The 72089-nt window shown below is 30.7% G+C and overlaps 2 long non-coding RNA genes across 2 annotated transcripts in view; both read right to left on the reverse strand.

The window, feature by feature from the left end:
* The window catches only part of LOC124457994, a 9213-nt gene extending 9132 nt beyond the window's left edge, over positions 1-81 (reverse strand). Inside the window, exon 1 of the long non-coding RNA XR_006952937.1 lies at positions 71-81. This is a non-coding gene — a long non-coding RNA (uncharacterized LOC124457994). The remainder of the gene's footprint in view (positions 1-70) is intronic.
* Positions 82-33401: 33320 nt separating this feature from the next.
* Positions 33402-40989, reverse strand: LOC124458170. Its single transcript, XR_006953047.1, has 2 exons — positions 40855-40989; positions 33402-35164 (listed from the first exon to the last, which is right to left on the reverse strand). It is a non-coding gene; the product is annotated as an uncharacterized LOC124458170 (long non-coding RNA).
* Positions 40990-72089: the final 31100 nt, after the last annotated feature.

The raw sequence follows: 72089 nt of genomic DNA on the forward strand, positions 1-72089 counted from the left end.
TTTGTCGTGAAACGCAAAGAAACCTTTTATATCTCACAAATGAAGCACAGGTTTTGACCATTAATCACACTTGATACCACTCGTCCAACAGCAGCAGAAAAGATACGTAGACATAGCAAAGAAATGTTCAAGATGTAATCATCGTACCAAAGGCAGGCAACAAGTAATGATAAATGTTATTCTTCTTCTTTCATTGATAATATCACTCATCCAACAGCAGAAAAAGATACGTAGATATAGCAAAGAAATGTTCACGCAGTTACCACCACCTCTAGTTTACACAAGCAATAAAACTTTCAATAAAATAACTTTTGAATCTATGTTGATAAAGCAAAGTCTTTTAAGGGAACATTCATCAAGCCTTAATGTGTAATTTTCAGGGTTGCCTTTAACAATCCATAAATATTTTTTAGATAATTGAATCTAAGCATGGTAATGCCAGTGCTATACTATACTATTCTACATTGGACAAAGCAGTAGTAATACACATGGGGGTACGAATCCATAAAAAGTTTACTTTTTATGTATTCGAATCCCCCATGTGTATTACTACTACACCCGTGGGTAAAAACCGTCTTTAATAATCAAGTGTTAATAATACAATGTTTTACAAACTATGGAATCTATATGTTTTTTAATCTGTCTGTCAGGCGTGTGTCTTAGTGCATGTTCTTAACAATGGTTGTTTAATGTAGATAGCACATTTCATCAGCGCATGTATAATAATATAATGTTTTACAAACTATGGAATCTATATGTTTTTTAATCTGTCTGTCAGGCGCGTGTCTTAGTGCATGTTCTTAACAATGGTTGTTTAATGTAGATAGCACATTTCATCAGCGCATGTATAATAATACAATGTTTTACAAACTATGGAATCTATATGTTTTTTAATCTGTCTGTCAGGCGCGTGTCTTAGTGCATGTTCTTAACAATGGTTGTTTAATGTAGATAGCACATTTCATCAGCGCATGTATAATAATACAATGTTTTACAAACTATGGAATCTATATGTTTTTAATCTGTCTGTCAGGCGCGTGTCTTAGTGCATGTTCTTAACAATGGTTGTTTAATGTAGATAGCACATTTCATCAGCGCATGTATAATAATACAATGTTTTACAAACTATGGAATCTATATGTTTTTTAATCTGTCTGTCAGGCGCGTGTCTTAGTGCATGTTCTTAACAATGGTTGTTTAATGTAGATAGCACATTTCATCAGCGCATGTATAATAATACAATGTTGTACAAAACTATGGAATCTATATGTTTTTTTTAATTTGTCTGTCAAGCGAGTGTCATATAATTTTTGTTAAAATTGTTTTTAATAATTGTTTCAGGATTTTGAATCTTTTTGTATATCGCTTTTGTATTAATTACTTATTACAAACAGTTATGTGATATGTAGTCAAACATGAGGAGCAGGTATGTATGATTTTACTCTAACAGAGGCCCACGCTACATGCTTACTACACATTATAACTGTTTGTTAATATTTAGTTATTTGAACCGATATTATAATGGCCATAAGCTAATGTTGTTACACCATCATCTAATATATAACGTTTATCATCAAAACAGCTAAGTGATACTTTATTAATTTCATAACTACTAAGTTGATGGTTTACACTTCTAATAGTTTTCATTGTATGATGTATTTGTTTATTTTCAAATAGTGTTTGTTTATAGTCTTCATGTTTTATTTTGTTTTTAATAATATTTTTCTTAATTCCTTTAGCTTTTTATCTCCTTTATTATTATCTTTAATATAACTATACATCTTGCTTCTTAAACCAACAAACTCTTTAATTATATTTCCAGCAGCTTCATCTTTCATTTTACCAATAACTTTTTTATTAGTATTATCATAATATTTATGGCATTTATCATAATCACTGTTATCAAATTTATCTTTATCACTCCAAAAATCTTGATAGACATCATTAGTTTCAATTTCATATGTTAAACTATCTGTATCTGTGAATAATAATTTAGCTTTATCACCATACCGATTTTTGATATAGTTGTAATGAAAATCATACATCAAAGTTTTACTTAAATCTAAGATACACATACCCACATATGCAGGTCTGTTGAGCACCAATTGTTCTTTGATCTTATGCACAGCCACAAGGTTCTCATTGAAAATTTTACTACTTACATAAGTAGGTTTTGAAGCTAATTTTAATAATTTATTTTTATTAGTTACTAGTCTAACATCTACTCTTTTTCGTAAGTTTTCCATCGTCTTACCAAAAACACTGTTATTCATGAGTTTGAAGAAGTCTTTTTCAAAAGAATTTTTTGCATTAGTTCTTTTTTGAGTATTAAAGTCTATGTATTTTTTCAACCAAGGAGATTGATTAAATTCAAGTACTCTATGTACTTTTTTCAATTTTAACCCGAGATCTAAGTATAATTGAAGATTTCTATAATGTAGCACATACTTCTCTTTATTTTGTAATGTAGGTATTAATTTTGAAACTAAACCTGTTGATATATTGTAATTAGAAGCAATTGTCTTACAATATTTTGACAGCATGTTGCTAGTTACCTTAATTTTTTCAGGTCCTAGTGGATAATCGTTATGTAAATTATGTAGTTCTTCAGGGTATTCTAAATCAACTTCTAAAATTAAACCTTTTTTACTATCTTCTTGATATTTAGCAAGGTTTATGTTGTTAATCTGTTTATCAGTTAACCATTTGAAATTACCAGTAGGTAAATTTTGTGACATAGCCCATCCATAAAGATTATTTGCGTCAAGATACATTATATATTTTGAGGGTTTATTCTTATCAAATGTTTCCATATACTTGTTATTAGCTTTACCATATCGATTAGAAATATAAGAAACACCTCCTCTCATACCCTTTTCGATGAATTGAAACATATCAATATCAGTCATTAATTCTAATTTAATATCTGTCATTTTAAGCATAGCATCCCAAGACAACCCGGGTGATGTAAAATAATGGCATGGGTCTAAGTTATAGTATTCAAGACATGTTTTTCGAAAGTTTTCGAATACATCAGCTAATAACAAAACGTCTGATTTTAAATACAAATCGTGGTAATCACCCATGTTTTTGAGATTGAATGTATTCCAAACATTTTGAGCATGATTATAAGAATCATATGATATATTTTCATCAGTAAGAATACTATAAAAATCTTTTTTTGAAGGCAACCCCTCATCAAACTTTTTAAAACTATCCATATAATCATATGGGTATATACCTTTTTTAGTCATTAAATTAAGTTTTTCACCTTCAAACTGATTAGAGGTATATTTAAATAACTCTTTAGGTAAATTACTAACAAGTTTATCAAGACTAGTGCTCATAAATTGAAAACTATCAAGAAATGTTAAATGGTTTCCTAACATAAAAGCCATATATTTTTCCATATTATTTGGTATACAATTTATATTCATCTGCTTTTCCTCGCCTTTTTTGTTTTTGTATGTATGTTTATTAACAATAGCTCCGATTTCTTGCATAATAAAATGACTATCATATCCACGCAGATTGTGAAATATTACTGGGATTTTTAATTTATCAGGGTCTATTCTAAGTTTTAAGTTACAATCTTGATGTGCCGAGCCTCTGTATTTGCCAGTTATATGACAATGGTCTCGAACTCGAATATCTTTGTTAGTATATTTTTTGTTACAGATGTGACATTCATCGGCTTTTTTAAATTCTTTTTCATCATCATAGGTCATTTTTAATGGTTTATTAAAGTGGGTTTTCATAATATTTTTACAATATTTAACTTCTTTTAACATAGCTTCCATAAATTTGTAAACAGACTTTTTACCTCTATATAGTTGAATTGGTTTTGTAAATTTATCATCATAACAACAAACAACTTTATATCCATAACCACAGTCTGTGTGCTTCTGATAGGCTTCGGTGAATGATTTTTTATTATTCTGATTACAACCAGATATCTTTTCTGTAATAGCTTCGAAATCAGCATATATAACAAACGGAACAGCTTGTTGTTTATGAAAGTTGTTGAATTTAAGTATGTTATTATTTTTATCAGGCATTCTTACTGATTGTATACCATTTATTAGTATACAGTTTTCTATATGGTTATTTAATATTTTTTCAGAACTAAAACATTGAAGACAGCGCATACAAAAGTGTTTTCTTTCCTTATGCTTTGTTTGATTGTACATAAATGCATTAAAATTTTTTATTAGAATATAATGTTTGTTTTTATTATCAGTTATTAATAGTAATTCCATATGGTCTTTAAATTTTTCTTTTGATATATAAATGGGGTATGGTTGCTTATTTTCATAACCGAATACATTAATGTTAATTTTGTTTTGCTTTTCGATTTTATTATATTGTTTAACAGTCACTGGAAATTCAATCCCAGAGTAGTCTAATTTGTTAATATATTCCTTATCAGATTTTTTTATTCGGTATGGGTGTTTATTTTGTGAGTTTAAATAACGAATATGACACCATCTAAAACATTCATTATCTGTATTTTTGATATTAATTAATCCTTTTTTAGAGTTTTTAAGTTCTTGTGGTAAATTAATATATGAAGATCCTTGTAATGGCTTGTATTTAACAACATTAAGATAATGATTATCTATAGATTTAATAGTCCATGCAGAACCTTCTTGATTGAATTTACTAATTTGATCTAATATATTTTGTTTTGAAATTTGTAATGATTCATTAATATTTTCATTATTTGTAATTGTTAAAGCTTGACTGTTAAAATAAGCTGTTTCTATTATATGGTCAACATTACCACTACTTTTAATTTTGATTTTTTCAAATGTTATTTTAAGAGTTTCAGTATATTTAAGGCCTACCATTGATGTTAATACTTCTTTAATATAATATGTAAGATACTTTCTAGTGTTCTGCAATTGTTCTAATGGATCTTGATTGTTCATAATACTTATTTTATATGATTTAGTAAATCCTTTAAGCGCATTGTTTGTTTCTCTTATTTTAACTCTTTTTGTTGGTACTGGTTTCTTATTTTTATCTGATAGCATCTGTGTATTGTTCTCATACTCTTTAATCATCTCTTTTACACTCTTTCTTGGTTTTGGGATTGGTGTTAATGTTTTTATTAATTCGTTTTTTCTAAGTTTATAATAACCTTTAATCTTTTTTTCCTTAGCAATATTTTTTAACTGTTGCACAGTCATTTTTTTGATATTGGATTGTGATAGTACTTTTTGTACTGGTTTGGAAATTGAAGTATTATTAACTTCAACCCACGGCTTTTGATTTAATAATAACTTAATTAAATCGTCTTTAGTCAACTTTTGAAGTTCATCTTTATTCATATTAGGCATATTATATAATATAGGTTTGTCTTTAAGTACCTTTCGATTTAAATAATCTCTATTCATATATATACTATATATTTTATTTTTATTTTTTAAACGCACTAATTTTAATTATAGAAATAAATCTATATTTAAAACTTTTATAAAAATAATTAAATTAATCTATTTAACATTTTTTTAAATATTCTTTTAATTCAGATTTTTATGTAATAAATTTGGTAACATATTTGGCATTAAACCATATTCATAATAAGGATTGAACCCTTTCATATGTAACCATATACACTGATTTAATTGTGCACGAATAACAGGATCATCTAAACTTTCTTGTACAGTAGTATCATAATAATACAATAGTTCTTGTTTATGATTATCAGGTTTAAATCTTAATAATTTTAATTTTTTATTATGTTCAACTAATTTAAAATTATATTCTATTAATTCAGATATTAAAGTATGTTTAAATGTTTTAAAATCTTTACATTTTTTATAACCTTCTTGATCAGAATCATAATGTTTTATTTTTGTTGGTAAACCATCAATTAATATATATACATCAAATTTAGATAATAAATAATGGTCTAAAAAGTCAAAAACCCACCCAGGCCCGAAATGACATAATGATATTTTATTATTACTCATTTCAATGTTATTAATATCATCTTTTGTCTTTAAGTCTTTTAAGTTTTTTCTATTTTCTATCATATATAATTACTATATATTTAAATTTTTTTTGTTAAACACACCTAATTTTTGAATTTATTAAATGTTTTCTAGTTTTAAGATGTAAAGTTTTATATGATAAACTATATGTTTTATTACATAAATCACAATGCCATGGTTTTGATAGCATATATAATGTCCTATGTTGTTTGATTTGTTCTTTAGTATAAATTTTTGGTCTTCCTCGTATTGGTTTATCTGAACACATATATACTAATACTATATATTTTATTTTTTAAATAGTTATTTAATGCGTTTAAGATAGATTCTAATAATACCAGAAGCAGTTATATAAGGACCATATTCATATAAATCAAATTTTATAACATAAACATCTGTATCTATATTGTTGATTTCATACTTAAAATAACAATCATCCCATCCATGATCTTTATTAAACAAATCTTCAGTGATATGTGTAAACTGTGGTATATAAAAATCACTACTAATATTATATATATTAGGTATATAAAAATCACTACTAAGAGTATAAATATTAGATGGTTTAAATGTATTCAATATAACAGGTTCATAATCAATATTCATACTACACATCACATGTAATATTTTTTTTATATTTTCAACATTATATCTATCTTTTGAAAAGATAACCAGTCTTTTGTATGTAATTCATAATATTTAGTTATATATCTATCAATATCGTCTTTATAATAAAGTTCGTACGTTAATGATTTAATATACATGTTTTTATCTTTCATAATTTCATCTAATAAATCTAAATTAATTTCATGTCCTTTAAATTTATATACATCTTTGTTTTTTATAACTTTCACCATTCTATATAATTACTATATATTTTATTTTTTTAAGGTGCGTTTAAATTATCTTTTGTTTTATACAATGTTTTTTCAAAATCCTTCAAAACACCTTCTAAATTAGAACTAGTTTTTTTACAACATAGAATAAAATTTCTAATCTTTTTTAATAGATCTTTAAGATTCATATATAATCGTAAATGTTTTATTTCTTTGACTCTATCCAATTTTTATAATAAGTACATTTGATGTCTTTATCCCACTCAAGGATTTTATATACTTCACCAAATAATCTATTATCAAAAACTCTTTTTGTCTTACTATTTTTCATATCTCTAACAGGGTATTTTAATGGTATACCTCTCCTACTAGCTAAGCGTATTATATAATAGTTATACATACTAATATTCTTTTTCTGAATCAACTTATGTTTAATCATTGTACTAACAACTTTATAAAATCATTTGTAATTTCAACATATTCAAAAGTTACACACAATCTAATTTTATTATAAAACCATTTTCTCCTTGAATGAACTGATCGTTGACATTTCCAAATTTCAGGTATCCATTCATTAACAATCTTATATGAGTGAACAAACCACAGTGTATACAAACCATTTTATTGTTATCTGAAATAATTTCTTGATTTTGCAACATAAGTATGTTTTAACAGAACTATTAATATAATTATCACATATATCTTTTATCACAAAAGCAACAATTTACGTAACCAAAAACTCTTCTAACTCTTTATGAATAATTTATTACAATACATATACTAATACTATATATTTTAATTTTTTTAAGTAATTTTATATAATAAATATCCAGATATAATACCAATCACAACCATTGTACCAGATTGATAATTTTTCATATTCTTAGATGGTTTGTAAAAGTCATTTAATTGCGGTTCTCTATTAAATGTTAACCCATTATAATGTATTGTTTTTACTTTTCTAAGCGCATCTAAAGCTTTGTTTGTAAGTTCTATATCATCATCAGCATATTGAAGTTCTTGTCTTAGCTGTTGTATTTTATCTCTTTGCTTTACTTCATTTTCATAGAATTCCTCTTTAGCCTTAGATAGGTCCTCTAGAGCCTTATTGTGACGTTTCATTTCCTCAGCATAACCGTTTTTATCAAGTTTATGAAATAACCAGCCGGCTAGAGAGAAACCTAAGCCATTCACAACCGCCCCAAAAGCTGTTCCAATTCCACTAGTAATAAAACTTGTCATATATATTTATACAGATTTAAATGGATTTTCAGGGACCCATTTTTTGTCTTGAGCATATTTAACTAGCATTGTTGATGCTGTAACAGCAATAGCTAGTTTAGCAAAATCTTTTATACTGTTTGTGTCTGTTAATTTTTGACCAAATAGTTTTCTAGAAGCCATAGAAAGACCTACAGCAGTTGTTGTCACAAGCACTGCATCAAAAGCCTCATTCATAAATTGTTTCTTATTCATAGTATTACTCATATATAATAGGAAATATTTTATTCAAATGAGTCTAAATTATATTGTTTATTTTTTTGTATCAAAACATGTTTTTCACTAGTTGTTTCTTCTTTTGCTTTATCGTTTGTTAATTTTTCCTGCCTTTTATCATTTTTCCGTGTATAATAGAGACTAGCAATAGCAGTTAATACTCCAACTGCTCCAAATAAGAATCCATAATTAATATTCCAACTATTATCCTCAATTTTCTTTTTATTTTCTAATTCAATCTTATTTCTCATTTTTTGTTCTTTAGCTTGTTGTGAAATAAGGGATAATTTTTTTCCAGCTTCAACTCTAAGAGGGTCTTTCTCTTTCTTAATAGTAGTAATTTTTAGGTTTTCTTCAGACATGTTATATAATACTGTAGATTTTATTCACAGATAACTCATAGATAATCTTATACATAATCTTATAGATAACTCACAGATCTTTATATTTTTTGTTATATTTATTAACTATACTATCTATAGGAGTACAAAAGTCAATTATAATATCATCGATAACTTTTATGTCTGATAGAAATATCACTTCATCATAAGGTAATCCCCTTAAATATGACCTTATATTCATAAGTATTTTTTCATATGATGTATATCCAAATTTACACATTTCTAAGTTATTATTAATCTTACTTTTAACCATATAACCTTGAATTAAAGCACCTAGACCACTCAGGATGCCTATAACTATCGGATTCAGGGTTACGCTACCAACAATACCACCAGTTGAGACTAGAAAAATACTTCCCATGTTTAATGATAGTCTAATTTTCTTTAATTTATTATACTTCCATTTATAACAGGTATACATTTTATGATAGTACAAATACAACTTTTTTAGCTTTTCAAATTCCTCTTGACTCAACTCACTCGAAATATGATTAAAATCTAGAACTTGTTTCATATTATATTATAAAACATATTTAACTAATATGAATGATGATAGCATTGATATACCGAGTAAAGCAATCATATCTGTTTGATGGGGATTATTTACTATCATTTTTGTATGTTTATGTACTAATTGTTTTTTATGAACTTCATCTAGATTATCTAGGTGTTGTGATGGTGTATTATCTTGATGTACTTTTTTCCGTTCTTCCTTTTTAACTCCATAATAATTTATTTTAGAATTAATACCGAATTTCATAGTTTTATTAGCTAATGTTAAAATATTATTATACCCATCAATCTTTTTATCTAATATTATCATACGGCTGGGTATTAAAATCATACCAGGGCTGATTGCCATATTTAAAATAACATTCGTGTCTTTTATAGCTTTCCTCATGTTAGATATAAATACAGTCGTATCATTCTGTACTATAGTATCCTCTAATAATTTCCTAAAAACTTTTTGTGTTTGCATGCTCTTAGCTCCATGATTAACTATTGCCCATCTAGTATTGGCTTGGCTGCCTAGAATTGTATAAACAAAACTTTCAATGCTCTCTTGCAAAAGAATTTTTCCAATTAATGTAATACCTTCCGAATGATATGCAATGAAGCTACGATAATCAGTAGTCGAATATTGAAAATTAACATAATAACCATCATTGTTTTTATCAAATTTTAAAATACCTTTATAAGGTATATGCTTTTTCAATTCCGTAAAGTCATATTTATCTAATAACGATGGATGTTTCATAAATTTCCTGATCTGATAATATAAATGATATTTAACAAGGCTTTGTATAATTTTACTTTTATCAAAATTTAAATGATTAAGCCCAATACCAGATAGAAACGAAGCCACATAACATCCACAAATCATAGCATAGTATGCTTCTTGTTTATAATTTAAATGACTTTTAATATTGTATCTTATACCAGTAGGTTGTTCTTTTTTACTTTTAATTTCACTTAACCACGTGGCTGTTATAGGTGGTAAACTACTCATAAAATAATCATTCTCTGTGACATACAATCTGAAGTTACAGATATTAACATTTACCGGTCTTTGAAATGTAGGTTTTACAATAAACTTTGATGACCACCTATGCAGCATATGATTGAAAAAATCCTGGTAATGACCTTCATCTCCATTAATAGCAGGAATTAGATTTGAAAACAAAGGCGTTTTAGTTGTTTCTAAATATATTTTAGGCCATGTTGGTATATGTTTTGAATTATCATCACTTAATTTTATAGAATTTTCTTCAATTTGTTTGTCTGACATATAATATAAGCTATGTTATATATGAAGTTCACTGTTTTTATAGACGGAGATCATAAAAAAATTGACTTACAAGAAAGTATAGTAACAACTAACTATTCATATTTATATATCAAAAAAGCTTATATCTATTGGAAATTCAAAAATATCGAATTAAATAATACTTTAGCTTTTACAATAGGTGCAACAAAATATAATATAGATTCTGGTTATTGGACTTTCAAAATGCTTAAAACGTTTCTTGAGTCTGTTAACGTAAAGCTTGAAATGGTGGAAAACAATGGAACTTGTAAAATAACTAATAATAATGACGAGGTATTAGTATTGTCTGATACTCTTATTAAAATGTTAGGTTTTAATGATACCATAAAAACTATAAAAAAAGGTATAGTACAAAATGGTGTTTCTAAAGTGGATATAAACAGAGGATTAAAGTTTGTGCAAATTTCTTCTAATATTGTAAATTCAAGTTATAATTATAACTCTGAAGGAAAAAAAAGTAATATAGCTTTAACTTTACCAGTAATAACAATTCAGTCGTTATTTGGTAATTTATATTCATATAACGATATTGAATCTAGAATTATAATTATAAAAGGAGCCTTTAATGAGTTAATATTTAATATATTAGATCAAGATGGTGACCCTGTGAATGTAGGTAGTATTCTATTGGAATGTTATCTTGAGTAAATTAAATGAATGAAGATATTAAAATTGAGCAAAGTTTAAGAGATATTTATTATGATCCGAAAACAGGGTATCAATCATCAGAACGGCTGTATCAGAAAGCATTAGAAGAAGGTATAGATGTTAGTAGAAAACAAGTTAAAGAATGGTTAATATCTCAAGATACATACACTAGATATAAACCTATTATTAGGAGACATAAATTCAGACAAACAAGGGTAAACTATCTTGGTGAACAAATACAAATGGATTTAGTTGATATGGGTTCTTATAAGTATAAAAACAATGGTTATTATTGGATATTAACAGCTGTTGAAATATTAAGTAGATATGCATTTGCTATCCCTGTTTATAGAAAAGACACAAATAATATGACAAAAGCTGTTGCAAAACTATTAAGTCAATTTAAAGATAGATTTAATGACTACCCGAAACTAGCTCAATTTGATGATGGTAAAGAATTTTATAATATAGGTGTCAAATCATTATTAGAGAAACATGGAATTAAGTACTTTTCTACTAAAAATGATAAAAAGGCTGCAATTGTCGAACGATTTAATAGAACTCTTAAAACATCTATGTGGAAATATTTCTATAGTAAAGGGACATATAAATGGATTGATATATTAGATGATTTAGTATATAATTATAACAATACAAAACACAGTACAATCTTGATGAAGCCTAAAGATGTTAATAAAAATAATGAAGATGAAGTATGGAATACATTATACGGTCATGAAGTTGCTTATTTACCATTACCTAAGATTAAAATTGGTGATATGGTTAGAATATCAAAGTATAAATCTATATTTACGAAAGGTTATGAAGCAAATTTTACAGAAGAGCTGTTTAAAGTGACTAAAGTTATTAGAGGAGACCCGAATTTATATGAGATAGAAGATTTAGAAGGAGAGCCTATAATTGGTAAATTTTATGAAGAGGAACTATCAGTTGTTAATAAGAAAGATGATGTTTATAGAGTTGAAAAGATATTAAAACGTAAGAAAGTTAAAGGTAAAAAGATGGTTTTAGTTAAATGGTTAGGTTATGATAATAGGCATAACAGTTGGATTCCTGAAAGTGAAATACAAAATATAGAGTAATCTATATAATGGCTGAAGGAGGTTTTGATTATATTGAATTAAAAGATAAGAAGCAAGAAGATAATAATGAAGATAATGAAAATATTGCTGAAACATCATTTATTAATGATAATGATGATAAATTATTTATTACTGATAAGGATGGTATAACAATAACAATACCTACAAATAAAAATGATACTCTTCCTGATGTCCCTACTTCTACTCCTGTTTATACAAATATTACTAGGCCTGACAATGAAGTTTCTTTTGCTGTTGAACAGTTCGTTACAAAAAATTATAGACAAGAGTTTAAATTTAATCAATTAAAAGGTATGGCATATGATGAAGGTATGAAACTTAGATTAAATTTAGGTAAAACTAATATAAATAATATTACTTACAAACCATTAAATAGAAATAATGAGCGAGGTGCTGAAAAAATTATTTTAACACGTAATAGGAATGGTAGATTAAAATACAATACAGCAGAAAGTGTTAAAGAAGCTGTTAAAAAATTTAGAGATGAAATTAACAGAATTATTAATTTACAAAAGGAATTTATAAAAACTGAAGAGAGTATGCCTATGGTTGATTTAAATAATCAATATACAGATAATTTCAATCAAATAACTAATCAAGAACTTAGAGAACATAGAGGGGTAATGACCCCCTCTGGAACTATTGATAAAATAACACGCCCGCAATTCATAAAAGCACAAATAAATCACTTTGCTGAAGAGCTAAACAAAACTCAAGTTAGAATAAATGAAATAGAAAATGAAAATGAAAATGGTATTGAAAACAATATTGATGAATTAACTAATTTACACGAAAGAGCCGAAGAATTAGAAACTATAATTAAAGAAGAAGAAGAGCAATTAGAAAAAGAGGATGTACGAGATAAACAGGAAGAAGACATTACTAGATTACAACGATTTAAAGAATGGGTTAAAGAAAATATCCCTGAATTATCAGCTTTAGCTATATCTGTGGCTAGTATAATTACAACTATTGTTATAGCAGCTAGAAAAGCAATCCTGCAAGGTGCTCAAGCTACTAGTAAATTTTCTAAGGCTGTAGCAAATATAGTAAAAAAATTATGGCCAGTATTAGGACCATTATTGAATATTATCTCTCAGGCTATATCATGGGGAGCTAAAGGTCTAGCATGGGTAGCTTCTAATCTATGGATTTTAGCTATTGCTGCTGCTTTGTTAATATATGACCAGTATAAACAAAGAAGAAAATAAAATATGTTTTAATATATATATGAACAGATTACAAGAAGAGCTTTTACCTAATTTTAAAAGAATTAATATGACAAAAATTAAAGGTACCCGTACTTTTTATAGTATAACCTTTAATCCTAATAGTGTTAAACCTAATGAACAAATCTATGTTAATGTGCCTAAATTAAAATCAAATAGTTGTTTAGTTCCTGGTTCACTTAATCTATCATTTGATCTTAAAATCAGTAATACAAAAAGTCACTTTCTAAATAATCTCAGTAAGATTTTACAGCATCGACTACAAATTAAAGTGGCTGGTGAAACCCTTTACGATTGTTGTGAACATAATATTATAAGTGTATACAAAGACCTGTGGTTGCCTAAAAGTGATCGACAAAGCCTTATTGAATATGGAATAGCTAACGAAAATCTTAGAAAACTTATTTCCAAAGATGATAGTGCTGCAACAAGTGGAAGTTCAGAAAAGTATCAGATAAATTAATGTATGATATTTATAGTACAAGGCAAAAATTAATATTGACTATATTCTTAAAGACCATGGATTGTATACCCCTTTCAATATGAATAATAACCCTCAATACATAATAACATTACCACCAAGTGATCAAATACTTATTCCTCAAAGTGGTCAAAGTATCGGTGATTATCAATTAGAAAATATACAACTGGAATATGAAACGATTGATAATCAAGAAATTTCAGATGAAATAACAAATCTATATTCTATAGGTAGAAGCCTATTTTACCAGCATATAACCCTCTTAAAAAAGGAAAAATGGGATAAATCAAGCACATTACAGAATATTAATGTCAATGTGCCTCGTAAAAGTATGAAAGGTATTGTACTACTATTCACAGAAAATTCAATTAGTGATAGTGAAAATTTTATATATCCCAATATCGATTCAGTTAAAATCACTATTGAAGGTTTACCAAATTGTATTTTCGCTCAAGGTATGGATAAAAAAGTATTTTATGAAGAAGCAAAACGGTTTTTTGATAAAACTAACCCAATAGATTGCTTCATGACAATTGAAAAATTCTATAAGGATAAATTTGCATTAGTTATCGATCTACGCACCTTTCAAGAACAATATATTGCTGGTAACGGTAAAAAAATTATTAATACTCAAAATGGTGTTTTACTTGAAATTAAAAAAAGAGTATATACAAAAGATTTAAACTGCTACATCTATATTATCAGTGATGCTCTTATTCAATTTATTAATAATGATTTACAAAGTATTCAATACTAAAATAACCAGTAATATATAAATGAATACACCTTTTAATATGATTATTTTAGGAATGACTGGTTGCGGTAAAACCTGCTTTCTTTTAAGAATGTTAGAACAAAACTTTAATAGACATTTTGATTATATTATTTTATTATGCCCAACTCTATCATATAATAAAACCTATCAAGAATGGAAATATATAAATGATTCTGATTTAATTAAAGTAGAATGTGACCAAGATCAGGTAGATATTGCTTTAAAATATGTTAGTGATGTATATAAAGGCACCAATAGTCTTATTATACTTGATGACTGTGCGAGTTGTTTAGATGTTAAAAATAGGACATCTGAATTAGTTCGTTTAGCATTCAGTGCTCGTCATTATGGGCTTTCTACAATTGTGGTTACACAGCAATTGACAAGTATTTCTAAACCATATCGCGAAAATATAAGTTATTTAGTTAGCTTTATAATACAAACCGCAATGATATGAAAACCATATTTGATGATTATCTTTATGGTGTTGAGAAAGATGATATAGAAGAAATAACCAAAAAATTGAAAAATAATAAGTATGCGCATTTAGAAATCCAACTTGTATATCCATACCAATGGAAAATTGTTATTCCGCAATAAAACATATGTTAATATATATATGCCAAAGCGTAAAGAGCCTGAAACAATTGACGATATAATTAATGAGATTGATTCCGCAAATGATACTATCAAAGATGCTGTATGTGATGATAAACCGCCAGAGGGTTTTAATAAAAGAGATCAACTACTTAAACTAGCTGAAGATGGTGATTTAGACAAGTCAGTTGCTTACATTAAAAAGCTAGTCAAAAATTATTGATAAATTATACATTGAATACGAGAAAAACGATTAAAAAGCTAATGAGTTTTTAACTGATTTAGTTATATCAAAATTTTCAGATATATTAAAAGGGTTTGATGCTATTGAAGACTCAAAAGAATTAACAAAACAGCTTAAATCAGACGACCTTTTAAAACGAGATGTTTATAGTTTAGTAGAAAAAATATCACCCCTATTACCTTTTCTAGGTTTTTTATCTGGTGGTATAATAACCGTTAAACATGTTTATGAACATAAAAATAATAAACAGGATATAAAATCTGAGGAATAATATAAATGAGCTTATTTTATGGGCATGATAAAACAGATATTAATGTAAATATACAAGGACCTGTAGATAAAACACATCTATCAGATAACTACTATACAAAAAATGAAACAGATTCCAAGTATGCTTTGACCTCTAATTTATCCAAATTCTATACAAAGAATGAAACAGATTCTAAGTATGCTTTAAGTTCTAATTTAAATAAATATTATACAAAGAATGAAACAGATGGTAAGTATGCTTTAAGTTCTAATTTAAATAAATATTATACAAAGAATGAAACAGATTCCAAGTATGCTTTGACCTCTAATTTATCCAAATTCTATACAAAGAATGAAACAGATTCTAAGTATGCTTTAAGTTCTAATTTAAATAAATATTATACAAAGAATGAAACAGATGGTAAGTATGCTTTGACTTCTAATTTAACTAACTATTATACAAAGAATGAAACAGATTCCAAGTATGCTTTGACCTCTAATTTATCCAAATTCTATACAAAGAATGAAACAGATTCTAAGTATGCTTTAAGTTCTAATTTAAATAAATATTATACAAAGAATGAAACAGATGGTAAGTATGCTTTGACTTCTAATTTAACTAACTATTATACAAAGAATGAAACAGATGGTAAGTATGCTTTGACTTCTAATTTAAATAACTATTATACAAAGAATGAAACAGATGGTAAGTATGCTTTGACTTCTAATTTAACTAACTATTATACAAAGAATGAGATTGATAGCAGAGTAAATGGTAAAGTAGTACACCATAGCAATCAATTAAATTATAAAAATTTTAATACCCGACAAGATATTATCAGAATTTATTTTAAAAATGTTAAATTTATTGAATTTACACTTTTATTAATAAATCCATCTGATAACTCTAAAACAATTAAATTAGATATGATGGTAGATAAGATTAAAAAAAAATTTATCATTAAAGTAACAAATGATAATGAAAAAAAGATAGTTAATGCATTACTAGATTTATATCACGTATACTGTGTTGATGATAAAGATAATAATATTTTATTAATTATTGAACCAACAAAATCTTCAGTTTCACTAGGTTATGATGAATGGAAAAGAAAATGGCTGGCAGCATTTAATGGATTAACCAAAATTCAAGTTTATTCACAACATCAATCTACATTATCTATGTCATTTAATGGTTTTTCAAAAATTTTAGGGCTACTATAGAAGATAATATTCTATCAACTAAAAATTTGTAAATGATGAAATCGAAAAATTAAAAAATTTATTAAAATAACTATCAAGCTAAAACTTAAGATGAAGAATAATCCTCATGTTTGACTACATATCACATAACTGTTTGTAATAAGTAATTAATACAAAAGCGATATACAAAAGATTCAAAATCCTGAAACAATTATTTAAAACAATTTTAACAAAAATTATATGACACTCGCTTGACAGACAAATTAAAAAAAACATATAGATTCCATAGTTTTGTACAACATTGTATTATTATACATGCGCTGATGAAATGTGCTATCTACATTAAACAACCATTGTTAAGAACATGCACTAAGACACGCGCCTGACAGACAGATTAAAAAACATATAGATTCCATAGTTTGTAAAACATTGTATTATTATACATGCGCTGATGAAATGTGCTATCTACATTAAACAACCATTGTTAAGAACATGCACTAAGACACGCGCCTGACAGACAGATTAAAAACATATAGATTCCATAGTTTGTAAAACATTGTATTATTATACATGCGCTGATGAAATGTGCTATCTACATTAAACAACCATTGTTAAGAACATGCACTAAGACACGCGCCTGACAGACAGATTAAAAAACATATAGATTCCATAGTTTGTAAAACATTGTATTATTATACATGCGCTGATGAAATGTGCTATCTACATTAAACAACCATTGTTAAGAACATGCACTAAGACACGCGCCTGACAGACAGATTAAAAAACATATAGATTCCATAGTTTGTAAAACATTGTATTATTAACACTTGATTATTAAAGACGGTTTTACCATTTGTAGTATTATGGGATTCGATACATAAAGTAAACTTTTTATGGATTCGTACCCCCATGTGTATTACTACTCAAAGCTACACCTCTTCATATAGCCCCTCACCATCTGACCCGAAAAAACATTGCATCCTAAAGAACATCAGAACAACAAGAACATCATCATACTAAAACCAGATATAGGCAACGGAGTTGTAATAGTGGACAGAACCGTATACAACAGCTCTTGCATGGAAATATTAAGTGACAAGTCTAAGTTCAAAATACTAAAAAATGACCCACCATTTCAAGAGAAGGTAGATTACAGCATCTCATTATTATACTTAAGAACAAGGATCCACAACAGACTACGTATACTCAAACTTTTTCCCCAGAGGGTCACAACATGCCCGTTTTTACGTTCTTCCTAAACTACACAAACATAAAGATAACAAAACTCCTACTCCTCTTCGGCCTATAGTTTCTTCCATCTATTCTTATAACTACAACCTTGCTAAGTACTAAGGAAAACTGCTCAACTCTATCATACCAAACCACTACACTATTAAACACTCCTCTACTTTTGTTCACGAACTTCACAACCAGGATATTAACAACAATTACAATGTTTCGTTGGATTTCCAAAGACTATTCACCAACATTCAACTAAATGAATGCATTGACATTGCAATTGACCTTATTTACTTACATCAATCTAACCTCCTTATCACCATTCATGACCTCAAACAGCTTTTTCTTATTGCCACAAATCAAACACCATTTCTAGTAAACTGAACTTTTATGATGAAATCCATGGAGTTGCAATGGGTTCTCTATTAGCGCCACTACTAGCCAATATATTTATGGGTCACCATGAAAGAAATTGGATAAAAAACTACAATGGACCTGACGTACTTTTTTTACAGAGGCTACGTAGACGATATCTTTTGTATTATCAATAACGAAAACGATGCCTCATCTTCTTTCAATTACCTGATCAACAACACAAGAACATTACATTTACTTTGGATAAAGAAACAAGACAAGAAATTACATTTCATAAACGTACTTATAACTAAAATCTCTAAATCCAAAACCTTAATTACATCAATTTTCCATAAGAAAGCATACATCGGACTTTTCGTGAACTTTTTTAGCTTCACTCCACAAACATATAAGACAGGACTCATAAAAACTCTTCTTCGCCGCATTAAAAAATTAACAACACACAGACGGCTATCAACACAACCTAAACGAATTTATAAACATTCTAAAACGTAACTCATACCCCTTGCATTTCATAAACCAAGTAATAAAAACATATAACAACTACACTAACTCCAACACTACTAACAATGAACAAGACCACGCACAAGCCAAACCCAAATCCATTACTTCAAGCTACCTTACATTGGCCACTACTCAAAAATCACAAAACGAAAACTACATAACTTGGTCAGACGTTACTGCACAAACTTAGACGTAAAACTAGTATTTTCTTTAAAATAAAAAACATCTTCCGCTTCAAAGATCCAAACATTTCCTCTTAAAATTTAATTTCGTTTACGAATTCTCTTTTGCGGGATGTAATTCTTGCTACATTCCCAAAACCAGCCGCCACCTGTCCACATGGATTAAATAGCATACCACTTCCGATAAAAATTCTCACATATTCAAACACATCGTCTCACCACCCCACAGCAAATATAAATATCCACAATCCTTCTTTCGTATATTAGACAGTGCCCACACTCCTTTAAAACTATAAGAAGCACTGTACATCAAAAAACTCAAACCTAATCTTATCAAACAAATTCAGCATGTCAATACTATCTTTCACTTGTAAATATTTAAAACCTCTAATCATTAAACATGGGTATGTAACTTCCGCTTCATCTCTTTTGTCCATACACGTGTCTTGTAACATATTTCTTTATATATTAACTCATTTAAATATTCATTTATCATACTGCACTAAAGATGGCATAAGTTTGCCAAAACATGTACGCAATAAAAACTTTGAAAAACTTGTCGTTTACGTTAAATGCATCGTGCTATTACAAAATTATGGAAATATTCAACTTCTTCTCAAATTGGCAATTCGACAATTTACCACATGACTATCATTGAGCTCTATAAGACCTGGAGGGGCAAAGGGGCCTGGGCCTCGTGGTCAAAAACATGGCGGTAATGGCGGATTTTGGTGGTCAAAACTTCCACTTTAAGCATTTTTTTCAATATTCACTCCCTCCTGATTTCTAATACTGTTTGTATAAACGAAAACAAGTGAGAAAAAAAAACAATTACGATACCGACAGCATATCATGTGAAAATAATGCTTCAGCATTGCGTGAAAACATAGTACAGACACACTTCAAAATAAAGAAGATCAACGGTAGAGAAACGCATATTTTGGATGTAACATTTAAGTTATTTTATGACATTTTAGCCTTTTAAAAGTGAAAATCAAACGGCATTCTTTACTAGACCTGTCAATCTTGTAAAACTTATACATTATTTCATACTTTTGTGTGTTTGACTGTTTGTAAACAGTTTGGTGCACCAATTTTTCTTGCTTCAAATAGATAAATCTGTGTAAAAATGCTTCTAAGGAAGCGAGAAAATGTTTGCTTCAGTCCTACGACATAAGTCAACTGAAAGTTTACCATGGATAAGTATCATAGGTGTATTGTCATTACCTGATAAATCTACTGAAAACTCATAAAGAAAGTATGTTGAACCAGAAGAGCTACAAAAAAGAAAAAAATTCAAAACACCATGACACTGTTGCTTGGTAATTTGTATTTTGTAAACAGCTTGGCAGAATCTTGGATCTATTACTGAACAGAACTACATTAATTTTCCATTGAAATTACAATCTTGGAAACTAATGTGCATTGGTTTCTCTGACAAAAACACTCTGTCTATTGCTGCATGAAGGCAAAATAGTTATTTGACAGTGTAGGTGAAGAAATTTATCAAGTTCTATAGATATTATTGTGCATTACTTACATTTTTTTTGAATTGAGTAATATATGTCATGAACAAGATATAATTTTTCAAAAATGCTAACCCCTTCGAGCACTACTACTCTTCTGTTTTGCTTAAACAACTTACAGCTACCAATACTAATTATTTATATGTACAAACTAACATTTGGGAATTAAATGATAAACAACTTGTTAAATCTTTGTATTTTACATCAAGCCTTTGAATTAGTTCCTTTTATCTTTGGTAAAAATATTAATGAAAGACTTACAAATCAAGTTTCTTGAAAATAGTATTTTGTACAAAGAAACTAAATAATTGGAAAGGTCACATGTTGAAGACAGACTTTGCTTCTTTGACTAGGTTGCTTGACCATGAGCAAATTTAAATTTGTTTACAATTTGTTTAAAGAATTCTTTTTATAAATTTCTACTAATTCTTCATAAGACACAAAAAATTTCTTTGCCATCTATTTTTGCTTCTTCTACATCCAACTTCATTGTAACCAATGCATCCGATGTGAATTTGTGCATCACCTGGAATCATAACAAGTATGGATTTGATGAGATGAGACAATGATATGTTTAATTTTTCATGCATATTAATGATATAATCATAATATGCAACAAATCTTAACACATTGCTCAACACACTACTTTTATCTTGGTTTTGAAGTAGTAACCAGTTTACTATAACAATAAATACTTCATTTACAGAAACGCTAAGTAGTACTTTAAAACTGTTTGCATAAATCCAACTTTCCAAACCCATTATAATTGTCTACACTATACATTCAGTCAAATTGAGCAGGCAAACAGTTTAATAGTTATTTTATTATACAACATATACCATAGTTCGCATTAATTTTGCATGGCACTGCATTCAATTTCAACACAACTCTGTTGTAAACTTTCCTTCATCTTTTCAAAAAACATGAACAAATTATGCCCCATTTTGGGAGGTAAACTCAATTCAAATCAGGAGAGTTTAGCTTGATGCCTTGAACATGATACAAGATGGATGCAAAACTCGATAAAAATTGACAGCTTCGACACGTCTGGCGAGCGATTAAGTGAAGAACAAACAAGACTGGACCAAAATAACTTTAAATTAAAACTTAGTAGTAGAAACACTCTTCAAGTATCGTGTTAAAAACAAAATAGTAAAGCGAATACTGTGCTACTTACCGGAGTCAAAAAATGTTCCCTTTTCTGTCGCTATTTCAGCATCCGCAAACCACAGAAGTTGGCAGTTTAATAAATAAAATTTTAAAAAATTGTTAATGTTAGGAAAATAAATAGTTTTGATATTTTCTATACTCGCAATTGTGGTGGTCAAATCAGGGTGGGCGACAAAATTTTATTTCATGAGCCCGCGTCTCTCCGCTGACTTTGACCACCAAAATCCGCCAAGTTTTTGACCACGCGGCCGCGCGCTGATAATTTATTGTAATTTTGCTGACGTTTCCCCTCTAGGTCTTATAGAACTCAATGATGACTATCCTAACAGCGTGCTTATCTCACTTGACAACGATGACGTCATGAAAAACACACCAAAATTACAGCGGCTTGTCACGCACCATAAAAAAAATTGAACAATACTTTTCCATCCCAACCAGAATCGAATCAGAAACTCAGGTAAGGACAGGTTCAAAGGAACCACTGCCAATTTTAGAAGAAAATGCCTGCACCATATGTAGAATATATGAGTGCACAAGATGTGACAAGCTCAAGCAGCAATTTCAGGAAAAACTATCTGAGCTAAAAAAACACTTCGTACTTAGTACACGATTTCAAGTTGCTCGAAAATGCAATTTCTATCATTCAGTTTAAACTTCAGGCAGGTTGTCTAAAGGTGGAAGGTCTTTTTCTGCGGGCAAGCCCTTAAAATAGAAATTAAAAACGTACAAGTATAGATTACCACAATGTGTTTCACAAAAAACTATCTTTGAGAAGGAAAAAAATGAAAAACGGAAACTTGAGCCGAATGCCTCCTATTTAATAAGAACTTGAAGAAGGTTGGTATTTTATTCTGAAATAATGGATTTACTTCACATTTAAGAAAATATCAAAGACTCTTTGAAGAAAGATTAGTACATCTAGAAGGGGCAGGCCAGTGGACATTTGATATCTCAAGTCTAAACGACTAAAAATAGCTCAATATGTTGTATATTTAAAAATTATTTTGAGCACTCCCTCCGCTGCACTTAAATCAAAGTATACTTCTATTTTTTTAGTGTAATAAGAATTTAAATTACATAATTTTCCACAACTTAAATCACTATATCACCAAAAAGCTAAAATTTTTTACAGCCTCATCCAAGGTCATTTTGGAAAATGCATAGATGTTTCCTTTTACTCTTGACATAGGCGCTTCATCTGTTTTTGGTTGAAATTTCAGTTACATCTCTATTTTGGACATAAAGAAGGAAGGTGTCACAAGCACAGTGTTATATCATCAAAGTGTACATGACGTTAAAACTACAGGTCGTATAAAATTTAAACAGGTTGGAACACGTCACAAATGTCATCAGTGCGTCATATACTGGAAATATGTAGTTAGACTACCAATGGTTTATGTGACGGCAAAATTGTTGCAAGTGCAACAATTTGTAGAATGAGAATTGTGTTACCGAGAAGCTTTTTTGTAATACCTTGGGCACGGAAACAATAAAGCTAAAAATCAATTTGAGCATAAATTGTTAAAAATTGGCAAATGTTCCAGTTAACGAAAATGTGGAAAAGGCAAAATAATTTGCAATTTGGATGCTTAGCGTACATGCACAACTAGGTGAAATTTTTCCATATTCGGAAGCTTGAAATACATCACCCAACGTGTTCCTAATACTTTTTAGCTTTGTCATTTTCATGCAAGGCTTCAAAAGTGCTTCTCAGTAACACATTCTCGTGTTCTCAAAAATGAAAGATGAATGGATACCTTCCAATAAATCTATGTGGATTATTTATGTTTTTTACTTGTTTATAACAACTTCACATCTGCATAAAAATTTATAAATTTATAAATTATAGCAGCTCATTTGTAAATTGAACATACTTTTTACTATTAGAATAAAGTTATTATTGATGAATTTCTACAGAATACATTTTTATCGGTTAAGTCACCACCATACGCTTTTGAAATGTAAATATAACCTAAAATGAGCTGTAGTGATTTATTTTTACTTACCTTATACCTGCCAAAGCATTGATTCAGATTTGGACCTATGTATAAATAGTAACGTGTTTTCATGGCGAAGAATATGTAACCGAAATATTAAGTGATTTCTCTATTGCTGGTAAATTATTGGCAATGAAAACAAATATCTTGGTGCAGTTCCTGAAAACTGCCATAATATAAGTTCACATACGTAAAAAGGCCTAGCATTGGGGCACGATGAGTTTCAAAGCACGAACTATTCAACCGCGAATATAGCTCAAATCCATATAATTGAGTTTGGCTTGCATTAATTATTCAAAAAAACGACAAAAGTTTCATCGTGGATACCGATATATTTAAAAGTTCCATTAAACACGGCGGAATTGCTTCATTCTTTTGCTCATTTAGCCAGTATCACACAGTTTCATTATAAGTTTATATTGCAAGTAGGAAAGAAAATGACGGCTGCGTGCTCGCCCCAGACCCTTTGTCCCAAATCTTACAAATAGAGGGCTCTGGCTCCAGCTACTATCCATAGGTCAGCAATCTATGTTTAAAATATCGAAGGTTAGTCATTCCCATTGATAATATTAAAAAATGGAGTATGGCAAGCCGTACATGACAAAAGTCCATCAATAGGAATATATTGTGTATCCAGTTGCATATACAATTATTTTAAACGCGTATACATGGGGTCGACAAAGTTATACTGGCAATCCAAATATACATACTAGTGATTAAGAAAAATAACCCAACGCAAGAGACAAATATAACAATATGCAAAACGAATACGTTTATCTTCCAAAAATGCATACATAAGACGAGACGAATATGAATCGCATAAATGTATTTCTGGTCAGTGGTTTGTTTTTTCACGTATCATTTTGTTTTATTTCTCACGGCGGCTATTGTGTATTTTGCGTTTGATTTTCTTGCTTTTGAGATGATGCAACATTCTCTCGCAAATACAAATAGTAGTGGCGTAATAAGTGAGTTATTACGGAACGTTTCAGAGCTTTCTAACTCAAATAAATGAAATTTTTGCTAGAGCCAATCATTAACGAGTTAATACAATCTTGCCAAAAGTTTGTTAACATATCCAATATCACTCCTTTACCTCCTCATTGCTCAGGTATTTCACAATCATCCCGTACCTGAACTTCAAGTAAGCAATACGTTAATGCTGAGTCACTAAAAATTGAGATGATATCCTTGCGAATAATACTTCTTTGAATAACCACATGTTTTACAAGATTTTCTAAGCCACATGAAAGTTGGCAATTTTCACTGAAGAAAATTAAATTTAAGTATATTGTATGATTTGGCAAAGCAATCTTGGTAAACTCATGAAGCTCATTTGACACTTACTGCTGGATTTTTACAACCTCACTGGTAAATACACGTATACAATACTTAAGAAATGGCTAATTTAAAGACAAAGTAAATGATTTGAACCCGGGAGTGTCGTTACATGCTTGCAAATGTAGATCATCCAGGTTGGTATAGTCCTGGGAAGGACTGCTTTTGTTGTTGTTGACTAACGTTTCAACAACCTTAGCGGCAGTCATCTTCAGAGTCAACAGAGTCTTTGGGTTAAAAAACTTTTTTAACCTATAAAGAGCTTCAATATTATTAACACCTTCAATTTGTTTTTTTATTTGGTAGAGTTTTTGTCATTTCTTTTTTCTTTTTTTTTCTTCACTAATTCTTTACAAATTTTTTTTCTATATATTTTTGTACATTTGCATTCATTTTATAGTTTTTGAGGTATAATATATCTTTTTAACCAGTAATTGTCAATTAGTTAGTCTTTGAGAAAAAGACAAAAAATACAATTTTCAGAAAAAATTCTTTTAAAAAACTATTGATGAATTTCGAACAAATAAATTGCATTAATATAACAATGAATTATCTCAATCGCATTCCTCATCACCACCAAATACATATAATTTGTACAAAGAAATACGTGTCTTTTAAAGATTTCTGTATCTCAAGAATGTTCTTTTCTTGATATTCAGTCTTTTTCATAAATTGTCTTTAATAATATAGCAATGACAACAAATATACCATGATACACATATTGAAAAAAAAATATTACAAAGAATGTTATAATCCAATCATCTAAAAGTACTTTCATGGTGTAAAATATTTATATTTCTTTAAATCCTTGGTGTTTCTTTTAAAAATTTACCTGGTCATTAAAATTTTACTGCATTATTCATCGTATCTGAATGTATTTTACCCAAATTATTAAGAATGCAGTTAGATATAAATAAAAGAAAAAAATAGGATTCGTCCATTTCTCTCTTCTTTTTGTTCAACAGCATCATATCATTCTATATACACCTAATCAAAAATTATAATAATAAAAATAATAATAAATACACTAACAAAAAACTAAAATAGGTTTAACAATATCATTGTCATCATTTTCCATTTTTATTCATTGTTTTCCTTCTTCTTTCAGTTTCTTTAATTCAATAATTCTCGTGTCTTATTCTTTAATTATAATATCTTGTTATTTTATTTATGGTTAAGATTTTTAATTTCTACATTCAAATTTTCAATGTCTAATTTTAAAGCAATGACTTCTAGACTTTTTCCTCAATTTGTTTGAAAAAAAATATATCATGCTTATAAAACTTTTGCTTGTCCATCTCCATCAATTATCATGTCCTTTGTGTAAACGCAAATCTTCATCAACAAGATAGAAATATAAATTTTTGTCAAGTTCATACATGCAACAAAACCAATTAATATAGTCTTGTATACTTACTCATGAACAAATATAAGGTTCTGGGCAGTCACACGTTGTTAGGCATCTATTGAATCGATAGTTATAAAATTTTTATTAGGAATTTTTTTCCAAATGAAATCGCGAGGAAAATGTTCATTTTCCAAACATCAATTCTTGCTTTATATGCTTGATTTAAACTAATTATTAGATGAGACTAAAAGATGATTTTTTCTTTAAGTTTTCCACGTTTTTCTGCACCATATTCATAACCTTAAATATAACGCAGTATTTGTCTTAAAACTTTGTTTTTATTTGAATATCTTTAAATCATTTTTTAATGCATCAAGTGAAAAACTTTTGTTAACATCACCCAACTCAAAAATAAATTATAATAAAATTTTCTATTTATATGGATATGTCTTTTTCTTCAATTTTTTTTATCAATATTTTATTTATAACGATCAATTTATTTTTTCTTAACGTAAAGATTCATTTAATTTCTTCATTGATTTTATATCTTCTAACTTTTTATTGTTGTCTTCGATAGTCTGTAATAACGTTTTATTCTCTTTCCACAAAATTTTCATTCTTTTATTAAGCAATTTTAGGTCTTTTTCCACCAATGCCTTTATCGGGTTTTTTTATCACTTTTTCCAATCAGTAATTTGTAATTTTAATTTCATTACTGTAATTTTCATTCGCTATTTCAGCTAACATATTTTTATATTTTTCCCTGTTTTTAACAGCTTCAAAATATCCATCAAAATTATGTTGTGAAGTCTCATGAGACAAATTTTTTGAATTATTCCTATACTATACAAAACTCTCTCCATTATCCATACTTAATTATTTTGATTTCTCTAATAATTTCTTCCTTGTATTTATACCTTGCTTTTCGTTTACAAACGTATGTATTCTCTTCATATCTTCGACCGATAATAGATTCTATACATATTTTAAAACAAGCATATTTTTTATCATTTTTATGACAAATTCCATAAAAATAGGGTCCTGCATAAACAAGTAAAAAATTCTCATCCATTTTTGTTTATGTCTTCAATTGTCCATTGATCTTTATACGTGGAATCAGAATAACCAAAAGGAAAATAAATTGATTTTTATCATTGCTCTTCATCGTATTAAGGACAGTTTGCAGTAATAACATATTGCTTTCAATTCTTATTCAACTTGAATTCTTCATCAATATGCCACATGATAACATCTGTAAACTATACTATAAATTATATTATAATATTATTTTTATTGTTCATTTTATCGAAGTCATGAAATTAAGTTATTTTTTATTGTCATTCACCATTAACAAGAGATGATGATATTGAGTTTCACGCAGAATTTTGCTATAAAGGAAAAAAAATTAAAAAAATTAGAAAAAAATTAAATTCAATAGAAGAAAAATAAAGAAAAATAAAACAATATATAAAAAGAACTTAAACAAATAAGAACTAAAAAATACGTCTGATATTAAAAATACTTAATATTTTAAAAACTTTTTTTACTCACATATTTATTATAGAAAAAATAAAATACTTAAAATTTATACGGTTTATACTTCCATCAGTAAATTACACAGCAAGTTTTTTTATAAATATTGTTTTCACTGTGGATTATGTTTGGATTATGAGCTTTATTTGTATTATAAAAAATTGCCAGCACCAACTCCAGCAGAGATTATGGACTATCATGCAAACGTTTGTTGTAAAGACAAAGAAGAATTAAAAAGAAATTTAAAGAAGAAATTAAATTAATAAAAGAAGAAGAAGAAAAAAGGAAAAAAATAGAAAGACATACAAAATAGAAAGTAAAGAAAAAAAAAAAAAAAATACATTGTTATATGATTTTCTGCGACTAATTTGATTCATATTGGTTATTCATCAGAATGAACGAAAATAAAAATACTGATGGAAATGAAAACTATAGAATATTGTTTTTATTAGAAACAATGTGAAGCCCATGTTAAATGAAAGAATTTATTGTGAAGTTTGTCAGTGTATTAGAATATGGGGGAAAATTTGTCAGATATCACACACAGTATTATTATTTTACTAATTTTCTGTGGAACTCTCTTTATATGCCTGTAAAAATGAGATATTTTATAAATTAATATGGCTTAAAATTAGCTATTTATAAAGTAAAATATCCAGTTAATTTTTCGTTCGTGTAGAGAATAGAACAGTTTTTTTTAAATTTGTTAAAAGCAAAATAATTAACTTTTTGCTATAACTCAAATATATAATTTTAAAATCTGAATGTTATGAGTGTGTCTGTGGTGTAATTGGTTAGCGCATTCGGCTGACAAGCAAATGGTTGTTGTTTTTAATCCACCCTGTGACGATTTGGCACTGTGTAAATTTTTAACTTAAATGTTATAATATCTGATATAAATTTTTTATTGTTTGTGGTTATTATTGTATATTTTTTGATACTAATAATTTAATTGCTATAAAAATTTTTAAACCTTAACATTATTATTAAACATAATTTTTTTACTAAAATAAATACCCTGTTTATAAGAAAGAAAGATAAGTAAATTTGAAAACTTATATTATTAAAAAAACAACGAATATCTTCTCAACTAAAAGTTTAACTAGACTTAATTTTTAATAGCAAAAATCTTTTAAACTATGTCATTTAGAGCACCAAAAATTTAATGTATAGGAAAAAATTATCTGAGAAGCACATATTAATTAAAAGAATTTATCGTAAAATTTCTCACTGTATTAGATTAGGGACAAATATTTGTTGGATATTACACGCAGGATTACTATTTTGCTAATCTTGTGAGGAGCTCTTGTGAAATGTTTATGAAAATTAGCCATTTGATAAATTACTATGGCTTAAAATATGGTATTTATAAGGTTAAGCATCTAGTAAATTTTTCGTTCTTAAACATTATTTAAATTGGAGAGGAAATAAAAGTTTTTTTTAAATTTATTAGTACAACATGATCAACTTTTTGCTATAACTTAAAATTATAATTATGACATATGTTTGTTAGGAGTGTCTCTGTGGAATAATTTCTTAGTGCGTTTGGTTGTTTACTGAAAGGTTGGTGGTTTGATTCCACCCAATGACGATTTGTCACAAAGTAAATTTTTAACATTTATGTCTTAATATCTGATATAAATTTTTTTTGTCTATTATTATCATTGCATATTTTTGAAACTACTTTGTTAATTACTACCAAAATTATTAAAACTTAACACTAACATTAAACACAATTTCTAAATAAAAAAACTGTATTTATGATTTAAAAAAATAAATTGAAAAACAACTTCTATTATTTAAAAAAATACAACGAATGCCTTCTCTAATAAATGATTAACAAGCCTTAGATTGTAATAACAAAAATACTTTAAACTATGTCACCTAGAACAAAACAAATTCTTTGCATAGAAAAAAGTTATCAGAAAAGCTCATCTTAAGTGAAACAATTTATTACTCAATGTATTAGATTAAGGACAAATATTTGTCAGATATCACACACAGGATAATTATTTTACTAATCTTGTGCGGAGCTCTCTTGAAATGTCTGTGATATTGAGCTATTTTTTTAAATTATTATGGCTCGAATTTAGATTTATATAAGGTTGTTAATAAATCTAAATTTTGTTGTTAATTATTACTTAAATCGGAGAAGAAATAAATGTTTTTTTTAAATTATTTAACAGTAAAATAATTAACTTTTTCCTCTTACTTAAAAGTATAATTGAAAATGTGTATGTTGCCACAATTTCTTTTGGAATCCCTTAAAATACCGTTCCATCGTCTGATATTTTTTTGGGTAAATTTATTTTCATTCAATAAAATATCTTCAAATTTTTTCATAACATTTTTACTAGATTTATTTTGCAATAAACGAACAGAGCCATATCTTGTATAAACATCAAATATGCATACTAAATAACGCAAATTATCATTACATCTTGCCAAATCTTTCATTTCAGCTAAATCTATACTCCATAAATACCATAAATACCTTTTCCCATATATTTATATTTAAACGATTATATTTTTTCTTTTTCTTTTGATACAAATTACACATATTTTGTTCATTATCTTGTAAATGTTCACCTTTTAATAATCATGCAGCTTTTATTATAAAACATTTTAATTAAATTATTAGTTTTCTTTTTCTCATGGTCATCGTAATTCATAATCTTTGGAGTAGGATGAAAATCAAGCATTGAAAGAAAAATGTCATAACATATTCTTTCAATTTTATCATTTCCTTAATTTATACAAAATTTTACGAAATCATGTTTCATTCTAATTTTCTTTACAAAAATAACATTTATAAATTACTTTAATAAGCAATGCAATCATATATTGAAATATCCAATTTATTACAAAACTCTTTAAATACATAAATACATTAATCTTCATTGCCATTTTCAATATCCTTTCATCTTTCCTTACTTACTAAAGTTTTGGCATTTCTTTTTAATTTTTTTTATAAGCTTCCTTTCTTTTCATTGTTTTTTTCTTTTCTTCTTCACTTTTTAATAAATCACAATCAAATGCAACAATATGTCGCAATGTTTGTGATATAGTTTTTAAATCGTCATATTTTCTGAAATATATTTTTTTAAATTCATCCGTCTAACCAATTCATCCATCCATTAAAACACCATTTAGATCAGCGGGTTTGAAACATTCATTCTCATCATCATCGTCATCATTGACATAAACTGTTCCAGTTTCACCCACAACACGGGATAAGATAAGTGTTTTTAAATTAATTTGTTTCCTGGATCACGTTCCAAAATAACGCGTTTCTCAATGGATGAAAACAAAACATAATAAAAAATTCAACTTCTATCTTTATTTGCAATCCTATTCAGCACATTTGCCAATCTTACACATTTTCGCAAACTTCTTTGCAACTCATCTTAACAGCACAGTCCATCATTGCATGGACAGTAAACAGATTTCAAAAAAGACATGGATTACTAAAGCGATGAAAACTGCATACTTTATTTGAAAAGATTGCTTTTCCGTTATAATAACTATGTAAAACTGTTGCCAAATACATTTCATTGCTTCAACAAATGCTTAAAATTACTATCAGGACACATTGTTTATGCACTTCATGTATACTTTTTGCGTGCAAAAATTCCCGTTTTCTAGTTCTTTTGAGCATATCTTATATTTTCTTTTAATTAGCTTGAAGTGTGTTTATCCAGGTATTATATTGTTTAAAAATAGAAGTTTCTCCCGACTTGAGTTTGCCACTCGGTGCTACGAGCCTTCTTCAGAATCAGAAGTTATAAACTAATTACATTGTTTTTGCATTATTATTTACTTCTTTTGTTAAGAAGGCTTGACAAAACGAGTCAAAAGCTCAGTAAAATTATTTATGAAACCCATAGAAACTTTTATTTTTAAACAATATTCACCTTTGTACAAATGTCTGAATGTATAGAATTTCTGAATTTCGTTATTTTGACCTCCTAGTTCAAGATATTTTCTTCATAAGTTCTCTGTAGATTTATCAGAATATCAAAATACCTTAAAAGACACCCAGAATCAAACCTACAAAAAAAAGAAACCCAAAAAATTACATGCCTACTTATAATATATTTTCAGTCAACTTAAGTCGTAGGGGTAAGCTATATTTTCCAACTCCTTCTTGGACATTTTATGCAAGATTTACCGTACTATTCAAGAAAGACAGTTGCACCAAGCTGTTCACAAACAGTAAAAAACACAAGTAATGCGCATAAGACTATGCATTAAAGCTTAACAACACATTGACAGTAAATAGAATGCCGTTTGAAATTTATTTCTAATCAGTACTTAATCAGTACTTAACAAAATGTACGTTATTTTACGTAGATATTCCTCATTTAGATGTGTGTGCCTATTTAACAAAAACCTGAATCAATATTTTCAATATTTATGCTTACGGTATCGGGCTTGTTTTTGCTGGTTGTCATTAATGTAAGCAGTAATAGAAAACGGGATTCCAGAGGGAGCGAATGTTAAAAATTTTTCTCGAATTGGAAGTTTTGACAAATGTCAACATACGAGTGTTATACTTTATCGGCCTAAAACATCAGACTGACTTCAATAGGCAACAGGTAAAACACAATGTGCACTTCAGGCTATCACCAAAGTGCAGTTGGGGCGACTTCTGCTTTTAGAATACAAGATGTACACTGGCTTATATGCAAGAGTAATAAGTTGTGATATAATATATTATGATATTTGCTGAATTATTGAAATTTTAAATTGACTTATTTTTTTACGTAAATAAGTAATTTTAAGGTCAGAATATTTATGTAAAGACCATACATGATAAATTGGTAGACAAAACGTCTTGTCATGCATGTTTTTGGGATCATAATGCTTTATGCCAAATTTGGAACTTCACTCACTTATAAAGCATAGTATGAATAGAAGTCTTTGAAGTATCCTAGGTAAAATTGCATGGAGCTTCAGTCTTGACCTGGGAATTTGAAAAGGAAAAACTAAGGAGTAACTTGCTTGACACAGCCTAGCCGTTGATTTGTAAAGCGCAGTAAGTAAGATGTTTTATAGGAAGAAAATAAACAAGGAAGGAGGATTGCGAGAATTTTAATGAACAGACATCTTTTACCGCATGTACCGAACAAAGCACCACGCATAATAACATGAGCTCTGCATATAATGATAAATACACTGCATATAATGATAGAAGCACCTCATAGAAAGATTATCATTGACATAAGGTAGTAAAGGCGTTCGATACATATTGCTAAAAAACTTTTTGGTGAAAGGAGCACGTTAACAATCAACATTCTTCAAAGAACTAAGGCTGGCCAAATTTCTGAGTATCAAAAGCTACAAAAATGGCATATCAATATTTTTTAAATTAGAAAACTTATTTCAAAAAAAGGTTCAAACAATTGGGATCTTTTTTCCAGGTCTGCCGTTATGAATTACTGGACAACTACTTCCGACTTCTTTTGCAAAAGCTTCAACTTTCTCTACGTTGTTCCAGTCCATTGTACGTTTTTTACTTTTTATTTCTGAGCCAAATAGGCGATATGTCTCTTTAGAATGTCAAGACATATTCCTGTCATGTTTCCAACACACGTCTCCGATGCTCTCCCTTATTTGAAAAGAATTAAACTTTTGGTAATTTGATAGTCACTTTCATTTATGCAGTGTCTTGCTTTTAATCCAGCCTCCTTGTTTGACAAGCAGTAGCTAGTTAAAATTAATTGAGCTGATTCAAATGCTGAATTAGGTTTTCCCGTATGTACACATAACGGAGGATTTGCTAAGATCGGTCTGATATCTTCTGTTCTAATTTTAGCTCTAGATTGAAAGCACCTGTTAAAATTATCCCAAGGGCAAGAGCAAATTTTAAAGGTCCAGTCGTATTGATCTCTCTCAAAGTGCAAGGCATAGTTAAGCTCTGTAGTTACTGGACAAATTTTGCTTCGAGCACTTATGTATTTATATACTTCTTCAAAATGTTTTGCTTGATGTCGCTTGATTAAATACTTTCTACAATTTTTAAATGTGTTGCGATATATATAAACTGGGAAATGCAACATGAAGTCACTCACGGCAGGTAATCCAAGAGAAAGTAGCACGCTTTTATCACACGATCTAATAAAATGTGATTCTTTCAACGTACAGTCAGTACCAATAACTCGAAGTCGTGTACCATTAAACATCAAATGACAAGTAACGGCAGCTGAAAATGCACTGTCTGAATCAACCCAAGCAATTATTGAACTTTTTGTGTACAAATCTATGTAAACGCTACTCCAGATTTGTCTGTTGTAACCTGTATCTCGACTGCGCCAAGGGAGTTTTAAAAGTGTATCGTGGCTACGTGGTAAAGGCTCAAAAGCAATTTCAAGGATGCGATCAGAGAAGGATCTACTAAACTGAGCTCTAACGATCTTTGCTAGAGCTCTATCATTAGCAGACTCTTTGTCAAACACCAAGACCAACTTTCCATATGATGAAGGTCATAACAAAACCATAGTCCTCAGAAAATCACAGTAAAATCGTTTTTTGTGAATGGAAGTTAGCCGCATGAATAAGCTCACGGATAAAACTTCCGACGTTTCTGTGTTTTCGTTGGCAGCATCAGGATTTATTTCATTTTGTCTCATCTTGCTTATAGAAACTTTTGTTGTTTTATGTGTTGTGGTATCAATGGTCAAAAACTTGCTCAACGAAAATTCAGGTCCATTAGGTACGTTAAACTAAACATGATGACCATAGAGTCGATAAAGTTGCAAAAATACAATGTTGACGACAAAAAGTCCAAAAATTATTTTAGTTGTGCAATTCTTTTTCAAAACCCAACCTTTCATTTCTTCTATACCTGTAATAACACAACAAGTTGTTAATAAAATGTAATGATAACAGTTTGATTATGATTACAAGTTTTCTGATACTGTCATTTTTATCGATTAGATTGTGAATAGAAACGAGAAAATATGCACGGGCACATTGTGAACACAATATTTTGATGTTGCCCGAGTCAAAGTAACCTAGTCAAAAAGAACCACGAAAAAATAAAGTCCTTGAGAAAGGTACTCACGCAATGGCAGCAATGTGAACGACGACTACCAAGTAACATGTAAAGTATTTACAATGAAAAACATAAGATTATAATCAGACGAAGCTAATGGGACTCAGTATTGCAAACGACTAGCAGATTTGTGCCCGACCATGGTATCGTACTTCTGCACTAAGTCTGAATACGCCAGTAGAACTTCGCTTTGTCTTGGAAGCACAAAAAATTGTATGCAGAATAGGGTTGTGGTGATTATGAAAGGTAGATGTCATTTAATCTAGTTTCTTAACATTTTATTTTAAAGAGAGCCACTATAAACTAGGTGTTAACGCGGCTATCAAACGGCGGACTTGCGACTTAAAAGGTTGTGAGAACGTGATGTCTGACTTGACCTTGTCACGACCTTCACACTACTTAAAGAAATTATTTTGACGTTGTATTGACGTTGGAAAAACGTTCGTCTGGGAAGTAGAATTGACTGTTCAAACAACGTTCACGAAACGTAAAATTTTGCTTTGCAGAAACGTTGGATTTTCGAAAAATAAAAATCCATTCGTACAACGTTCACACCACTTTGGGTTTTGAGCATGCTGCCAAGTAAGCTTTTGATTTTATGCAACGTAATGACAACATTGAGTTTGACGTCCAAAATAGCGTTTATATGACGTTGAATAAACGTACCTGATCTATATACAAAAAACAGAAATGATGTTTGTTAAACATACTTAAATTCCCTTTAAGTATGTTTAACAAATTGGAGTTTAGTATTTCCTCAAAAGAAACTCTCTATTGGTAATTCGGGAGAATGGAATCATTGAAATCCTTCGTCATCGTTCGTACGTCCAACTATCCCCGAGTAGGACGATACTAAGAGTGACATTTTCCAGTATACCATACACGCTTGAAAATCATCAAGTTGTTGCAAGTTCTCAACCAGCTTATTCAGGATTTTTGAAAACATTATGCTGCAATATTGCACTGCACACTGTTAACAGGGTTATTCAAAAGATTGTTCAAGATACTTGCAACATTAATGCTTAATTAATTAACAAGAATCGTTCTAAAGATCGTAAATACCATGGCGAATGGTAAAAGTAATAATTCAAAGTTCTTAAAAGAATTAATTTACTGTTTTACTTAAAAAAGTTTATATTTAAAACTGATTTACTTAAAACAGTTTTTTAAGAATTATTAACTTATTGCTTTTGCCATTCACCATAGTATTTGCGATCTTTAGAACGATTTTTAGATTTGTCACCAAGACAAATTCTCTATTTATTATTCAATTAACAAGACTGAACAACATTGTTTAATCAGTAAGAATCAATCAATTTTTAGATTAGTAGAGCACAAAATTTCGAGTTTAGTAGAGCACAAATTTTTTCACGTTTAGTAGAGTACAAAATTTTGCGTTTAGTAAGGCACAAATTTTTTCGCGTTAAGTATAACACAAAATTTCGCATTTTAGTATAGCACAAAATTTTGCGTTTAGCAGATCACAAAATATTTTCATAAGAACATGCACTTATCAGTTATTACGCATTAATATATTTTGCTTGTTTGATAGGTATTTGCAGTATTTAGGCGCAAATTGGGCTTATTATCTATTTTGCTAAATTATTTTTTATTTGTGTGTTTTAACGGGTCGTAATCAAACGGAAAACAAGTGTATAGTTCAAAAAAGTCAGATGATTAGGCATCATGGGATGTTGAAACCTGTTTATTTAGAAAAAACTTGTTGTTTTTATTAGATGTGCAATATCAATAGTGCTTTCACGCAGTTACAATAAAGAAAATTTATGGATAAAATTTCATAAACGTTGTATTTTCTTATTCTTATGACACATATGTAAAGCTCATGTGTTCAGAAGAACAAGATTATTTTCTACGACCCGTCGGACACGAGACAATCTGTAGGTCAAGATTATTTTCTCCTTATTTAAATTCCTGTGAGGGAATGGCTTCATCATTGTTTTGCTCAATAGGAAAGCATCATCACCCACAATGTGGCACCGTATTGTTCATGAAACTCCTGGAATTTCAACAGGTAGTGGTAGACCAAAAGTATTTTCAACAACAGCTTTTTGCAAGCTAGATTCGTTATACACGCCAGCATCTCCTGCACGGCCTGCTGCTCCATTTTTAACATGGACAAAATTGTAGTTTGCATCTACTAGAGCTAAAAGCAAAACACTGAAAAAATGCTTCTAGTAGAAAAATTCTGATCCACTACTATTTGGTTGTTGTATGGCTATATGTTTCTCATCTAGACCTCCAATGCAGCCAGGATAGTTCCATTTTTTAAAAATTGGTATACAACAGCCTTCCATTCTTCTTCACAAGATGGAGTCTGTAATTGAAGAAAATAAAGCAATTATATCATAGTTTTGCTTATGTTAAACTAATGCATGTTCATTTATTGAATGCTTCTAGGACGATTCCAATTCACCATCATGCATATCAACTGCTGATAAAGTTGATGATCAAAACGATGATGATGATGAGGACAGTTTTAATGATCCGGCAACACCAAGAAAAAGTCTTGAGAACGAGGTTGACTGTCCGATTTCTAGTACTAAACAGCCAACGCGTATAAACCCAAATAGAAAACGGCAGGAAGACGAAGACTATAAGCTCATGACTCGTTTGGCAGAAAACATCTCAAGAAAAAAAAGCAGAGAAATGTCTCACAAGCAATGTAAAAATCCGGATGAAGCATTTGGTCATTATATCACGCAGTCGTTGTCTGAACTTTTCACAATGTAAAGCACTTGGCACAATACAAAATTAATGAAATACTGTTCCAGGCTCAATCAGGGGAAGTTACACATCATGCATCAACTTACACAAGACCGCCAGTAGCTATGCAACAACATATGTTTCAACCACCTTATGCACAAAAAAAACATGCACCCCATCAGCAATGATATGACAAATAGTCAACGATACAACACATCTTCCCCGATAGATGGTGGATTGAGCCGTCCTGTTCTCAATATGTGGTTTTCACCAATCTCTAGAGAGCTTAATTCAGGTCAAGACTCATCTGCCTATGATAACATGACCTCTCAATGGATGATGTAAGCAGTTATTTCTAATAATACCACCGATATTAGTTATAAATGTTTAATAACTTGCCTCGAAAAATGTTTCCTTTAACGAGATATACAAAGCATGGCATGTTTCCTCAACAATATTTGAAATTGTACGCTCGCCAATTCTAAACTGGAATGACAGGCTACAAAATGTTTCACCTAAAATGGGAAAATAATAAAAACAGTAAGAGAATTGATTTCTCCGACCAAGTGTTGAATCACTATAGGTAACTCTACGTACCTGTTGCAAGATATCGCAGGGTTACCGCCAGTCGTTGCGAGGTTTTAACGCTGTCCTCATTTGCGTGTCTTCTTTCACAATGTATTGAAAAACAATCTTCAAAATATCTTCAAATGATTGCCTGTCCAATCAATGATACAGGCGGAACTGTTTAGGATCTTCTACTGCTAGCTCTCCCAATAAATTGTCATACATACCTTGTGTTTTCTTCTTAAAAGCCGCTGTTTCGTCCATATTTTACGATTTGCTGCCCTTAACCTTCTGCGACGTTTTCATAGCAATAAAAGCAGTAGCAGCGCCTCTACGTCCTCTGAGAAATCTTCGTCATCCAGCAATGAGTGCAACGCGTTCAACAAATCTGACATTCTGTTTTCTCAATCTCGTGCGTGCGCATTTTCGTCATTTACAGCGCGCTTGCTGCTTGCTCTCCGCACACGAGGAATTTTTGTCCCTCGTGACAAAAAATATCATCTGTCCTTAATAAAAAATGATGTTCAAAACTTCCGCGCACACTAGGAAATTTCGTCGATCACACTTATCACGAATAACAAGTACGCGTGGCAAGTTCACCAGTGTGCGGCGGGCTTAAGACGCAGCTTGAGCTCATAGATTTTTCCAGGTCAAAATGTTTTTCTTGTTAAATGACTTTTGAGAAAGAGTCTTTTTATTTAAAATACTGCCATGTTTAATTTCTTTTTTTCTCATTCATTACAATAACATATAGCACTCAACTTTTCTCTGGTTTCCAGTTGACAAGCGCACGCTGGGTAATTCTCACGGATTGTAAACTAATCGACAAAGGCAAGAGCTCGGTTTACCTCCGGGATCATACTTGCAGACATTCTAAATAAATTGTGTTTATTTTTTCACTGGTTCATATGTATGCTTATGTTAATGTCTGTATTTAGTGTTATAATTTATCTGTGTGTTATAATGTATCTTTAGTGCTATCGTCACTTGAATCCAATCAACAGGTGCTCTTTTCAATCATTTTTTTCGTATATGTAAATAATCTAACATGTACACTTTTGAAAGGTTTTAAAGAATAACAGTTTTAGCAATCTTTCGCTTTGCGTTTATGATCGAAATAATTTACTTATAACAACTATAAAAAAATGAATTTGTTAAAAATACTTTGGAGGAAAATTCACGGCTACTTTACTTTTACAACGCTGTTAAACGTGATTAAAAATATTAAGTAGTGAGCAGTTTTGATAATAAACAAGATTTTCTGAATAAGCGTATGCCTCTTAACTAAAAAAACCCCAAAAGTTTATGGAGACGAGTCAAATCTCTTTTAAACTGCGTATGGACAAGAGATTCTCGCCACTATAGCAGTTTACTGGATGGCACCGTGTTTCGACTTTATCCCAAAATTAAATTATCAACGTTTCCACGTTGATAATTTAACGTTGACTCGATTTGCGTTTTTGGCATTTCTTAGGCGAGATTTCGATGTCCTCTCGACGTCGAGTGTTCACTGGGTGAAGGTGTAACAATTTGAATATGAGTGCCATCCATTGCTCCAGCGCATTGAGGAAAGCCCATGTTGTTAGAAAGCTATCACCTTCGGTTATTTGAAGACGTAGTAGAGATTATCGTGATTTTAACAGGAAATTTAGTAATCAAAATGTCCCTTAACAGAAGAGCCAAATCAAATTGTTGGATAACGATGTTGGATAAAAAATTTCTAAAGAATATTAATAACTAAAATACTCCCAATAGGATTCGCTTTAAAGTATTTCAAATTCGAAATTTATATTTTATGATGCATTATGACCGACGCTGGATCCGGAACTGATTAAATGCTGAAGTGAAGTAACTTATACCGTCATATTTGGTTAAGTCTATGTTATTGTAAACGATTGTCACGCGTGCGAAATATAAACAAGAATGTGATGTCTTCGATATTCGATATTTGTTAGCAAATAAAATTAACACGTTTACAACTTTCGTATACAAACACAGTCAGTACTCAAACATAACGTAATATGTAGTTATTATATTACAAGAAGTAAATAAAAAGATAGGAAAATGAAGAATGACCAGACGAGCCGAATTCAAGTCTGCCCAAACAATATAAATTAAACAGCAATATCAAACTAATCGTTATCGAATTACTGCAGTAATACTTTCCACAAAATTTCAGTAACTTACTTTCGTTAGATGAAGACTATATAGGCAGGATACATGCATACACCAAACCAAAAAGCGACACTAATTTTAGCGTGACTAGAATTTGCAGTTTTCTTCATACACTTCTTGTGTGCGACAAAGCGTTTCCAATCGACAAGTCAGCAAAGGGTAGAGCACAGAATAGGAATGTGTAATTATGCAAAAACAATGTATATTGAAAACAAATTCGTATGACAACGTACAAATTCCCAATTTCTTACGAATTTCATGCAAACGACCCGTTATTTTTAGAAAAGCTTACGAAGAATAGTTTGCAAGTCAATTACCACGGAGTTTTAAAATAGTAGCGAGAGACTTGCCGAGCGGAAATCGGATTTGTGTAATAAAAATTAATGCCCAACATAAAGTTCTGATTAGAGCCATAGAAATAGACCAAAAAACACTAAATTGTAAAATCAAATTTATTGTAACGTTTCGTCTTTACTCAAGACATCTTCAGACAAATAATAAATAGGATAAAGTAAATGGTTTGAGCCCTGGAGTATCGTTATATGTTTGTAAATGATGATCGTCTAGGTTAATAAAGTCCTGAGAAGGACTGTTTTTGTTGTTGTTGACTGACGTTTCGACAACCTTAGCGGTAGTCATCTTCAGAGTCAAATGAGGGGTAAACGTCAGGTTAGCCGTATTTGTTATCTGGTTCTTACGTAATTGTATTGTGTGTACAGGAAATGTGTATTGTCATTGTGGATTATTGTGAAGTGAAATATTTTATTTTTAGTTGTGATGTGTGATTTAGGTGTGACGTTTTAGTTTTATTGTGTGGGTGTCAATTGTGTATTGTCATTGTGAATTAGTTTGAAGCGTAATGTTTTTAGTTGATCGTTTGTTTGTATTGTGAATAAGTCGTTTGTAAGGTGCCGGTAATTGCTGTGATCTGTTCAGGGGGGTTTGTTCCAAGTTGGTATACCAACTTTCTAATGTAAGCCGTTGTCTATAGTCAGTACTGTAAGTGATGCATTTTGCCGAGTCCCAGTCAATGTTGTGTTTTGTGATTCGGTGATGTTCGGCAATGTGATTAGTTTTGTCTTGTTTCTTAGTAGCTCGTTTGTGCTCAGTAAGTCTTATGTTTAAGTTCCTGCCAGTTTCCCCGATATAGGAGGCGTGGCAGTCGGAGCAGTTTATTTTGTAAACTGCACCTTGTCGTTCGTTGGGTTGTTCTTTGTCCTTTATGTTCGTTAGTACTTGTCGTAACGTTGTGATTGGTTTATGTGCGACACGTATGTTGTATGGTGGTAAGATACGCGAGATAGTCTCAGACGTACCTTTTATGTAAGGTATCGTTGCTGTTGTCACTGAGTTGTTCGTTTCGTTGGGTTCGTTGGGTTTGTAAGTGTTGCGTTTGATAAAGTCAGAGTTATAGTTGTTTTTGTCAAAAACACGTTTGAGATAGTTGTTTTCGTTTTGTAGAGCGTCCGGTGAATCACATATGATTTGTGCACGTCTTGTTAATGTTCTGATTGTGGTGGCTTTGTGTGATATAGGGTTGTAAGATGATTGGTCTAGTAATCGGTCAGTATGTGTTGGCTTGCGATAAACTGTTGTTCATAGTTTTTGATTGTCATGTTTTACCAAACAGTCGAGAAAAGGAAGAGTTCCGTTTTCTTCGACATCTTTGGTAAATTGTATGTGGCTGTTTTGTTTGTTGATGTGAGTATGGAAGTCGTCAATTTCGTTTGCATGTATTGCTGTGATTGTCTCATCTACGTAGCGAAACCAAAAAGGTAGTGCATGTTTGTAAATCATGAGCGCCCGTTCCTCTATAGATTGCATTACAATTTCAGCAACTACAACAGAAACGGGCGAGCCCATTGCTGTCCCATGTAATTGTTTGTAGTGTGTTCCTTTGTATTGGAAGTAAGTCGAGGTGAGGCAGAGCTCCAGTAAATCCATAATTCTTCTGTCGGTAATGGCAGTACGTCCGTGGTGTTTCTAATGAGGCTTTTTGTACAAGTAAGTACCAGATTAAGTGGAATACTGGTGAACTGTGATTTCACATCAAAAGACACTAGTATATAGTTGTTCGGTATTTGTATAGTGCACAGTTTTTTAATGAAAGTTTCAGTGGATTGTAGCTTGTGTTTTGATTTGTTTGTAAGTGGTTGCAGTATGTTTGTGAAGTACTTTGAAATTTCGTAAGTGGGCGAACCACAGAATGATACAATTGGTCGCATGGGTATTTGTGGTTTGAGAAGTTTTGGTAGTCCGTATAGTCTGGTTGGTCGTGGTACTGAACATCTAAGTCGATAGTAAATACGTTCACATATAATGTTACATTTTCTCATAGAGAAGATCTTGCTATTACGTTTGCGTATTAGTGATGGTGTTGAGTCTCGTTTGAGTTGTTCGTACGTTTGTCTGTCGTTAACAAGAGTGACCATTTTGTCGAAGTAATCATTCCTTTACATGACCACAGTCACGAGTCCCTTTGTCTGCTGGTAAAATAACGATGATGCTTGTTGTTCGTCTTTTGTCAAGTTGTTGTCACGTATAGAGGACGATTGTAAAGTGTCGGCTACCCTGCTTCTGATTTCGTCTTTGGTTGTCTCTGACAAGTCTCTTTGATACGCTAGGACAGCCTCGACACTTGATACTATCGTCACAGTCGGGATTTGTCTAGGTGTTATGGAATGTTTTAGTCCGTAAGATAGTAGTCGCGTTTTAGTTTCGTCTTATGAGCGGTAAGAAATATTCCTCACCCAGTTATCGTCATGTTTATGTCTTGTATGTGTTTTGCTTGTTTTAAACGTTCAAGTTTTTGTTGTTGTTTGATTTGGTGTTGTGTCTCTGTCTTGTTTGCTCGTTTCTCTGCAATAGTTTGTATCGTAGAAAGTAAAGTATCACTTACTGTCGTTGGTATAAGTTCCTTCAGTTTGTTAAGTCTTTGTTCTTGTTGTTTGATGTAATAGTTGATTCGTCTGTGACAGTCGTTAATCCGTGCTCGTATCAGTCGTCTGCTGGTAGATTTGACAATCTGAATAGCCTCTTGTGTGTTCAACGGGGAGTTAATTCTAAGTCCTGAAGGAACGAGACCAAAATTCTTGCAGCGGGGGTTGAACCAGAGTTGTTGGCGTATGCGTCTGACGTTGCTTGCAAAACGTATGTAGTCGTTAGCAAGTTGTTCGATCTGTCGTCCAAATGATCGTAATAAAGTAAATGGTTTGAACCCAGGAGTATCGTGATACTTTATTACGATCATTTGGACGACAGCTGACGATAACTGGGAATATTTCCTCCCGCTCATTAGACAAAACTGAAACGCGACTACTATCTTACGGACTAAAACATTGCATAACACCTAGACAAATCCCGACTGAGACGATAGTATCAAGTGTCGAGGCTGTCCTAGCGTATCAAAGAGACTTGTCAGAGACAACCAAAGACGAGATCAGAAGCAGGGTAGCCTCCACTTTACAATCGTCCTCTATACGAGACAATAACTTGACAAACGACGAACAACAAGCACTCAAACGACTAAAACACGACAACAACATCGTCATTTTACCAGCAGACAAAAGACGCGTGACTGTGGTCATGGACAGGAATGATTACTTTAACCAAATGGACACCCTTGTTAACGACAGACAAACGTACTAACAACTCAAACGAGACCCAACACCATCACTAGTACGCAAACTTAACAGCAAGATCTTCTCTATGAGAAAATCTAACATTATATCTTAACGCATTTACTATCGACTTAGATGTTCAGTACCACGACCACTAAGACTATACGGACTACCAAAACTTCACAAACCACAAATACCCATGCGACCAATTGTATCATTCTGTGGTTCGCTTACTTACGAAATTTCAAAGTACTTCCCAAACATACTGCAACCACTTACAAACAAATCAAAACACAAGCTACAATCCACTGAAACTTTCATTAAAAAACTGTGCACTATACAAATACCGGACAACTATATACTAGTGTCTTTTGATGTGAAATCACTGTTCACCAGTATTCCACTTAATCTGGCACTTACTTGTACAAAAAGCCTCATTAGAAACACCACGGACGTACTTCCATTACCGACAGAAGACATTATTGAGTTATTGGAGCTCTGCCTCACCTCAACTTACTTCCCATATAAAGGAACACACTACAAACAATTACATGGGACAGCAATGGGCTCACCCGTTTCTGTTGTAGTTGCTGAAATTGTAATGCAATCTATAGAGGAACGGGCGCTCATGACTTACAAACATGCACTACCTTTTTGGTTTTGCTACGTAGATGACACAATCACAGCACTACATGCAGACGAAATTGACGACTTCCATACTCACATCAACAAACAGAACAGCCACATACAATTTACCAAAGATGTCGAAGAAAACGGAACTCTTCGTTTTCTCGACTGTTTGGTAAAAATGACAATCAAAAACTAGGAACAACAGTTTATCGCAAGCCAACACATACTGAACGATTACTAGACCAATCATCTTACAACCCTACATCACACAAAGCCACCACAATCAGAACATTAACAAGACGTGCACAAATCATATGTGATTCACCGGATACTCTACAAAACAAAAACAACTATCTCAAACGTGTTTTTGACAAAAACAACTATAACACTGACTTTATCAAACGCAACACTTACAAACCCAACAAACCCAACGAATTTTAAAAAAATTTGAATTTCTTACCTTTTGTATCACTGTTTTAATGCGAAATCTTTAATAAAAGATTTCTTTTTCATTTGAATGTTTTGCTGTCTAATTGATAATGACGAAATCTTCAAATCAAAGAATTACTTTTATATTTAAGCGCGATGAAGATTTTGATGAAGAAAAAGGTTTAAGTCAAATTATTATTAAATCAGAATATATATCTAAATTCATTGATGCTGGTGGAATAATAATTTTTAATAAACAAATTGAAGATGGGAGAATATTTAATTTCAAATTATGCGATCTAGGGATGATAATCACCGAAAAAGATAGTATTGACATATATTTAGAAAAAATGGATGACTACTTTTATTATCGTGATGAAAAAGAAAATTATAAACATATCACACAATTGGATTTAATTAAAGTGTTTTATAAAAAGATTATTGAAAAAATTGTAATAGTAACTATATGATATATATATATAAGATTGAAAAAGTACTGGATATTGCATAATATAATTTCTTTCTGGTAATATGACTGTTTTGTACAGAATTATTGTATTAATTGCTGAAATTTCGGAAAAATGGTTGCGGTCTTCAAATGCAAATTTAAGATGGATAAAATAATTTATATACTTTCGCGACAACCAGATCGCTTCGGATGATATAGAATATATATTTAAGAAGATGAAGTCTAATTGACATTTGAGTGTTAGATGTTTTGTATCATTTCTTGCTGGTGATAATGGCGGATTGGCGTAGTAGAACTGATGATGATGAATCTTCGAATAAAGTGTTTTTATCTTCAGATGTCATTTTTATTTGGAAAAAGCAGTGCGGGCTTTTTGAAGTTATTGATGAATGTTAAGAAAATAATTTAAGAATGATATTTGATGCATATGAAAATAAATATATCTTGGAGCAAAAATGTCTTCTTGAAGCCTTTATTAAAGTATTAAAAATATATTTGGTTGAAAATGATGATAATCATCGACGAAATTTCTTATGAACAGTAATGTTGAAAAAATCATTTCCTATTTAGCTGAATAGCTTGAACATGTGTGTATATATAACTTACCCTTTCCAAAGATAAGTTTGATGGAAAAATGTCTACGATACAGAAGTATCAATGCATGTTTACAAATTGTATACACTCCACAAAAATTGTTCTTTTTAGTTTAAATGTTGTGAAAGATTTTACCCAATTCATCATTGTCATAATAAATTTTTGAAATAAAAAAGTCAATCCAAAAGATATTTCCTGGATAATGTGTAATTATTGTGGGCTTGAGCAAGGATTTCAACAGCATTTTATCAAGTGTAAGAAAACGTTGGCTGACTAATTTTGTGGAGAATGTAGGGTTTACGACGAGTATTCGAAACATCCTTCCCATTGTTTAAAATGTGGTGTTTGTAGAATTAAACTACATAGAACATTTCATTGTGATACTTCTGGATTGTGTTTCGAAAAAGAAAAAGGAAAAAACAATATCATATATGCAAAAACGATAGTGTACACGATCAATGTATGATATATTTAGAAGATATATTAACTGGAATTGGAATGTTAAAATGTGGAAACAAAATACATCTTGATTGTTTGAGACAATTATTATTTAAAGGATTTTCTAATCGTCCGATATTTAGAGCTGATTTATTAAGACCAACTCCCGTCCCATCAATTAAAGGAGCATCTTTAAGATCCGTGTCTGGTACAACCTGATACAAAAAACATTAATTTTTTATTATATGAAGTATTGTATAGAAGTATTATATCAAATATTTACAAATTGAAATATATAATAGAATTTTAAGACATTATTCTAAAAAATACTCATTGCGTTGTTTAATTTAAATTTTTTGGTTGAGTTCTTTCAATTGATCAAGTAATTTTTTCTTCTCTCGAATAAATCAAATAAAAAATTTGCTTCTTCCTCAGTTTTATATGATATTTCCTTTTATAAGTAAATAAAATTCTCTGTTAACACAATTTTGTTCAGTGTTTAAAATAACATGTCACAAGGTATTCAGTATTTTTAGCGATTTCGTTGTTGTATTCTTCAAGTTTTTTGGTCAGTCTCTCTTTTTTTTATACTTTCAGTAGCATCTATTAATTGCCTTTTTTTTTCTAACCATTCATTAACATTATGAGGAGGACTTATAAATACTAGATTGGGATGAGCAAATACTTGATCTTGATTCATTTGTTCACGAGGATGAGATGTATTTCCTTGATTTTGATTCACAGTAATATTATTATTAGGAGGAGTTATAAATTTTGATCTTGATTAAATTCAACGTATTCAAGTTCTCTTAAAATAGTGCGCGTTGTTGGATATTGTAATTTAAGAAAGAAATCGTGCTTGGTGATATCATACATGTAGTTGAGATTGGAGACATGATGTTCATAAGAGTTGTATTTTTAGTAGGAGAAATTTTGATGAGTATACATTATTAATTATGGTAAAGAGATGATTTTTGAATATCATTATAATAAATATTCAAACGAGTTTTATTATCACTTTTTCTTCTGTCTTCATTCATGGGTTGTGAAAATCTGGGAAGGTGATGATAAAGCACGATTTTGGTTTTCGATGCCGGTTGTCTCAGAATTTGTCTCGGTATTTGTCTCAATATTTATCCAATTCGGTATTGGTGTTTGTAAAGAAACATATTCATTGTTCTCTTGAAATTGATTTTCTTCTTGAAATTGATTTCTCTTGATTTCTTCTAGATTTTTTTGCTTTTAACTTTATTTCTTTGTTTTTCTTTATAAACTGCTCAAAACGAATTTTGTTTCTTTTATCTTTCAAATACAGTAAAAAAATTCATATGACACGTTTGTTCCCATTTTTTCTTTATAATAAAGAAGTTTTTAACGAGCATGCTCTTATATACTACTCAAATTTGATATCAAAATTGTATTTCTTTCATTTCATCTATTTATGGTATGATTATCCTTGGTTGAGCTTGCTACATACCCTTGGTTGTACTTGGTAAAATCTGATACTATTTTTTTTAGATTTAGAATATAACCTTGACTTTTCAATTTGATTGACATTACTCAGCGTCTAGAAGTTACTAATTAGGATGCCTTGCATTTTTTTTTGACGTCAATGAAGAATTACTACATGGTTTTATTACTATATATGGTCATTAAATGCATGATAACGTTGAAAGCTTCATATTTGCATGCTTATATTTTTTTGGTTTTTAATACAAAATTTGTAAGCAATTTGTTTTTTGGCAGAAAAATCATTTATTGCCCATATATAAAGGATGCGTTGTTTGAAATTGTATGCATTGAAGAACTAAAGGGTCACATATATTTATTAAGCTTGTTTTATAAAATGGAATCACAAGGATCAACTGCAAACACATCAGACAATTCAAATCCAAATACATTAGAAGATGAAAGTCCAAACACATTAATTTGGCTCAAAAGAAAATTTTATTATATAACTGATGATGATGATGTAAACATCGAACTTAGCGAAAATTATAAAAAAATTTGCGAATAAACAAAACAAATACTTGACGTGCAGAGTCATTTAGAAGAATTGAAAGAGAAGCTAACGCAAAATGAAGCAAAACTAATGAATATTGAAAAGAAATGCAACCTTTGAAAGAAGACTTGAAAAAGAAGCAAGAGCAAATTGAAGCAAGTCATGTTGAATATTTAAAACATATTCAAGGTTTACAAGATGAAGGAGATTGTTTAAACATTTCGTGAACTGATTATGAAAAAATAAAAGAAAATACTCAAGTAAAGTTAATATTAGCACAAGCTAAGTTGGATGAAGAACTTCAAAGTGAGTTAAGTGAGTGTAATATCAAAAAAGGATTATAGACAAAGTGAAATATAGTTAATTTAAAATTTAATATAATTCATCGAAAATTTTGTTTAAAGTATTAACATGCAGTTGTTTTTCATCTTCGGATATATTAACATCAACAAAAAATAAAATCTAAGTAATCATTACATATTTTTATTACATTTTCCTTTTTCCTTTTTTTTCTTCTTTTTTTGTTTTTTTTAGTTCATTTAATTTCATGCCGTGTTCCAATTGTCTTTGTCTTGATTTGATGATATTTTCATTTTTAATTGTTTCTTTATCAATCACCTCTATCATTTCATCGAAAACTTCTTTTGCTATGTGATTGTATATTTTTCTGTTGTTTAACTTTTGCTTGACGCCTTCTGTATCGTAAAATTCTTTCTCTTGGTCATTTCCCCGTTTTTTCTTTGTTTGCTTTCACTGTTTGTCTCTCACTCCTTTCGCGATAAGTGTATGGTTGTAAGTGAAGTAGATGAAAAAAATGTTTGAATTTTATAGTTCAAATTTTTTGGCACAAATATAACCTTGTGACCCCACAAAAATACTGTTTTTGCGTTTACTTGTTACAGATATGTTAAAACTTTTTATATAACACAAACCACTTTGAGTATTCAATACATTAAAGTGGTGAAAAAAATTTTGCATCTAGATTTTATAATAAAACTTATATTTTCGAATTTTGTTGAAGCTAGTAGTATCAGATTCCATCATCACCCATAAGATAATTGAAGATAATTGTTTAATAGATGTAATGATAGCAAACGTATTTTGATTGAGTTATTATTAGTTTTGTCTAAAATTTACACAATTCTGTCTTGAATTTATTTGTAAAAAAATTGTTTCTATATCTTAAAACTCGAGTTTTTTTGTCAAAAATATAAAACAAAGTGCATTGATTGTTAGTAGCTGAAGGTTAAAGTGTGTTTTGTAAATCGTGTATAACAATGACTTCGACGCCAAACTGGAATTTTCTACAATATAATAGATGATAACATGGCTAAATGTGAACATCGCATCGATATCCTTATGGAATTTATAAAAGAAATATTAGAGATGACGCACTCTGAATTAAAAAAACAAAATTACGATCAAGTTAAAGTTCATAAGTTTTTTGTGTGTAAAGTTGGAATCCAAGTCATCAAAAAATACAAAAGAACTCGAAAAACTGAAATAGAAATGTTAGAATTCTACTAAATTTTAATGCAAATATTATATTTCGATTTTCTTGAAGATAATAGTTTAATAAATGTGATGACAGCAATGGAAAATAACTTCTTACTAAATGTGATGACAACAATCTGGTTTTGCTTGAGATATTATTAGTATTCTCTCGAACTTATGCAATTCTGTTTTGAATTGAGGTGTGATTCTATGTATTAAAACATGCGATGTTTCTCATAACACGAGTCGCTTTGATTATTAAATACTTCATAAAGCGGTGAATATTCAGTCACTCAAAGAGAGAAGATGTCTTTCAAAAGTAGAATTAATTCAATTATTCAAGATCTGAAATTTTTTTGGTATGTAGATGGTCAAAACATATCCATGTTGAGTCGTCTTTATCTTGGTTTTCTTTATTGTCTTTACAAAGCAACAACGTCTTTGGGTCAGCCTGTTAATATTGTTGTTGGTAATTGATTTTATCTCCACTTTTTTGGTAAGCATATTTTAATTTTTATTATTTATTAACATTATGACACTTACTTGTTTAAGATCATTTTTTTTAGAAAAAATTTTGTTAAATATTAGAATGTGTAACATACGAGCTGGATCGAGTTTTTATCCATGTCTTTGTTTGCAAATAGAAGATTGCCTTAATTGGTTTTGGGATGAAGAATTTGGTGAAAAGGTTGATTCCTTTTATCGTCTCTTTAATGTGGATGAAGCATTGAAGCGAGACAATTTTTATCATTAATAAATTGGACTTTGGACTTCCCATATTATCATTTTTAAAAAATTGGACTTTGGACTTTCATCAATGTAATTATTTTGTATTGTATTTGAAATATATATTTTTTTGTAATCGTCTTGCTTATCTATTTTGTATTACTCTTATTTACTTTTCTGATATATATATGTATATAATCACAGGCTCACCCTACTTTATTTTTATGTTTACTACCGCTGACTGCCTCAAAAACGATCCCCCCAGTTTTTCTTATTATAAAATGTATTATGACTATTTTTAGACATAATACATTTTATAATAAAAAAACTTGAGCCTGCGATAATATATATACATATATTAGTCAACAAATTATGAAGCGAGTTAAAATAATATGATGACACTTTTTTAATAGTAATTTTTTGGAAATTGATCAATGGAAAGATATTATATCAAAAATCATGTGCTGTTATAGATCATAATGGATATATTTTTTGTCGTGTTGGACATATTGGTGGCCATAATTGTAATTTTTATTATAATCAATATAAACCCAGAGTTGATATTAACTCTAATTATGCAATGTATATAAATAAATATGCTATTAAAAATAAATTGTTTCATTTTTAAATGGATTTTTTTATTTTTTATTGTTTTTATTAGTATTCTTTTCATATAACATAGTGACAAAAATTGGTTATAATGTTACCATTTTTTGTGGATTTTTCCCATTACATAACCTCCAAAGAATTAGCGGTTATTATAAATTTTTATATAGTTCAATGATATGGATTTCTTATCTATTCAACTATTTACCATATTGTTGAAGGAATATCCTTGACACCCATTTTTATACCCGTTGCATTTTGTATGCAGATATTTATTTAAATTGAAAAAACACCGTCGAAAAAAATTCTGAAAATTAACCCAACTGCACAAGATTTAAGTTATTCCATTTTTCTTAAATATCAATCGGAAAGAGAAAATATTTAAAATTATATTTTATTGTAAATTTATATTGGACATTAGGGTATATATGTTTTTGGGATGATGATAATTTTGAACATTTTTTTTTAATTTCTAATAATTGGGTGGGTAAAATTTGTATGTAGTATAAGAATTTGTTGTTATTTGATGAAGATTTTTGTTGTAGATATAGTTATTTTGATTTCTAAAAACACTGATATTTGCTTATATGATAATTTAAAAATTTATATGCATGATTCTCATGTTGCTAAAAAAGATACTTTTCATTAAGGTTTAACTGTGGGGATTTATTTTATTGTGGATTACAGTATGGGAAGTGTTGAGGGTGTAAATATTTATATATCATGTAAGTAATTTTTGATACAGATGAAAAATTAACTTGAAAAAGTAAATGAAAATGTAATTTATAATTTTTAGTAGAAAATAAAATTTATATTGATTATACATGAAATATATTATCATGTAAATATTGTAACATATTGTTACAAGATTTTATATTTTTATTAGTGGTGAAATGTAAAAAAAACAAACAAAAAATTCATTAATTTTCTATTATAATTTACATTTCGTAGATTTATATAGGATATTTGAAAAGATCTTGATTTTCATACTTCAAACTGCAACGATATTTTACATATTTTTTAAAAAGTGGATTTAATAGATAGAAATTATTTCTTTCACATTATAATGGAATTATTTAAATACAAAATTTCTATTTTTTCAATTTTCATTCATCATTGTCTTTATATATCCACTACCCTTTTGTTTGATTACTTTTTCGACCCTCTTATATAATACTTATTCCTTTTTCTTTTTCTTTTTCTTTTACACATTTGTTTTTATTTTGCACCAGAAAAATTATTCCCTTATTAATTTATTATTTAAATATTTTTTTAACAACTCCGCCAGTTACAGCTGGAACAATTCCCTTTAATGTCAATGCTGCTAACCTGCCAAAAATTCCTCCCTTTTGAGTTTTTTTCTAAATTTTCTTTTTCTAATTCTTTTTCGACTTCTTTTATATATTTTATATTTTTATTTTTAAAAAAGAATAATTAAGTACAATAAATAGTAAACAAATTCAATAAAAAATATGCATGGCAAACAATATCTGTTTATTTATGCAGAAGTATTACAGTTGATATAACATATATCTAGATTTTTTGAAAAATTTCATTTTAATTGTTTGAAATAATATTTTTAAAATTAAAATTACAAAAATGGGAAGACAGCAAAGAGGAGGAAGACTACAAAAGGAGGATTTGTTAAGTTTTATAAAATTTATCACTGATAATGAGTTTTCCATTGGTGGTATGAGGTTGTTTTATGATGTTGCTGTTAATTCTGTCCAGTATTTTCTTGCTAATTTTACAAACTTCAGATTTTGATTGGTTGATAAGTCGGCAGGTTGGTTTATTCGTAAAGTTTGGTTTATGGTCTTTGAGTGTTATGAATGCATTTTTATGGGCAGTGGCTTCTACTCTGTCAGATATACCCAGTCGTGATGTGATATTTTTGTCTTCGGTGTGGATGGCTTTTATTTTATCGGCGTTTGATTTCTAGTATGATTTTGTGATGTCTTGTTCAAGGAGGTCGTAGTATGCTGGCTTGTCTAGTTTGTAGAAATTTGTTGTTTTGTAGGCAGAGATTAGTAGCTTCGTGCAAACAAAAAAAGCATCAACTTCCTTGACATCACCTTCAATCTTAACAATTTTTCATATCGCCCTTACACAAAACCCAACACTTCTCTGCAATACGTCCACAGCGAAAGCAACCATCCACCAACCATAACGAAGAACATACCCGACGCCATCAACAAACGTCTATCTTCACTATCATCCGACAAAGCATCATTTGACCAACTAACTGCACCATACCAAAAAGCACTCGACGAAAACGGAACCGATACACACTAAATTCGACTCAGACGCTACTACCACACGGAAAAACAGACTTCGACAAAATATACTTTGGTACAACCCTCCATTCAGCAAAAACGTCTACACGAACATTGGCCACAAATTCCTTTCATTAATCGACAAACACTTCCCCATAGACCATAAACTCAGGAAAATATTTAACCGTAACACCATCAAACTCAGCTACAGCTGCATGAACAATATTGAACAAATAATCAACAACAATAACAAACATATACTGAGAACATCAGACAAAACTAACGACAACAACGCGAACAAAAAGACACTTACAAAAACATGCAACTGCCAACAAAAACAAAACTGCCCACTTAACGGAACTGCCAGCAGTCATCCGTTGTTTACCAAGCTACTGTAAAATGCGAAGACAATAACACAACTGAGACGTACATTGGACTTACAGAAAACGAATTTAAGACTAGACATAGAAATCACACTGCCTCTTTCCGCCACAAAAAACTACGAAACTCGACCGAGCTCAGTAAGCACATTTGGACCCTTAAAGACAGCAATATTGACCACGATATCTCATGGAACATCATCACACACAGCAAACCATACAACAGCATCAGTAAAAGATGCCGCCTTTGCCTCAAAGAAAAATGCTTCATCTTCTTCCAACCATGCATATCATCCCTCAATAAACGCAACGAACTTGTTTCCTCTTGTCGCCATAGATCCAAAACTCTCCTATGTAATTTGTAACCATACACCTTAATTAATACTCTAACTTCCGTCATCTGACTTGAAACTATACACCTTGATTAATACACTAACTTCCCTCATCTTGTATATATATTTTAAGCATTTAAGTATTTTATTCACTAAATCCCCTGAAGAGTGAGCAATCACGAAACAGGCTTGTCGGGATGAATCTGTAGTTTTGTGATTTTTCTCTACACCACTACACACACAAGCACACACACACACACAAACACACACAAATATATATATATATATATATATATATATATATATATATATATATATATATATATATAGGAAGTGTATAATTCATGATTTTCCGTATAAAACAGTGCTCGATGCACGAGAATATATATGTATGTATTTATCAACGACCAAGACATCGTCTTTTTCTTCAAGTTTTTAACAATGTTTTATTTATATCAATTATTTCATTTTTTTTACATAAAGATATATTTTCTATTTTCAGTTCTTCAACAGTTAGAAAAAATGTTTCTTATCTTTCCACAAATTCTTTATTTTTTATACAGCAATTTGAAGTCTTTCTTCTAAATCCTTTACCTTTTGTTCTGTGATATTTTTTCCAACGCGTAATTTGTGATTTTAACTTGACTACTATAATTTTCAACCGATAATTCAGCTATAATTTTTTTTATATTTTTCTCTTTCTTTAACAGCTGGCAAATATTCGTCAAAAAATTATTGATTAGTCTAACGAGACAAATCAAAAAATCTCTTCATAAAGTGTACAAAATTCTCAGCAAAACTTCTTCATTATCCATATCTAAAAGATTTTTATCTTCTCTAATAATTCCTTCACTGTATTTACACCATGCCTTTTCTGTTTACAAATCCAAGCTCTCTCTTTATATATAGCAGTAGTATCGTCTATAGATTGCATACATATTTTAAAATAATCCTAAATTTCATCATTTTTATGATAAATTCTATAAAAATAATCGTTGCATAAAACAGTATCTACAAGTAAAAAGTTCTCAACCATTTTTTGTTCATGTCTTCATTTCACCGTCGATCTTTATACGTGGAAACAGAAAAACCAAAAGGTAGATAAATTTTATTTTTTTTCATTTTTCTTAAGTGTATTCACATACATTTGAGAATTACTTCCAACAGTATTAGAGTATTTTAAACCCTCGCTATGCCATTTCTTTAACTCATTATATAAATCAGAAGACACTAATAAATTGTTTAAAAAATCAATATATCCATGAATTAATGAAAAAAAGTAACTTGATTTTCTAACACCGCTTTTGTAAAAATGTTTTTTCTCTCTGTTTCTTCTTCCTCGTAAGCTTTATTTATTCTTTCCAAGGTTTCAATAGGGATAGATTACATTGATATCTTTATAAACAATATACAAGCCAAAACTTCATGCAACGACACAACGATATCAATAAGATATTTCACAACAAATATTTATAAAAACAACCATCCCCATAAATAAACACATCTTTATTCACACATTTCTTTTGAAACAAATCGTGTTCATTTTGTTCATATTTATTTAAATCGAAAAGCACCTCTTCCTATTTTCTTCATTATAACATGGTGTATTTCTTAAATCGTTGTACAATTGCTCATTCTTCAAAATATACCCCATAATCTGAATATATTTATGAACAGGAAAAGTAAATTCTTATTACACCCAATCATATCTTTTAAAAATCTTTCCTTTTTGTTCGGACATATTTTCCCATTAAGAAAGATATGCTTCTGCTCTTTCTGAATTTTGTTCCATATTAAGTCAATAGAGTTAAGAGAAACAGCAAAAGAAACACTCTTATATATAAAATGGGTAAAAATGAAATAGTTCAAATTTATGAATTTTTAACTGAATTTAATTATAGTAAATATATATATATATATTATTTGACATTTATTGTAAAAAATGTAAAAATGTCAAATGGAAGCTTTATATATCGGTCATTACCAAAAATCAATCAAACTGTGTTTTCATCCTTCATATGTTTGCTGTAAAGAAAAGGAAAAATTAAAAAATAATTGAGGAAGAAATTGATTTTATTATAGAAGAAAGAAGAAGAAGTAATAAGTAATTTTATTTATTTTGGATATTCACAAAATGCTTTATAAATATTGTTTTCATTGTCAAAATTGTCAAAGATATCAAAAGCGTTTATATAACTTATCATTAGGAGTATACCCATCAGATTTAATTATTTATCATTCATATACATGTTGTAAAGAAAAGAAAGAATTAAAAAAAGAAATTGAAAAATAAGTTTATTTTTTTCATAAAGAAAGAAACTATAAAGCATTAAGTTATGTTATTAACAAAAACTCAAATCAGAATGTACTCATTTTCATTCCAACATTTGTTGTATTACGGAAAGAAAATACAAAAAATAAGAAAAAATGAATGAAAATAGTGATATAAAAACCAGACTACAAGATGTATCTTTATTAATGAAAACAACAAACATTTTAGTGCAAAAAGAAATAAAAGAAATAAATGATATGTTAACAAAAAGGGAAAAGGAAGATTTTGAGAAAATACATTATTATAAATTACTTGACAAAATTAATGAAATAGAAAAAAAAGACAAAAATGATATATCTGGAAAATCGAATGCTTTATTTGCTAAATTTGTGCTCAAAAAACATTTGATTTACCCAGTAAGGAAGAAAATCCATTAGCATTTGGTGCATCTACATGTCTCTATTCAAAACCATCATTTAGCGGGTTATTTAAAAACTTTTTTTAATATAACATTTTTAAATTCTAAAAACATGTAATAAATTGTTTTTTCTTTATTAAAATTTTTTTTCAATTTTTTTACATTTTTTTTTCATTTTTTTTATAATTTTAAATTTATTTTTTTTCAATTTTTTTTCAACTTTTTTCAACTTTTTACAATAAATTTCATTTTTTTACAAATATCTCTATATTTATACACTTTTATATATCTACTTGTATCATAATTTTTCAGTCACTCAAAAAGAGAAGATATCTTTCAAAAGTACAATTAATTTAATTATTCGACATCTGAAAATTTTTTGGTATATGGATGGTCAATACATGTTTATGATGGATTTTCTTCATCTCGGACTTGTTTTTCGTCTCTATAAATCAACGACGACTTTAAATGAGCCCGTTAGTAATGGTGTTTGTAATTACTTTTATCTCGACTTTATAGGTAAAAACACTTTAACTTTTATTATTTATTAACAATATGTCTCTTACTTATTTAACATCATGTACTTTTTTAGAAAAAATTTTGTATCATCAGTAAATCGGACTTTGGACTTTCCATATTATTATTCATAACTGGACTTTGGACTTTCATCAATGAAATTATTTAGTATTGTATTTGAATTATATCTTTTTTTTATGAAATATGTATTATGTATTACTCTTTTTCAGCTTACTAATATATATATGTATATCATCACGGGCTCACCCTCTCTGTTTTTATGTTTACTACCGCTGACTACCTCAAAAATGATCCTGCTAATTTTTTTTGTTATAAAATGCATTATGACTATTTTTATACATAATACATTTTATAATAAAAAAACTTGAGCCTGCGATGATATATATATATCGAAAGCTCAATAACACTCACTTTAAATCCGGAGAAACTTTTATCTTTTATTTATTAAATGCCTTAACCCAATTTAATTTAATTAAATGAATTGAATAATTAATTAATTAATTTAATTTAATTTAATTTAATTTAATTTAATCTTTTTTCTAATTTTTATTAAGCTAACCAACCAATCAGACGCGCCAAACGCCTACAAAATCTTTGTAAATAATATATTGTCACATTCTGACGAAGTTTCGAAGAACCGAGTTGAAAGCTTAATAAAAATTTAAGATCAATCCAGAGAATCCTTATCATTATCATATATATACATACATATGTATATATATATATATATATATATATATATATATATATATATGTTTGAAAATTTGTAATCCAGGCATTTAATAAATAAAAGATAAAAGTTTCTCCGGATTTAAAGTGAGTTTTATTGAGCTTTCGACTCGTTGCTTCGAGCCTTCATTGGAATGAAAAATATTTATTTACACGTGCTTTTAGCTTGGAGAAGTTTAGAGCGTCTAATTGGAGAAGTGGGTGGATTAATGTGATTGGATGGGGTGAAATGCGTTGCCATGTGTTTTGGTGTATTGTGAATATGATTGGTGTTAATAATATTAGAGTGTAGTGTTTTAGTTTTGGTGTTGTTTGTAGTTTTTATGTCCTTTTCCTTTAGTTGTGAGTATATGATGGGTATGTCAATATGTCTGTTTATTGTGTCGTTGTGTTTACTGTACCAAGCTTCTTTAAGTTCGCGTGCGTGTTTAGTCTGTGCGCGTCCGAGTACTTTAGTTTCTGTGCAGTCGAATGTGTGGTTGTTTCCGTGGGTATGTTCTGCCGGTAGGGAGTTCGGATCTCGTCGTTTTATGGCGTTTTTGTGTTCTGTGAGTCTTGTTTCAATTTTCTTAGATGTTTGTCCTATGTATTGCTTTGAACAGTCTTTACATGGTATCATGTAGATCGCGTCAGTTGTATCATGAATTGTTATTTTGTCTTTATGTTTGGTGAAGCATGATTTGAGTTTTTGTATAGGTTTGTGGGTGACGTTATTATTAAATTGTCGAAGAAGTCTGGCAGTCATTTCTGATGTTCCGTTTATGTATGGTAATGTGACAATTTTACTGTTTCGTCCGGTTTTTGTTGCTTTTGTCGGTTTGTGTTTTGTTTTGTATTTTGTATATAGTTTTGTTTATGAAGTTTCTAGGGTAATTGTTTTTAATAAATGTGGAGTATGAGTAGTTGCGTTCTGTTTTTTTGGCTTCTTCCGTATTACAATGAGTGTTTATCCTGTTAAAAAGTGTTCGAATGCAGCTTGTTTTGTGTTTTGTTGGATGATTGCTGTTGAAATCGAGTATTTGGTCTGTGTGGGTGGTTTTGCGGTATACTTGTGTCTTTAGTGTACCGTCATCTGTTCTGGTTAGTAGGATGTCGAGGAAGGTAAGTTGTTTGTCGTGTTCTTCGTCTTTAGTAAAGGTAATGTTTTTTGTGGTATTGTTTATGGTGTGTAGGATTTGTTCAGTTTTATATTTCTTGACTATGGCAAAGATGTCGTCGACATATCTTTTCCATAGTCTGATGTTTGTGTTGTTTGTGACTGATTGTGTTTCTAGGTGTTGCATGACAGCTTCTGCGAGGAATGTGGATAGTGGTGATCACATTGGTGTGCCTGAAATTTGTCTGTAGTATGCGTTTTGGAAGGTGAATTCAGTGGAGAGGCAAAGGTTGAGTATGTCAAAGATGTCATTTTTGTCTAGTTGTGTTGTAGCTTGCCAAGTTTTGTCGTTTGTGAGTAGTTCGTTTGTAATTTGTTTGGCGATGTCTAGTGGTATGGATGTGAAGAGTGATGTCACGTCGTAGGATATCATGATTTCGTCTGGTCGTAGTTTAATGTGTTCAATACTGGCGAGGAAAGTGGTGGCATTTCTGATGGTATGAGGTGAATTTTCGACTAATGGATACAGAATGTTATAAAGATATTTTGAAAGTTCATACGTAGGTGATCCTGGAAGTGATACGATAGGTCGAAGTGGGTTGTTTTCTTTGCGGATTTTTGGTTGTCCGTAGAATTTGGCGGTGGATGCCTCATTGGGTCGGATTCTTCTGTAGTCGTTTTCGTTTAGTTTCTTTTTGTCTTTTAGTTGTTTCAGTTTCTGGTTGATGCGGTTGGTGGTCGTTTTGCTGGGGTCTGTGTTGAGAAGTTCGTAGGTGGTGGTGTCTTGTAGGAGGGTTTTGGCTTTGTCGATGTATTCTGATCTGTCCATGATAACTGTTTGGCGTCCCTGTCAGCTCGTAATATGATTATTTGGTCGTCGTTTTGTAGGTTTTTAATTGCTCGTAGTTCTTCGTAGTTTAGGGTGACAGGTGGTTTGTGGCAGAGGTTATTTGTGATTTTGTGACGAATGTCTTCTTTCATTTGGTCTGTTAAGTTGGTGTACTTTAAAGCGGATTCCAGGTCGGCAACGTAGTCAAGTTTGTTCGCGTCTTTAAAGTTGTAATTTAATCCTTTGTTTAAAATTTTAGTTTGCCGTTCGGTTAGTGGTTTGTTCGAGATGTTTGTGACAAATTCGTTTGTGTTGTTATGGAGTTGTTTGTAAGATCTGGATTCTTGTAATTTTCTATGAAGTTCGTGTTGTCGTTTTGTTCTATATGCGGATGTTGGTTTTTTGATGGCTTATTTATGGATTTGGCGTATGATTGTGTCGTGTATGTTGTTACGTTTCTCGATGTTCTTGTAGTTTATGACGGTAGATTCGTAAGCGGTTGAGGGCATCAGATATGCGGACGTTTGATTGTGCAATTTGTTGAGCGTGAGTTGTTTTTAATGGTGGTCGATAGTTGATGCTGTTCGGTAGGATTCGTTGTTGTTTGCATTTGTGTAGGAAGTGAAGCTGCTCCAATGCTGATGACTCTTTACGTGCGAATAATTCACATTTTCTTGTTCTTCTGAGAATATCTATCCCATATGTCGATTTATAAGTTTGAAAATTTGTGATCCAGGCATTGAATACATAAAAGATAAAAGTTTCTCCGGATTTTGAAAGATTTTTTTTGAGCTTTCGACTCGTTGCTTCGATCCTTCATGAGAATGAGGATATTTATTTACATGTGCTTTTAGCTTGGAGACGTTTAGAGCGTCTAATTGGAATAGTGGGTGGATTAACGTGATTGGATGTGGTGAAATGCGTTGCCATGGGTTTTGGTGTATTGTTAATATGATTGGTGTTAATAATATTAGAGTGTAGTGTTTTAGTTTTGGTGTTGTTTGTAGTTTTTTGTCCTTTTTCTTTAGTTGTGAGTATATGATGCTTAACTAATATATTTATATATATATATATATTAGTTAACTACTTTAATAACCACCAGTACTTCAACTGGCTCACTGCAACAGAATTTGAAAGACTACTCTCTCTAGTTGTTAAGAACTGTCATTTTATCTTTAAGGGGAAAATGTACCACCAAATTGATGGTGTGGCTATGGGCAGTCCATTGGGCTCTCTCTTTGCTGATATAATCAAGTCCTTTAACGAGCAATCTTGGCTTAATAAATGTCCTTCTTCATTCAAACCACTACTTTACCGACACTACGTTGACGTCTGTGTTTTACTTTTTCATTCTTCCGATCACGTTTCTCTCTTTTTTGACTATCTTAACCGACAACATCCTAACATCATATTCACAGCTGAAGCCCAACAAAACAGAAAGCTCTCATTTCTTGACATTGATAACGCTCGCACTAATGGAAAATTCACCACTTCTGTCTAACGCAAACCTACTTTCACCGGCCTCTTCACCAATGTCCGAAACTTCATCCCACTTACAAACTTTCACTAGTCTCCTGCTTACTTCACCGCATCTTCAACCTTTGTTATGCTTACGAAAATTGTCATACACATCTCGAATTTACCAGAAAGTCACTCACTAAAAACGGTTTTCCTTCACGTATAAATGACCAAATTGCATGTCGCTTCCTTAATATTGTTGATTGTATAATGTTGCTTCTTTTATGTTGTTGGATGTACTGATGTTTGCTGTTAAGTCGCTGAATGCGTAACACTCTTCGTCAAATCTTTTATTTGCTCTTTGTATCCTTCCACCTTCAAGTGGTCGAACTTCATTCATTAATCTCTCTTCATAAGAATTTTCTCCAACTCGATTGCAATCATCTACTTCTCTTGTATCAATATTACCGTTTTCATGTTCAGCATTTGATCTTCTATTGATTGGTTTTCATCATTCCTATTCACAGGAACTTCATGCACATTACGAATTTCTTCATCTTCAATGAGTTTTTGCTCACGCTGTTTGCTTTCAAAGTTATAAAATTGCTACTCAAGAAACATAACATCACGAATTTTGTAAAACTTCCTCAACATTGCATCAGACACCTTAAACCCTTTCGTCCCATCAGGATATTCCATGAAAATCGTTTTGAGAGATTTTGCACTCAAATTTTTCCTTTTCTCTTTAGGAATGTGCATATATGTTATGCAGCCAATCACTTTCAGATCACTTACTTCAGGTTTCATCCCAATTAGACACTGATAAGGAGTTATACCGTCCAAAGCAATTGTTGGGCTTCTATTTCAAAGGTAAGTTGCCGTATTTACAGCTTTAGCCCAGAATTTATTTGGCAAACGTGAGTGCATCAACATAGCTCTTGCTGAATCTATTATCGTACGATTCATATGTTCTGCAACGCCGTTTTGCTCTGGGCTGTACGGAACAGTTGTTTGATACGTGATACCATTGTCCTCTAAAAACGACTCAAATTCATTTGATAGATACTCATCACCGTTTTCAGTGCGTATAATATTGCGTCTTTCTTACCAGAGATATTCTTTGCATAGTTGAAAAACTCTTTAAATTTTTACAAAACTTCGTTCTTGTTCTTCAAATAGTGTACTTGTACATATCTGGTGTACTTATCGATAAAGGAGACATAATATCGAGATCCACCTATGGAATTCTTTTGTATATGTCCACGTACATTGCTATGTATAATTTTAAACGGTTCCTTAGCTCGTTGTGAAGCGCCTTCTGGAAAAGAGCAAAGATTCTGTTTTCCCATTATACAAGCTTCACAAAACTGATTTTACTTGTTACATTGCCAATTTCATCGACCATTTCATCCTCGACGAGTTTCATTACATTATTCATTCCAACATGTCCTAATCTGCATTGCCATAAAATAAAATCTGTATCAAAGCTCTGTTCTTTTTCAACATTCATATAATGCTCCACATTTTCAAATTGTACAGTTTTCCTTGTAGTTCTCCAACTGCTAACAGTTTTGAATTTTGTCGAATGTTACAAACATCGTTTTCGAAAGTAACAATAGTTCCAAGTCTTACCAACGCTCGAATAGATTAATTTCTATTTATGTCAGCTAAATACAATACACCCTCTAAAAAGATATTTTTGTTTCCGTCGTCAAGAACAGCATTTACCTTATAAGTTCCTTGCCATACGCTAAAATAGAGCAATTAACTCCAAGACTTACAACACACGGTTGAGTAAATTCTACGTAATTGGATAAGCCTTCCAACTTGTAAGTCACGTGCTGCGTTGCACCGGAGTTGATAATCCAATCTGAATTACTTGTAATATTTGATGAATTTGAAATCAACGCATCAACATTATCAATCTCGCTATTTTCTTCGGTTCCTGCAAGCTGAGCAGACTTGTTTCCCTTATTAATTGCAGAGTTGCCACTGTTTGGAAACTGCTTTGTCTTCTTCTGCCCACAGTCTTTTGCTAGATGCCCTTTCTCGTCACAATGGAAACACTTGCCACAAAAGCCTTTCTTTCGATTAAAAATATTCTCATTATGACCACCAATTTGTTTTCCACCTCGAAAGTTGTTACGTTGCATGGAAAATGCATCCTCTTTTCTGGTCTCGGAATCTTTGTCTTTATCCTCATCAATTAGTATCATGTTTTTCTCAAAAGAAAGGTTCATCTCACCAACAGCATCCAGGGCCGTTGTCAATGGCTTATATTTATCTGGCAAACTAGCCAACAGGGTTATTGCCAGTTCCTTATCATCTATACACCCGCCCATTTCTTTAATTGATCGTGTAATGATTTTAAGTTGTTTATATGCTTCATCATAATCCCTCGAACATGAAATGTTGACGAATAATATTGCTGGCGATGACGAACCTTTGAAGTAACGATTCCCTGACAAATTGACTTTTCAAAGCGTCCGATGCTTCCTTTGCTGTTATCATTTCTCTTACGCGCACTTTCTTTCAGGCTGGATAGCCAAGAAAATATACGTCCATGCTTTTTTCGCGGCTTCGTTAGGAGCAATCGCACTACATTCGGTGAATTCAAACAAATCCATGCTATCCAAATATAACCGCATATTGAAAGCCATGACGGTAGTTCATGCAATTAAATTTTGCGAACTTAAGAGCGCTATCCGAAAAAGACATTGCTTAAGTTTTAAATTACTTATCTTAAGTAGGAAAGTAGGCGTCCTGGTCCTATAACCTGTTAGAATTACAATGTTTAAGTAACCATTTTAATATAACATAACCAAATACAACGTGCAGTACAACAGAATAGAATAAAAATACTAATGAGATACGATGTTATTAAGACAAAGAACCTAAAATAAGCATTAGTGTTATTGCCAAAGTCCATGATAAATTATCCAATCATGTATCATCATTATAGATATAAAGTTCCTGTATTATATTACTCTAATAATCCGTTTATCCTAATAAATACAAATCTGAAATAATTTAATTTAGAAATTATAATTTTCACGTATGAAATATTACCTAGTAATCATGAATAATATTTAGCTGTTTTGCCAAATTTTAAGGTTTATCTGCATACATATGAACACATTTTTATTTTATACTAAATGCTTTTCATACGTCAATGGCCGTTTAGGGTTTATGGGCAAACAATATGGTATGAGCCATAGATAAACACACCTTGCCATAAGTACATGAGGTGTGCAGTTAGAAAAGAGGACAATATGTGACATGAGACAACATTTCATGTATGTAAAATACTCAGTTGAATACCATATCAGTCAAAAAGTCGAAATAAAAAGCTTCATGGATCATAAAAGACTCAAAATCACAGGTTCTAGTAAAGAGCTTCTGATGTAATCAATGGTAGCTTTCTCAAATCTTATACTATGTAGTATGACAATCCAATGATTTAATGATCAATGATCATAAAGTGAAAAGCCTCAAACATTTGTTTATTATAAAGTAAATATAAGTATGGCACCTTATGGCTACAGATTATTTATCCATTGAAATATATTTGCAGGAATGTAGGATTTAATGCCACATAACAGCCACGATTCCCCAAGCACTAAAGAAATCATAACAAAAATTCCTTTGGCAACAACAATTTTACTAGCATTAATCTTCTTACAATACGCCATATTCTAATAAATCGCATCAAATACTCGCATAAATTGTCTTTGATATTTTACATAGCAGTTAAGTAATATGTATATATATTCCATCGCAGGTTCAAGTTACTTTTATTATAAATTGTATTATATCCAACAATATTCATAATACAATTTATGATAAAAAAATGAAATACATATATGAAGAAAGACAAATAGATATATAGAAAAACAAATATATTGGCATAAAAAAGAAATAATACAAAATATTTTCATTGATGAAATAGTCGCACCTTGCTGTAGCATTTAGATATTAGTCTTAATTAATGAGTAAATATGATTTTCGTGAACAGTGATATCCAACATGTGTGCATCCATATCCTTGAATGTGGTCCTCAAATCTATACCATTTACTGCAGACAAAGCAATGGCATCGGGAGTTCCTTTCCCTTGCGGTAAATTTCCATCTATAGATGCCAACATTCTCTGAAAGCACCTCCCTGTTTCATTGCATATGACTATTAAACTTGCTGTTGGCTTGAACAAATTACCCCTGTCTTTTAAAGTCAGGAAAGCAGACTCATTTTGTAGTTTCTTGAACCGATTGCTTCATGAAAAAAAGGACAGTTTATTTTCTTTTGCACCATCTGGGCAACATAGCCAGCTATGTACGATATTGCCGCCTTTTTAAATTCAGATACAGTGGAAAAGCTTGGTGCATCACTATAATCTTCATCCTCATCTTTGTTGTGATTTGTCCCTTGTAAATCATACTTTCGGATGAGAGCAGCATCTCAATTGTCGTACTTGATTCTTTGTTTGGCATTTTATAGGTGTCCCCAATTAATTCCAATATGTTAGTGTCATCTTGTCTGGTGCAATTGCCATTGCAACCATGGATACTGCTTCTCATCAAAAGTCTCTTGTATGCAGCCGTAAATTGTTCAGCTGTTGGGTGGTTGTTAAATCCTCCTGAGGACCGAATTGCTCCAAAGAAAAGCTCTAAATGATCTTGGCTAAATTTATAAGTCAAAATATATTTCATTGGTGCATCTTCCTTTTCAACCAACTCAACAAAAACTTGCTTTATGCTATCAATTGCCACAAGAAACCCAACAAAGCCAGTTTTGCGATGGGTTGTGTACATTAGATCACCTGATGAATTTTTCAGTCAAATAATGTATTCACGGGCTTCATCAAGAAAGGGTTGCCAACTATTCTTGTTACTTTTTCGAAGAGCTGCTTTGAAACCTTTGGCACATGGATTGCGAGAATTAAGGGTGTCAAATAAATGGTCAAAACTTCTAATGAACTTCACTGTATCTTCTGAACCTTGGAACTGTGGAAGCTTTAGAGTTTCCCTACAGTAATCAATTGCATCTGCAACACTGGCACTGAAAGTCTGAGCAGCAAGATTAACTTTCATCTTTTGTTGCCACCACTGGATATGCGAAAACTTCAACTTATTTCCAAGCCTCAATCCTTCTTTTGTTTGTAGTTTTTGTAACTCAGCTAAATATTTCCAACAAAATTTGTTTTCGTCTTTATCATATAACATCCCACCATCCCTTAAAGTATTTCTTACAAGCTTGAGCATATGACATACATCAAGAAAAATGTATATCTTCTTCTCTTGATTCAATGGATGTTAGAAGTACGGCCTGATGTCAGGAAGTTTTAATTGAGCCCCAAGTTCATCCAGCATTGAAAAGTGACATGATGGTCCATCACAAATAAAAGAAATGATGTCTACTCTAACATCATGCAACCTTTTGATACAAATTTTAATTAGATTTGCTCGCTCTTTTCCACTCAAGCCATCAATGAAAAGTATCCAACAGGAACTTTCCATTTTTTATTCACAACTACAACCATAAAGACAAGAGCATCTTTGGCTATTGGTGCAGAATCATCATCTTGCACATCATTGCCCAGATCAACGTAGCGACGGAATTTCTGTCCATCCCAGGATACATGTTTCTTTATGGCCATCTCATCTATCATGAGACTGCCGATTAATTTTTCTCCATCATCTTTACCCTTTGTGATAATGCTTGAAATGATGGTTCTGTAAACCCTGGATCGGCAGGAACCTTAGCATACCACTTTCTGATTTGAACAGGATAAGGAAGTGCCAAATTGAATGTCTTTTGCGCAAATTCATATGCCTTCGAGAATTGAAGAGTGAGGGCAAAGGACTTGAGTTCTGGTGAGTATTTGCATCCTTTACCAGAGTCTGATGACGTTCTTTTAAATAATGACAGAGGTACTTCTGAAAAGTTTCTCTTTAAGATCTCTTCACATGCAGAAGAAATTAAATCCTTTTTCGTTAGATGTTTCACTACGTCCTTTAGGGATGCTTTTCTTTTTTTGTATCGTCTTGCTTTTTGCTGACTTGCCTTAAGTTTCCTTTTCAGAGAAATCATTTCTTCATTATAAGCCCTTTTCATCTTTTCCATCTCATCTGCATACTTGGTTTTAGTATGTAATTTATTTACTTCTGTGTAAAGTGCCATCTTTTTCATGGGTTGGTACACATTCATCATCTGTGCATGCTTCAACTTCGATTTGTCATTTATGCCATTTTTAAGTCTATTTGATGTTTTAATTCGCGACTTTTGTTTCTGAAATAAAAAATATTTGAGCTCACTGTAGACTGCACTTCTGTGTAGTTGAATAGCTGTGTGTATGCCAGTCTAATAATCATGTCACATGTTAGACAGTCTGGACAATATGTATGTATAATAAATGTTATAAAAACCTAATGCTTCTATGACTTTACTAGTTTATTTATTTTTTTTTTCAAATATGTATTAGTAGAGTTCAAAAGAGTTCAAATGACAATTTGGTGCTGATTTGTTATACAAAAGGCGTTGCTGACATGTTGATTTATATCAGGGCTTCCCCTAAAGCTCAAGAAAACCCTAACAACAGGGTTAATACGTATGCTTGGACGTGGAGATGGATGAGTTACCTTCTGCATATGTTTTGGAAAACTTTTAAACCGTGTTGGAATGGCATTTTTCTTAAGCTTTATTATTTTTCCAGCTCTGTCGAAACAACTCTCACTAAAATGGTCCGAACAAAGTCGAGAGCTGCTGCTCGGTAACCAATCTTTTCTTCCGATTTTCTCAACCCATTTTTTTTTGTCTCGGATCGGCTGGGAACCTGGACAATCAATAATAAATAGGAATTTTATTTTGTTCTTATTTGTAAAACGAGAGCAATGGACGTTTACGTAGACTTCATAAATAATTATAGCTATTTTTGTATTTTTCTTGTTCCCCTTGTAACAGCTACAATTTACGAGAAACAGGTGAGTTAGTAATTGATAGAGAGGACATTATACCTGTGAAACGAGCGAGGTTGTTGCCTTTATGTCGCAGTCTCTTCGTCAGGTGAGCCATCACTATCACTCCGATTTCACTCAGTTGTTTTATTTTTATGTCTTTTGTTGCAGCCGAATGCACAACATTGCATCCCTAGTTTACCCATTTTTTGAATCAATCGCAGTTACTTTTTTTAATTTTTTAAGGAATTCAGAATCGCAGTTGAAAGTAGCGTATGAAAACAGCGCCAGTTTATAATTCCGCGCCCTTTTTCCACTGATCTGATCTGATCTATTATCAAAAATAATGTTCTTATACTCAGAAATAATATAAATTAAAATCTCATTTTTTGCTCTAAATTTTGTTTTCCGCTTCTAAGTGCTAAGCAAATTCCAGAAGTTAGCATGAATTTAATATTAATGCCTTAAATATTTTTCCAAAAACATTAAAATTTTTCTTAAGATATGAATGTAGTTAGGGATGGTATGAATATGAATTGCAGTTGACATTACAATCCTTTTCAGCATCAGTTTAATCATCAGTCTTGAGTCTTGTAGTAATAAGAAAGACAAGAGCTTTATTCCACTTGTAAAGTGTGACTTCAACAATCCAACAGTTGACCAATTTACAGCTGTAGACAATAAACTGTTGCTGAGAAGCAGTATTCATGGCTGTAAAGGAATTAGCACAAGACAATATGAAACTGATATACTGGATACATATGGACAAACTTATAATTATTAACCGTGGACACAGTCATATGTTGCTGTTGATAATTTAAATTAACTTAAGGGACAAACCAAAACCAAGATGATTATAAAGAGGGCCTGCAAGTTCATACCTGGCTGGCTACATTACCTTGATGTTTCAAAAGCAGTATACTAAAGTGTCCTAATGTGTGTAGAACGCATTTGTTCGATTTTAATGTCAATGAAAATCATACTTCTTTGAATAATTAAGCGCAAAGTGCGACTATACCATTTGAGAAAAACAACTACAGAAATGGAAACTAAAGATAAAGTGCGAAAGAAACTAAGTAGACTTGTCTTGTTTAAGCATCAGTAGTACTTTGCTCATGAAAAAATGAAGTTACAGCAAAAATAAGATGTCAACAATCTCGCAACATAAAGAAAGAATGATAAAAAAAGCAACTCACCTCATTTCTAAAGAACTGAAACGTATACTAGATCATAACTGTCTCAGAAATTGGAAAGCGAGCAGTGAACTATCTTGCATTGGCAACTACTGGACAAAATGCATTCTCGCATGTACAACTTTTAAATCACAACTAACGTCGATATTTTACAGCTATCGGAATCATTTTGATGTCAAATCGATTCGCATAACCTGTTTTATCCATGACTAATACTTGAGGTTAGTAAGGAGTCGCGAAAGGTCTTAAATATTCGAAAATCTATGTTTGTAAACGTTATACGCCATACATTTCTATAGAAATTTGTATCTTGCAGTGGTAACCCGAAGTGAATGTTGCATATATAATTAGGCTTCACTTTTGATACTTGTAGAAGCTATATCCAGTCTATTATCAGATCAGTGATGCCGTCATGTAACTTAACACCGTTTAATCGATGTATATAATCAGCAAATAATATATAATCAGTCAGTTGCTGGAAGATCGCCCTACGACGTGAAACTCCGAAAAGCGACAGCAAACACTTGTCCATTTTATTTTATTTTATCTTACGCTCTCCTATTATATAGGATATTGAGCGCTCTTTTATCCAGGAATACTGTCCATAATATATTCGCTCCTTTCTGAAGTTGAGCGCTGTTATAAACCTGAAAACTCGAGGACAATTATGCAACAGACTAGATTCAACTATTCGCTGAAAAACATCGGCCCACCAGCTAAGGACAGTTATCTCAGAAACCTCATCACCAAAACCCACGACTTCGTACAACGCATAAGATGGAAAGCCCACTTCTTTCTCCGACACACTGACGACGCCACTCACACAAAGTCCGCACACTTATGGCTTAAAGACAAGGCGAAATCCACCACCAGTTCCATCCTTAAAACATTTTGAAGACGACCTTTCCCTATTAATTGAAAACATCGAGTACCGCAACATCCACAACGATTTCTAAAATCATTACACAAGGACATGAACAAAATCAACGCATGAAACAACGTCTTCATCTTCGCCGACAAAACAACAAACATCTATGAAGTGGACGCCTCAAATTACAACAAACTACTAACAGAGAATGTGACAAAGACATACAAACACACGCAAGACGATACTCTAGAAGAAATAAATTCCGAACTGAAACTATTCGCTGACAACCTAAAAATCGCCGACCGAATAAACACCATGAACCATACTCCAGCATTCATATCTTTAAAGGACCACAAACCAGACTTTGAAAACCACCCCAAATGCCGCCTCATCAATCCCGCAAAAAGCCACCTCGGAAAAGTCAGCAAATTCATCCTAGACAACATCAATAACGTAATACGAAACGAGCTAAAACTTAACCAATGGCGCAACACAACACATGCTATCACTTGGCATTTAGTTAGTCAGGGAAGCGCATAACGAAGAAAACGTTGTTGTTGAAAAATTGTTTATCTGGTTGAGGAGAGCAGTTTGAGGACGACTTTGGTACAGATGTTGAATACATCTCTGTATTTGGCTGTGCGCAGTCAGCAGACTCTCTTCCTCAGAAGCAATTGTCATTTCTGTATTATATATAGTTTATATGGCATATGCTTTTTATACAATCTTATAATACTATTTATTTTATAGGTCAAAAAATCCTCTAATTAGACACAACAAGCACTATGTTGTAAAAAGTTAGCAAAGAGAATAGGCAACTGCAAAGTGCGATAATCGATCTTTTGATAATCGACTGCGAAAGTAAATAAAAGACAAAAAAAAAATTAAAATGGACA

Source organism: Xenia sp. Carnegie-2017, unplaced genomic scaffold (assembly GCF_021976095.1).
Source record: "Xenia sp. Carnegie-2017 unplaced genomic scaffold, XeniaSp_v1 HiC_scaffold_6, whole genome shotgun sequence".
NCBI classification, from domain to species: Eukaryota; Metazoa; Cnidaria; class Anthozoa; order Malacalcyonacea; family Xeniidae; genus Xenia; species Xenia sp. Carnegie-2017.